Here is a 55245-nt window from a genome sequence, read left to right as displayed (position 1 = left end):
TTAGTGAGTAAGTTTCGAAACCTGATTTTAAGAATAAATGGGGTCAAATATGAAATAAAAACAAGGTGGCAAATTTATAAATGTTATTTTATATATGATTTTAAGAAAAAAGGTGTGAAATATCATTATATTAACTGTTATGTTATTGTTTTTATTTCTTTGCCAGGATTCGAACCCTCGACCTCTAACTTTTCAATCTTTAGATTATATTTAACAAACTTAGCTACTTATACTCTTAAATATCATTGCAAACCTGATTTTAAGAAAAAAAGGTGTGATATCTTTTCTCCATGTTTTTTTTTGACAAAATCTGCATATGTTTTTTTTAAAAACAAACAAAACAATCTTTTCCCCATATCACTTCCACTCTAACTAAAAAAGAAACAAAATATATCACAAAAAAACAATCTTTTCCACATATCACTCCCACTCTAACTAAAAAAGAAACAAAATATATCACAAAAAAAATAAAATAATTATTCTCATTATATACGTAAAAAAAAAAAAAGAAACTAAATAATGTTTTTCATCGTATATGTTTCTGTTTTTCTTCAATATCCATGAGACGATGACTGCTTCCCTTCAGTCTCTCAAACCCCCCTCAATCGAACCTCACCATTCCTCAATCGAATTCTACACTCTCTAGATACACAATCGAACACTCCCGTCCCCAAGCGATTCGGTTCTGAAAACCTCGCCCAAACCTTCCTATTCATAAACCCTCGAACTGCCTTTCAGTTCTGAACTCACAAACCTCCCATCGCCAAGGGATTCATATTAATGGTTTGAAAAGGGTCTGATTTCAATTCGAATTGCCATTCTTCTTTTTCATCTCTGAGTCTTTGATATTTTCTCTAAGGTATTATCTCTTACCCTTTTGATTACTGCTTTGTATTAGATGTATTTGTTATTTGGTTAAGAATCATGAAAATCTGAATGTTTGATGAATTTCATTAATTTATTGATGACCCATTTGATCATAACTGTTAAATCTTTGATTTTTTTTTTTCATGTTATAATTTTTTAATTCACATATATTTGAATTTAAGTTAACAAATAGAATGCTCTTGAAATTATTGTTATAGTTATTGTTTGAAACTTTGTGATGAGGAGGATAAATATTATTTTTATTCTTTTTGTTTAAATGTTTATCTTTTAGTGTTTTTTTTTTCCTCTTTTGATGTCAGAGAGGGTAGTCACTCAATTATCTCTCCAAAAAAAATATTCTCACTTATTTGCACGAGGGAGGAAGAAAACAAATGTTGCAACACGAGGGAGGAAGTAGTTAATTAATATACTATCACGTGTAGTATCTACACCTCCGATCACATTTCATGATCACTTATTTACTCATTAGATAAGGCTTGGGTTAATTGTTGATTCAAAATGTTGGTGATCTGGTCTTGTTAAGTATTCTACTTGTTGATTAATTTTAAAAAAAAAAAAGTGTATACGTATTGCTATTTGGTGATTTATTTTGAGATCAATTCTAGTCTATATTTTTGAATATTTACGTCTATATTGAACTTGTACTGGAATTGATAAAAAAAAATAGAGTATGAATAATCTACTAGCAACTTCAGAACATACACTTGTGCTAATGTTATAATTTATTCATTTTATTTTTCTGAAGGATTTGAGTGAATGCAGAGTTTAGTTATTTATTTTTCTGATAAATAACTATGTTGTGTGAATTCCTTTTACTACCATATTTGCCTTTGTATTCCACCTAGTAGGGATGGTGAGTTTATTTCTCACAAAATATCTGATTGTTAAGGGTCATGTTTTCTTGTGTTTTTTCGTGTTCCTTCATGGTTACTAAATTTAAATTTGTTATTAGGCTTTGGTTGGGAATCATATGTGGACTTTGGTGAAGATATACTGCAAGATATTGGATCCTAGAGATTACAAGAAATTAGGTGTCAAGATTGAGGTACTAGATAACCAGCTTTATTTGACTTCTTGTAGTTTTCCTCTTTTTATCTTTTTGCTGGACCCAAATAATTTTGATACTTGTACTATATAAATGTTAATAGCAAAAAGTCTAAGTAGATGAAGCCTACATGTTGGTTAGAGGGGAGTATACAAATTTTACTTTTTTAGGCTTGTGGGTTAAAAACAATTATCCTTCTACTACATGAATGTTTTCATGAATTAGGATATATTTTGGTTATGCTATTGTTGTAGTCTAACACATGTTATTCTTATTTCTTTTCTAATCATAGAAAGATTGCATTATGTGCAGGTAGCTTGGAATGAGGAACAAGAGGATCATCTAGTTCTAGGAATGTTTCATGTTTTTATTTGTTCCTTTTAGTATAAAAATATGAAATTTTGTGGTACAAGCAAGAAGTTTTTTCCTATTGTGTCACTGTTTGTATGTGAGGAATTATGCAGTGTGAATTTACTGCCGTAGGTGTTGTTCTGCTATAGGCCGTAAGTTAAGGAAGGTGTTATCGAGTCAATTTTAATTTATGTTTGATCAGATTTGTTGTATTTTATTGTAAACTTGTCTTGAACAGTTTTTACCATAAATTTGTTGTTACGATTATATTTTGGACCATAAATATATATTTTTTTTACCAAAAAATGTGCAATTATGGTAGTTGAAACTGCCATAATTTACTTTTTTTTATAAAAAAAATCCGCATTTCACACCAGTTTTTTGCTTAAAAATAAGTGTTATATGATAGTTTTCACACCCGTTTATTTGTTAAAGAGGTGTGATATATATACAGATTACACCTATTTTTTTTTTCTAAAAAAGGGTAGGAAAGGTTCTTTTCACACCGGATAGAAAACAGGTGTTGTTTGTCAAACTTACAACACCTGGTGATATAACCCCGGTAAAAAATAGGTCTTAAATCTCTAAAAAACAGGTCTTGTATCCCCGATTTGCACTAGTGTGTATTTTCCCTTTTGTCGTCGAACGAGTAGTTGTTTAATTATAATCCTTCCTTTTCTAATTGTTGTCCTAATTAATGAAGTATCAAAAAACGTATTTTCCTTTGCAAAGGTGCTGTTATTGTTTGGCCACATCTGATAAAGCAGTCAACCTATTAAGACGGTGAATGAGCACCAAAATAGTACGTATATGAAGCATATGTGAAGAATTATTTTACAATTGAAATATGCTATGTTAATAATGCATCAGAATGAATATTCCCATTGCAAGTATCAAATAAGCAAAAAGATAATTTCTGTATATAATATTAACTAATCGAGATGATGCAGATGAACCATTTTGGTGATGATATGGCTATTTACATAAAACCAATGATTCTGCAAATTATTGCACGTTGGAAAGCCACTCAGTTCAAGTAAAGTTCATCGTTGTTACCGTTTGAAGAATGTCCGATAAATTGCTGTTTTTAGACCAGATTTAATGATTTCTGCAATTTTGATAATAGTCTGATTGAATTTTTTTAACATGTCTAATAATTATGTTATTCGAAGGTTGTTCAAATTTTGTAGAGAGTGGCACTAACTGTTGCATTCATGCTACAAATTTGGAAGCTGAACAATGCCTACGACATTTGATTAGTTGTTGTTTTCTAATTTTTTTTTTTTGCGAACTCTGTTAAAAAACAAAATTAATTTTTGGGTTAATTATGTTTCTAGTCCCTATAAAATAGCGACCTTGTAAGTTTAGTCCCTACTTAATTTTAATAGCATTTTTAGTCCCTAATTTTGTTTTTCTGCACTGAGTATTAGTCCCTACTCAATTCAAATTTGTTTAATTTATGCTTAAACTCTTAAATTTTTGAACAATTTTTTGCAGACATGTTTAGAACATTACTAAAAGTTCGTCCGCAAAAAATTATCGCAAAATTTAATTTCTACATCCAGATTTTATTACTTTTTATCTTTAACTTTTGTCGTTTTAAAAAATTCATATTTAATTCATTTCATGTCAGAAAATTCTAAATTTTAGTAAACGAACCTTTCATAGTGTTATAATCTTGTCTCAAAAAAATCGTTCAAAAATTTAAGAGTTTAAGGATAATTAATCAAACTTTGTTTTAGCAGGGACTAAAATTATAAGTAATTTTTTTTTTATAGGGACTAAAAATGCTATTAAAATTAAGTAGGGACTAAACTTACAAGGTCGCTATTTTATAGGGACTAGAAACATAATTAACCCTTAATTTTTTTCTTTTTCTTTTGTACAAGTTTAGAATGACATGCCTCCATATGGAATATCACTGTTGCTGTATTGTTTTTTAAGTATATAATCCCCATTTTAACAAAATTATTGTAATAGAGTTAAATCTGATTTTTTTTGTTTTGTTTGAGAGAAGTTAAATCTGATATTAAGTAATGCAACAGTCACTAATTTGTAAGATTATGCTATGTGAAATACTGTTGTATACGCCTGTGTATGTGATTAAACCAATTCTCAATATTTGCAATTATTATGACCACCTTTAATTATAATCATGACATTGCATTTTATGAGGGGAGGTGTCCATCAGGTTTCCCAACTTCATTCATTAAAATTTGCGTTGTGATAAACAAGGGAAAGGAATATGGCTGGTCTCATAAATAAGCCAGAATAAATGTGCATGGATACATTTTGTAATTACTTAGTGTAGGTTGGCATGTCAATTTCAAGAAGTATTCAAAATTTAAGTTAAAACTTGGTGGACTATCCAATATTTATGTTGTAATTACTTACTGTTATGTGTAATATATTACATTTCATTTTTAGCTAAGATTTTCCGGCTTATAAGACCCGTGCGGCGCACGGGTCAGCTATCTAGTTGATACTTATATTTGTCTATCTAGGAAGTAATTAGTTATGAAACTAGACGAAAGATATCGAAAGCGCATAAACCTTAGTAGTAAGTACTTAGGAGGTGACATTACTTAGACGAAAGATATCGAAAGCGCGTACACCTTAGTAGTAAGTACTTAGGAGGTGACATTATTAATATTGAGTAAAATCTAATGAACCTAGGATGTGACTAGTTAAATCTTAATTAAGGAAACAAGTATTATAAGATCTAAACCAAACCTAGTAGAATCATTCTCCTAAACCATTGGTAAGGTAGACGTTGATAGGGTTGCCCGTTTGTAGAACTACCGAGAGAGAAAGAGAGTGTGCTATGAGATACATAAGATTCAAAGATGGGAAATACCTTTAGGAACATTGGTTTTCATTGCCTTTGAAAATTTAGAAATGCCAATATAAAGTCTATGTTTCAATTACCTTTGAGGGAGTAAGACCCTCACACTAATAAGCCTTACAAAGGTGGCAGATCTTATATGATTTATAACCTTATACGGTAGCGCGCGTATAACTTTAGTGTAGAGTAGCAGGTGCAACTCAACATTGGAGGGACAGATCTAAATCAACTGAGATAGTAAGGCCCCAAACGTAAAGATCATCGTGCGATCAACATGTGCAACTTGACTAACCAACTAGGTTAGAACGTCCCAACGGCCTCATCACTTGTATAGTCTATTTAAGTTAAATAAATACGACATGAATGTTACTTATTTCCAACAAATAAATAGGGGGATTCGAAGAATCCTAACAGCTGCTTAATTTTCTGCAACCAAAACAAGTAACTTGTTCTGTTGCAAATAGATAAAAATTGAAATCTCTTATCCTTCAACTCTTTTATTTATAGAGCAGTGCTATTTATCTAGAGAGATTTTATCAATAATGGATCAAGAAAAGATTTCAACCAATTAAACTTGTTCCTGGCCGGAAATCAAGGAGCTAATGGGATATAATTAAGGAAAGGTGTTTAACAAATACACCATCCTGAACTATTCGAGACCTGTTTGTCGTTGTATTTATCAATATCCTTATTTATATTTTGTTAAGAAAAATGCTAGATTTCGTGACAGCTTGCTTCCCGATAGGCTCACGAATGACGTGGAATTGCCTCTTGCATGTTATAGCGTCTCTCTCATGGGATTCTTTCTCAAGTTAGATGACCTAAGCCCTTACACACAAAACAAACGATTCAAACCCATCTTTCTCTTTCTCCAGGGAGTTTCACACCTCCATATCTCTCACCTATTTCACAACATTTGTGAATTACCCATTCTTTCAATTGATGGTGTTCTGGAGCAAGTTTGTATTCAACATAAACAACTATGTTATTTTCTTGTGGAACAAAGGTGCTGAAGTGATGGTGGTAGAGTTTTGAGAAAGCATATTTAAATTGGAATATTCCATAGCCATGGTAGATGTTGGGGTTGTGAGAGATGGTGATGTCTTTCGGTGAGTTGTGAATATGGGTTGTCTAGATTAGGTAGTATGACAGTGATGGTTTTTTTCTTTTTGTTCTTTCTGCTTGCTTTATAATATAATATATTTTAAAAAAGAAATAGAAAAAAAAATTAGCATGCATATGTTGTATAACTCACAAATAGAGAGCTCGTGAAATTTCTCGAAAAATTTTTCGGGACATATAACATAGCTCTTTTGTTAAACCACATAAGTAACAAAAATTGTTTGAACGAAATGACAATCCACGTGGATACGATGCTCTACTTACACTTTATTATTGGTAAACAATTTGGTACGCTTGCCTAATCCAACCATGAGAGTGCGCAAAAACTGAATTCAAGAATGTCGTATTGTGTAATCCCCTGCTCATGAAGGATCCTAAAAGTCGATAAGCCAAAGCACTGGTGTTTCTATAAATCATTACATGCACACGATACATCATAACTGAGAAAAAGAAATATATGGAGTTAACAAGGAAATCCTCTATATTCAGTGAATCCTCTAGGAGGAAGAGTCACCCCTTTAAGACGAGAGCCCTCCAAGGGAAGCGTTAGAGATACCAAGAAAAATGAAAAGAAAAAAAACCAAGACATTTCGAGCGATCAATAAAGGGGAAAATGCTCCCTCACTAGCTCAATTGTGTGAGGCTTCCCACTCCTAAAAGATGTAATATCCCGCCTGTCAGTATCGGAATATTACCAGTCGATCGTGCCAGAGGATTAATATTTTGGGAAGAAAGTTTGATGAAAATATTTATTATGAAATATCAGCTTAATACGAGTTAAGTGTCAGTGTCGTATTAAACACACTTGAGGCAAGGGCAATTTGGTAATTGCACGTTTAAAGGACATTTATTTGGATTTGGCTCCAAAATATCTCATTTTCCATCTCCTTTCTCTCTCTAGGTTAGAGAAAGAGTTTCGCTCTCCCTTCTCTCTTCTCTCCCCACCTCACCAATTCATCAAATCTTCTTCCTCAAAGATTCAAGATCAAGTTTTGGTCCCTCTATCATCCTACAAGAGATTGGTAGCTTGGATTAAGCTTGTTTCTAATTCTTCTCCTCTATAGATGTGATTTAAGGCTAGGGTTTGTTGTTAGTAAAGAGGAAGCTAGAGCTTGTATATGTTATGGTTTCATCTTGATCAAAGAACTAATATGAAGTTTGGAATGTAATGATATCACTATTCTTCCTCACAAAGAGATTCTCTTGAGATTAGGGTTTTGGTGAAGAAGCTTTGAGTTGGGATATAAACTTAAAGATTGTTGATCAACAAGGGATTATGATGCCTTAAATTGCAAGAAAACATCAAGATTGAATGATTTGAGCAAAGGAAGTAAGTTGACCAAGAGCTAGGGTTTTGGCTTTTTGAGCTTGGAACTTGGAGCTGTCACAAGAACTTGTTTAGGTGAGTTCCTTAGATAGTTATCCACCTTTGGGAATTATGTGATTACTCTTGTAAGCAAACTATGAAATTTTAGGGTTTATGCTTAGAGTTTAGTTACCCCTTTTTATGTCATGCTTACTAAGCTTGCAAATACTTGCCATACAAATGTTTTACAGGTTTTCTATGACCACTAGAGTCATAATATGCATAGAGACACTTGGTTTTGAGGTTTTTGGGTCAAAAATACCATTTTTACAAGTGCTGGACTGTCACAACTCGCCACAGCGAGCAGATAGCTCGCTAGGCGAGCTAGAACACCAGAATTGGGGGTTTGCTCGCCTTGAACTCGCCACAGCGAGCAAGGTTACTTGCCTCGCGAGTAAACAGTGCATTCTGCACTGTTTGCTCATTTCAAGCAGTTTCGATGTTTTTATTCGTACCGATTTTCTTGTGCAGTCTTTATAAAAGTAAACCCCTCAAACAAAGGTCCTATTTGATAATCTTGAGCAAAGTTTTCTTGAGTAAGAAGCAAGTATTTGACAAGTTAACAAAGCATGGCAAACGAGAGATGTTACGATAAGAATCGGGTAGCTATTTAATCATTCAGGAAGGAAATGAAAGTAGAGCCTTGACATAGCTTGTCTAGAACTAGAATAGTATGTATAGAAATAGAATGTTAGACATGAGTCTTATGTTTGTTAAGATGCGAAGTGATATAGAGTAATCTCTTCGCGTAGGAACTAGAATGATCATGCAAGCATGACTAGACGTGAATTGATTAGATATCTCTTCACATAGAAAGTTAAGCAAGCATATAGTTTACCTCTTGTGGGATCGTTTAAGGATCCGAGGTAAAAGAGATAGAATTAACACTCATGCATGTATAGACCAAGACTTTAATAATGATGTAGGTATCGTGTCCCTTGTGGTTCACACTAGGTTGGCTCAGGGGGTTTCCACTAGAGGAAACGGGGTTAGCCGTAAGGATCCCGCACGCCACTGAGGGAGTGCCGTTGGTTATACCTTAGATAGGTTTCCATCGGTTAGATAGGGATTGTGTTCGGGTTTACTCCGCCCGGGGCATTCCGTAAAATGAACTCAGATATTATTTGTTTGTTAAACGCTAACCTAATGAATTTGACTATGCATAATTATTAGACATGTTTATGTTATGTCATAGAGCCTTGACGTAGATCGTCAAGAATTAGTAGAGCCTTGGCGTAGATCGTCAAGAACTACTATGATAGCACGATAAGGTATGTTGTTAGACACAACGTAAGTATGCATAGAGCACATAGAGAAAGTTAAGCCGACAACGATCTTAGTTTTCCCCTAATCGTCCGGTTTAGAATCGTGTCATGATTATGTTATGCTTAGGCCTCGATACGTAGAGCGTATTCTTGGCAATGCGGTTTTAGATTCCCCTTAACCGCCATGACACGTATAAGAGAGAAGCCTATAACAAGGTAAGAAGAATCTTATGACGGCCCTAGTATGCACGACCGTCTAAATATGCAAGTCCCCACACACGTACAATCAACCGGCAGGTTGTATTGTAGACACGTGGTGACCGTAGGTTTCCCCCGAGGTTACCTATAGTCTAGGGATAGGTGGAACTCACTGAGACATTATGTCTCATCCCAATCCTTATTTGTTTCGATAACAGTTATTTTATTATTTTTGATATATAAAGGCAGTAACAATTCTCGAAAGTGTGTTTTGAAAATTTTAATTTATTTTATCCGATTATGTTTCATTTTCTATAACGTAAAAGTAGACTAAAAGAAAGAAAAAATTACAAAACATGACGGAACATAATCTAAGCCAGAAAAGAGAAAAGAAGAATCAAGGAAAAACAATGAAAAAGAATATATTCAAGATTATACATTAAAGTAATATTTTTTTTGGCTTATACATTGAAGTAACCAAAAAAATTAATATTAAATATATATTTTTTTAAAGGAAAATAATATTAAATATATGAAAACCAACAACATTATAATATGAAATATCATTAAAGATATTAAAGTTTTTATTAAAATCATAATTAATTAATATCATCATTATTCTAAAGTTCTTGTGAGTTTGACTAGATAAAACCAATAATAATATTATAACAATGACATTCCATTTGCGTTGGTCTAGTGATGCTGACTTAAACTTTCACTACCGCAAAATGTTAATTTTCATTGCATAGTCACTTTATTTTTAATGTTTTCCTAAATTAATTTACTATTATTAGTAATTAAATATAAATATTAGCCTTTCTTTAGAGATTATAAATATTAGTAACATATATATACATGTTGTAAGAAATAAAATATAAGGTGAAATCCTACACAATGGTTTCTCATGCCTACCAATCTCGTCTTTGCTGGATTTTGTGTTTTGTTTTTGTGTTGCTTTCAGGTAACTGTTAGTTTTATCTATTACGGAGCCATGCAAAGATCAAACAATGAACTATTTTTTTCATATATTTACCAAAAAAAATCTCTTTAGTTTCAATTTTTATTTATATAAATTTACCATGGAAGTTGATATTCTTTTCTCTATATTGTGTTCTTAGTCTACCGATTCCTAAAAGAAATAATCCTTCATTTTTTAGAATTTCAAAATTTTATGAATTTGTAAAGGCAAATATGAAATGTCAGTTGGATCAAAGATCAATAATAATTTATTTTTGATAAAGTTATCTTGGAGAGAACTATTGCATACACTTTTTATTGAAGATATACTCCTTTGTTTTATGAGCATGGGCGGTCTTCACACTTTATTTTTGTACATCTATAAAATAACTGGTTAATTAGGTCCATAATCATGAATTCAATCAATTCATGGAGGCTTATTTCAAATCAATAATAGGCTTTATTTTTTTTTGCAGGAGTTGCAACTAGTTTTGGTGGTGATCCCCCAGGACTAACCTGCAGAGGACAATGCGTAGATCCTCAAAAGTGCAATCAGTTTTGCTTGAACAATGGCTTTAAGAAAGGTGATTATTGTCTTGGAAGTGGAGCCAATCCCAATTTTAAGATCTGTTGTTGTCATAAGTGATGTTATTGTACTTTTCAAAATACCCAAATAAATAAAGGGTCTTGCTAACCAATGCCCTAAGGGCAATGCTTAAAGATTCCATTAATAGAAACTTTTTTTGGAAATACAAGTTTTACTTTTTTCATAGTAATAATTACATCACTTTAAATAAAACAGACATGAACTATCTTTGGAACTTTGTGTTCCTATGAACATTGTGTATAATTAATGAAATAGTTTATGCATCTCTTATTTTGAATCTTAAAATTGCTACTAAAGTACCATTACGCTACAATATTTTAATGGGGACTGCTATGGTGAAGTTACTTTTATGACTTTTTAGAAAAAGTCTCTTATGTGGGTTAATAAGAGAGTGCCACGCGGATATCTTTTTAAATTGGTTAATTAGAAAAGCGATTTTAAAAAGTTTTTGTCTTTTTTGGAAAAAAGATATTTTTTATTTTCTTTTTTATTTTCATTTTTATCCCTTAGGATTGTATTACTGGCTCTGATACCAGGTTGTGGTCAGCGTCTGCGACAGCTAGCTTCTTTTAAAAGCAATTCGATCTGTGTTAGTGCTTGAAAAGGTTCTAAGAGAATTTTCGCTCTTGTTTTTTTGAATCTCTGTAAGATTATTTTCTTGAATTTCTTCTAATAAATCTTCAATTAGATCTATATGGGTTCTTTTTATAGTTTGGGCATTATAACAAATTTGTTTGAATACTATTAAATCATAATACCATTCAATATCACTGACTATGGTTTTTAGTCTTTCTTTTAAAACTTCTAATTCTGTTTTAATTGTTAACCCAGGCATTGAGCAGAATTATTTGAGGGGTTTTCGGAATTTTCTTCAACTTTCTTTAAAAGTTGTTCAAGGTTAATTAGGTTTTGAGAAGGCCATAACAGAGTTGTGGCTCTTTCTTTTTGTGTGGTAGAAATATTTTCTATTTCTTCCAATTCTTCTAACATTTCTTCCACATATGAAATATGTAGAATTATTAGGTCACGGATTCCCCAAAGCGTATTTTTCATTTCTATTCTTAGAAAAAAAAATTCTGTTTTATCAGCTAAATTCTTAGCTTTGTTTTGAATAAACTTAATTCGTTTTTTATTGTTATTCCTGGCATTATAATTTCTTATTAATGTTTGAAACTTCTGATTTTAATTCTAAAATAGCTTTTTTAAGCTCTTCTTTCTCTTCATTCCCAAATGAAGATCTGGGGGCCAAAAACTTTGTCACGGAATTTTGTCTTGGCTTTAGACTATTACTCCGTAATAAAGGAGTTCTGTCAATGGACATAATTGACTTTGATTTTTCTAATGGTTTTAGAATTGGTGATTCTAATTTTAAGAATGATGCAAATAGTTCATCTATATGTATCTTTTCTTTTCCACTAAACTCTATACTATGATGAGAGTTACTTAATGCATAATTCATCCTATAACATATAGTGAAAGGATGGTTTCATGATCTCATAAGATCTTGATCTTTGAGTCTATAATGAATTACTATAGATCTATTTAGATCTATATCATTTAGGCTCAAACCTATTTGTAGATTTATGTCGAATTATAGTTTCCCATATTTTAAATTTCCTTCACCTCTTGTTATTAGTGATTTATTTTTATTCATTCTAGCATATTCTATTAGAAGTTCTAGTTCTGAATCCATTCCTGTCATAAAAGTACTTTTTATGATTATTTGGATAGTTGATATATGAATATATCCTATCTTTTTCCTTTTTTCTATCGATAGATGTTTTAATCTTTTATCTATTTGTTCTTTATCTATCATGGTTATAACAACATATCCATCTGTTGATTCCATTAGTATGGGTACTTCTCCTACCATCATTCCATACTTTAGAATGTTTTCTCTGGATAGTTTTTCTATTATTAAATAAAAAATATTCTTTTGCTTTTCTCTGAAGTTTTCTTCAGGTTTTAAGGTAAAATCTATCTTTTCTATATGATCTATCAATACATCAGCTATGAATCCAGATGCTTCTTTTATCGTGCTAAATTCCATTTTATTTTGATAATTTTACTATTATGGTAAAATTATTTGTGTTAACAATAATTAAATTGATTATATAATACTGAATAGTATTTTTATAAGAAATCATACTTAAATTCATACCTGATTTTTTGGCTATGACTTGAAAGCTATTGATCCTTTGATTAACCAAAAGATTTGTTGATGTATCTGATTTTAGCTCAAAGCTTTTATTGTGTCTGATCTTTTGATCTGTTTTGAGTATAACCTAAGGTTATATTTTTGAGTAACTAAGGTGTATTTCTAAGAAATACGTGATTCCTCCAGAGCAGAAGCTCAAGGCTCAACAAGTTAAAAACTAGGAAGAGTTTAAGAGAACAATTTCACACAAAGAAAACTTAGTTCATTCACTCTTATTTTACAATGAGCTAGAAGCTCTTATTTATAGGCGGAAAGGACTTACAAGTGGTTCACATGTCCTTTTCCAAGCGAGCTAAAAAGAAAGACAATTAAAACACGCAAAGAAAAAGCAAACGCATTATCACATAAGGTGATAAGATTCTTATCCCTAAGTGTAACATCCCAGACTGCTTACAGGATTGCCGACTAACCCCACAAACCAACACGAGTCTTTTCAGCATGCTTTGTCCTCACTCACATGCCTACCGGGAAACCAACACGAGTCTTTTCAGCATGCTTTGTCCTCACTCACATGCTTACCGGGAAACTTCCCGGTAGGTCACCCATCCTAGTACTACTCCAAGCCAAGCACGCTTAACTGTGGAGTTCCTATGGATTGAGCTCCCGAAAAGAAGATGCATCTTGTTGATATGAGTAGTACCTAACAATTCTTATAAGTCTTCCTTCAACCATGTAGTCCCATACCTACACGGCCTCCGGATCCCTCTCATTCTGATGTGTTTCGGTTCCTACTATTGTCGTGGGGGTCCCTTGCGGCTTAAACCGTTCCCCTTAGGTCGGGAACCTTTCGTATCCACCTAGCGGGATATCGAAAGCCACGACGTGGGTGTTACACTAAGTGGTCCCCATATGACTCAGATGATAAGGTTCCACTGTACACTTTTTCTATTTACATGACACGTTTCAAGCTTTTTCCTCAGCTTTGTTTTCATGTGCCGACACCTTTGATGAAGCACACCATTTACACATATGCCCCTTGTATTTTTGGAAATACAAACAACATTCTTTATGTACTTCCTCAGGAATTCTGTACAGACCTTGTTCAAATCCTGAGAATAGATCTTCAAAGTGCAGAACTTGCTTCAGATGTTCATCTGTCACTTTTTTCTTGGAATCACAGACCATGAGGCATAAGTCTGTTGAATATAAAACCTTAAAATTGGTAATGGACGAACCATACCTAATAAGATTATCATAAAAGCGTTTCATTTGATGAATGAATGAATGGACAGACCATCCAATGCTTTCTAGATCTGCTGGTAAATAGGTCTTGTTAGAAATACCTATTTTATAATTGTTCTTGGCCATGTTGCCATGATATTGTTTGCTAAATCATACCATGGGTATGTTTGTTCAAATTGGAGGAATATTTCTATCCCTTTTGCAAAAAGATCATTGAATCTCTTGGCTATATCTCCAATTTCTTTTGGAAGAAGGCTAAGTTCTTGAAACCTTCGTCCTACTTCTTCTTCTAGATAGACTGTTTTTAATAGTCCCATATCATAGAAGTCTTTTAAGAGTTCTTTTGAAATACCTGGTACGGTAATTGCTTTTGCACTTAACATGGTATTCACCGGATAGAAGCATTCTAGGGCGAATTCTTCTTTGTAATTGGTTAACCACATCCATTTACCGATAAAATCGTCAAATGTTTTTTTCTTTATTTTTCAATTTTTCAAGTTTGAGTATTGTGTCTACAGAGACTTTCTTCTTGACCTCCGTTGTTGATGGTTGACCCGTGTCAATTGAAGTCGTAATTTCTTTGTATGCTGAGTTGTATGCAGCTTTTGCCTTTTCCATAGTTGGATATGCCTTATGACGAACATTTTTTCCATCAATATGGAGCCTTGCAATTGCCAGTTACTGTAAATCCCTTTCATAGGACCATCAAAAATAACATAGACATTTTTTCCCAGTTGCTCATCGATGGGATCTACGACAACGTTTGATTCTGCAAAGTCGTTTTTTGACTCTTCTGCTTCTTCAACTATATCACCCCAAGATTTTTTGCTGTCTGAGGTTGTTAGTTTTGGTTTAGTCGTTGGACTCCAACCATTAGGTTCTATTGATTCAATGGGAATTTACTTTCATCTTCTGGTTCTTTGATATTTTTCCCTTTTTCACTAATGTCTAAAGTAGCCATTAGGGTTTGTAATTCTTGTAGCTGGTTGGCTATTTCTTCTTCTGTTTCATCCATTATGGTTTTGGAGCGAAAAAGTGAAATTCTTGTTCTGATTTTTCAGGTTTTTCTGAAATTTTTATAATATCTCCCCCCCTTCTTTGAACAGGATTTGTAATTCTTCTAGGGTTAGACATTTATCCTTTTTAGGTAAAAGTTTTATCAGATCGATTAAATCGTCTATTTTTACATATAGTGTTTCATCTAACAATTTTTGATTTTCCTCTAGATTAGATAATTTTTCATTGAGTTTTTCTTTGAACTCTTTTTCTAGTAGAGTTTCTACTATCTTATCTAATCGTTCTTGAAGTACCATTAGATTCTCAAAAATATCTTGTATTTTTTCACTTAATCCTTTATTAGCCATTAGTTAATTTTTGTAATCTATGACTTAAAAGATTTGCTAAGTTTTCATACTCCCAATATGTAAAATAATCGTCTTCGATTATTAAAAACCAGAATGATGTCTCTCTACACCATCTAATTTGATTTTTTACCCTCTTTATATCACTATATTTTGGTTCCAAAATAAATGGTTGTGGTATTATTTTTCCAAATGGATTTATAAGACCATCCATTATTTATCTAGCTAATTTCTTAAGTTCTTTCCTTAGAGAATCAACTAATTCTACATTTTTCTTAAAGAGAAAATAATCAAAATCTTCTTTTAGATAATACCAAGTTGTCTCTTCGCACCACCTAATTTGTGTTTTTACCAAAGTAATATTCTGATAATTTGGATACAAAATAAATTGTAATAAAATCATTTTTCCTTTTGGTTTTATTCTAAATTTTATTTTAGACTTTTTAAACCAGTTTTTAACCAACTGATTTAAAAGGTTTGACTTTTTTGGATAAGTCATTTTAATGACTGCACCGTAGAATTTGCCTATTTTAATAGGATTTGGACATTGTTGGATTGAGATTAATTGCTATCCAATGGTTATAAAACTTTTTTAATCGTTCATCTAATCAAGTAATACTAAATCAATATTTTGTTTAAATATTTTAAAAATTAATCTAAAAAAGTGGCACTTTAGAGTAGCTTGATTGAACACATGTCTAAAAAATATATTGTTAGTGCAAAAAAATTAAATTTGTACTAATAATGGTTTGTAAACTTTTTTTTTCCGAGTTGAATAATGGCTAAAAATTCTCTTTTTAAAGAGAATATGTGGGGAGTTTGGGGTTCGAACCCCGCCCCTGCATATATTATGCAATGTTCTTATCAATTAAGATAAGCTCAAGGGGACGGTTTGTAAACCTTTTTTAATAATTATCAGTTATGATTTTTGGATTGCAATTGTTTTCGATGATATTTTATCTAAACACTGCATGTGAATAGTAAACAAAGTAAATTTTTAATACAAAAAAAGGCTTAAATATGTAAATTGTCCATGTAAGTTTGCGTATTTTCGGTTTTCGTCCCTATATCTTTTTTTGTTCTAAAATAAATTCTGTAAGTTATAAACATTTTGCTTTTGGCCCTGCTGTCATCATCTGTGACAAAAACGGTTATGTGTTTAACATCGGTTGACGTGGAAAGTGAGGCCTATGTGTCGTTCCAGATGACCACTGATAAGGTTATATGGACCAAATCCAAAAAAGAAACTTTATAGAGGGACGGAATTCAAAAACACGAATTAACAAAAATTTAAATTAAAAACTTTGTTTTCCTTTCTTCATCTTCTCCCTTTCTCTTAATCATTTTCAACCTCGCCTTCATCCACATTCATCAATCTTGATCAAACCCAAAAAACATAAATTAAATATTCAAACTCTTTAATCAAAATCTCATTTCCATTTCCATCAATATCTTTTCCTTCACCATATTCAATCTATTCCTAATTCCAAATCCAAATCATACTCAAACCCAAAAATCTCCAAATCTACCCCCAAATTGCATCATTTTTCTTTATATATTTCATAGACATGTATATCTATACTATATATATAAATCAAATAGGTTTAAAATACATGAATTTGAGATGGTTTTTTCATTACCTATTTTACCCTTCATTTACATTATTTTATTTACTATTTTATCCTTTAATAGTATTATTTTAAATAGTATTATTTTAAATTTTAATAAAAAAATGAAATCCCATTAAAAATAGGAACAATATTATATACGAAAGGGATAGAGATTTTGGGCTGAATTTTTTTATTATTCCAGTTATACCCCTAAACAATTTTTCCTACACACACACGTGTGTGTGTGTGGGTGTTATATTGCTTTTTTTTTTTTGCAGATAAATGTTATATTGTTGGGGGTGTTAAGAAAAATAACAATTTCTGTTATATTTGTTAAATTATTGTTGTTGTTGAAAAAGATAAAGATGGATTTTTAGGTTTGTTACCATTTGATAGTCACAAATATTTGTACTTGTTATTTTAATCAAAATCTAAATTTCATATAAAATATTGTTCATAATTTACATGTGTTAGGATCCAACATTACATAAGACCATTTGCAATGGTTAACCCCATTCAACACCCTTCAACACACACTTTTTCAATTCCCAACACTCCACATCATTTTCTCTCTCTTAATTCAACACTCATTCAACTTTTACCTCTCCAATGGTTTTTTTTCATTCAACACTCTACCCCACCACCTTTTATTTCTTATTCTTATTTAATTTTATATTTTTGTTTTTATAATTACATAAAATTACAATTATCAATTATAATTTAATTAAAATAAAGAAACACTTAACATTTTTTTTTTGTAAAAACAAAATTTATTTAAATAATTTATTTTTATTTTCTTAACTTAAAATGCAATACAACAAACTAAGCACACAACACACAAATAGCTTAAAATGCAAGAAAAAAAAAGCACACAACACACAAGTAATTTATTTAGTACGATACAAATCATCTTCAATCACGAAACATTCCAAACTTTGTCCATATGTGCTTCACTAGATCTGCTTGCAATTCGTGATGAACATTTGGATCACGCAACTCTGATCTAGCACGCACATGATTTGCAAAAGTGGGTAACACCTCGGTTGAGTATGGTTGCAGTGTACTAGATCCACTTCCCTCATATTGCTCAAAATCGGTCCAACGTTGAGCATATGTATCTCGTTCATCCTCAGCAATCATATTATGTAATATGATGCATGACCTCATGATGATACCCAAATCGGCTATGTCCCACAAGCGAGCTGGTTCACGGATGATTTTAAATCGAGCTTGAAGCACTCCAAAAGCATGTTCGATGTCCTTCCGACATCCCTCCTGATGTTTTGTGTAACGCCCGACGTAAATTATTTAATTATTTAGAAATATATTTATATATATTTATATGATTTATGATTTAAGTGATTTATGAGGTTTACGTGATTTTATGAGAGATATATGATTTACCTGAAAATCATGTGATATATGCGATGTTATGATTTTTAGAGATGTTATGAGGTGTTGAGACTTATTTTATTATTTAATAAAATAAGATATGAAAATAAAATAAAAATATTAGAAGTTGGGTTGTGAGGTGAGATGAGTAAGTTTAGAGGTGAGTAGAGTAAAGTGGAAAGATAAATAGGGCAGACATAAGTTAGAAACACAGTACGTACGTTTTTGGAGAAAAAGGGAGAAAAGTCAGAACAAGAGGAGAACAAGGGGAGGGCTGCGATTTTCTGCAATAACCAGGTAAGGGTGAGACTAACTTCCAATATTATTAAGGGTATGATTCTGAAAAATGAATTTAGCATGATTAGGTTGAGGTTTGGTGAGAATTGAGAATTAGGGTTATTGACCAATTTGAGGATTGAACCATGAAAAGATGTTAGATTGATGTAAAATTAGTGTACAGACCTTAAATATTACCTAGGGTGTTAATTAGATGCTAATTGGATGAAAGAACCATGAGGTTAGATGAAAAGTTGTGATTTTTAGGTTTTTGGCCGTACTGACATTCATCGCTCGCAGCTGCGAGCAGAAACACTCGCAACTGTGAGCTGCAACCCATCGCTCGCCAGTGCGAGCAACATCACTCACAACTGTGAGCTAGGCCATTGAGCTTGCCACTGCGAGTGGAACCACTCGCCATTGCGAGTTGACCTGTAGTTGCCCAGAACAGTTTTGGTTTGCGATCCCTCGCACGTGTAGTCATGAATTAATTTTAGGAGTATGAAGGAGGGTTGTTTAGGATGATTCCAGATGTTACAGAAGTCTGTTTATAGGACTGAGATTATTAGTAAAGATGTATGAGTATTATTATGATGTTCTAAGATGATTATGTTGTTGTAATTCATTTCCCAATTAATGTTAATGCATTCTAGCACTATTATATGATGTATCTTGCTGTTGTTTAATGCTGTTGACAGTTCATGTCTTGAAGTTGCAAGAGTCGGTCTAAGTTGTAATGAGTTAAGAAGTTGTCCATTTAATGGAATTTACAAGATGTTTACGTTGTTGTCCAAGTTGTAGGAAGATTGAGTCCATTGCATACTCATTAAAGATGGGGGCTTTAGGCCCGACAACTTTATGCTCAAACTATGTTGGGGGCTTTAGGCCCGGCAGCTTTATGCTCAAATACGTTGGGGGCTTTAAGCCCAGCAGCTTTATGCTCACTTGTTGAAGAGCCTAATTACGCTCATATATGTTGCTGAATGGTACCACATGCATTTGCATATCAAGAAGTTTCACGATGGTTTTAAGTTGTTAAGTTGTTCAGAGTTGCATTGTCAAGATGAGTCGTGTTGTCGAGTCAAGTTCTAAGTTGAACATGATGTCTTATGTTGATTATAAGATGATAAATGATTATTGTTATTGACGTTTATGATGCTCTGACGATGATGTTTGTTTATGATTTGATATGATGCTAATTGATAAATGTTTGATATGTTAATTATGTTTTGTGTTGTTAAATGCATTTTGATGAATTATATGCTTAATTTATTGACTGTGAAATCTCACCCCTCCTGCTTGAAAATGTTGCCCTTCGTATGGGTAACTTGCAGGTAATAAAGACTAGAAGTGTTCGTGAGTGGACTCCTCACGTGTGTCTAGGTGCTCTAATATGTAACGGGATGGGGCTTGCTTTCATATCTATTCCGTCTTTTATGAACTTTTTATGAATAAGTATTGAACCAAATTATGAGATTTTTCTGATAAGGCCTGCGTGCCAAGACTTTATTCATGTTGAACTATTTCCGCTGCGTATTTTCAGACTTTTATGATGTTGAACTTGGAAGGATATTTATTAATATCTATTTTATGACTTTCAAGTAACATGTGACATTCCGTTTATGATTTAAATACTCTGATTTAATATGAAATTTTTATGTTGGGAAAACGGGGTGTTACAATTGGTATCAGAGCAGGTCGGTCCGTCCGGCCAAGTAGATGAGTCGAGTTGTGTCGTTAGCAGTTGGAATACCATTATTATGTTATTCTAATCGTTGTGTGTTGTGCAGAGAAGAGACCTGAAGGTTGCAAATTTTATCTGTTATAAGAGAACTAGAATGGCTGGAAGAAATGATGCTGTGATTGCTGCTGCGTTGGAAGTTGTGGGACAACATCCGAATGCTGGTGCTGGTGTTAATGCTGAAGTGAGAATGTTGGAGACCTTTCTGAGAAATCATCCTCCCACTTTCAAAGGAAGGTACGACCTGATGGAGCACAGACGTGGCTCAAGGAGACTGAAAGAGTTTTCAGAGTTATGCAATGTACTGATGATCAGAAGGTGCGTTTTGGTACGCACATGCTGGCTGAGGAAGCTGACGACTGGTGGGTGATAAGTGCCAAGAAGTGTTATTTTCATGATATATTTCATACACTTTTTGTTACTTGTTTTACAAGTTATTGAAGGAAAAGCCGAGAAATAAGTGTTAAATGCCTTATTACGCTTTATATATCTTACTCTATCCTTTTGTACATAAATTAGCCTCAAGACACTGATTAAAGACCAAAACCATGGAAAAACACTATTTGGGCAGAAGCTGATCCAGGAGGCAAGCAGCTCGCACTCAAACTCGCATCTGCGAGTGCCAATGCGAGCAACTCGCAACTGCGAGCTCCCTTACTCGCAACTGCGAGTTAGGGCGGTTTGACCTCCTCTTTTATGACGTGGCAGCTTTGCATTGGTCCAGAGAAGCAACTCGCATCTGCGAGTGATGTAGCTCGCATCTGCGAGTTCAGGCAGGGCAGAGTCTATAAAACACCCACTTGCTATTCCTTGAAAATATATATGTTGGGATTTTCTTAGATATTTTGAGGATCCTTTTCTCTTAGTTTTTGATAGCTTTTAGCTTGTAATTTTATAGAGAGAAAGAAGGTAGTTCTTCATAGAGTGAGAGTGGTTTTGGAAGTTGGATGCTTACTTCTTAGTTGAGACATCACAAGTGTAATGAATCCTTCCTTTTCAAGCTATCCTTGCAAGGCTTCCATGATGATCTGTAGCTAAACACTCTTTGTTAGGATGAGAGGTACTTGATCTTGCTAAACATGTAACCCTTTTGATCTTGCAATATATGATTCTAGCAATTTATATTCAATATTGTTGTTATTCTTGTGTTAATGCTTTCAATAAGATTCAAGATGATTTGGACACAAACTCTTGAATCTAGAGCTAGAGTAGCAATTTATCTTAGGTTAACATACTTGACATCTTTGTTAATCTTGTGATAATCACCATAATCAAGAGTGAAATGCTTTCGGATATTTAATCAGGCTGGACACGGTCGATTAGGTTATTCGATCGACTTTGTTATCGTTTAAGGGATTTGAACACGAATGTTTAAACGATAACCTAGAAATAATTATATCACTTTGGACACGAAGGGTAGTTTAGAATTGATTGTGATAATGTTGTTTACAAAGCTAGAATTTGTATGGATCATTAGGTTACGTGTGACGCTTGGTTAAGGAACGCTACTCCTAACAAGTTTCAATCCTTATTTATCTCAACTTTTACTTTTTGCAAATTAGTTTAGCTAGTTACATTTCAATTCAAACAAACAAGTACTCTTAATACTTGGAATGATGATTGATGTTAAACTGTCCTTGATAACGCACTATTCCCTGTGGAGACGATATACAAATACTTATCTTGTGTTTGATGCTAAGAACGACTTTCATCAAAATGGCGCCGTTGCCGGGGAATGGTGTTTAGTTATCATAGATAGAACGATTGATTTATCGTTTTAAGCATTTGTATATAATCCGCAAATATTTTTTCTTTATTTGATAGTTGTTTGTACTAACCCCTTGTTGATAAACAAAGAAAAGTTTCTTGTTAGTTGTTTCCGTTTTAGGATCACCACCTAGCCAAAATCATGGCTGATCATGGTTACTTCAACTTCTATACTCCACCCGAGTATGAATCCTATCCTCAGTATCAGCAACATTCTTATGAAGATGAGAGATACAAGGTGATAGAAAATACTTTGAATATCTTCATGCAACAATCCATGATAAACATGCAAGATACCAACCAAAGATTGAAGACTTTTTCACTTCAAATTGAGTTGATTCAAGCACAAATAATGGATAACCAAGCCAACAATCAATCCACTCTTAAAGAACAAGAAAATAATCCAAACATGTTTGAGAGAGTCGGAGAGATTGTTGAAGAAGTTGTTGTTCAAAATGAGGAAGTTACAAATGTTGATATTGAAGAAGTCATGGTGGTTGAGAAAAAGGAACGGTTACTAATCAAGGAAGATTTAATGGAAGCAAGAGGGAATAAAGTGAACAAGGTAGAAATCGATCGGGTAATTGATGAAATTTGCACCTTGTTCAATAAACCAAAGCTAGGGAGGTCATGGACTCCAAATCATTTGTTCCTAAAGTTCATGGAATTTCTCCCAAAGCGAAGGAGTGCGAAAGATGATGTGCTATCCGTTTCATTTTGGCCACCCTAACGGGAAAGGCGTCGAGCTAACGACGTTAAACAAGCGCTTGTTGGGAGGCAACCCAATTTTGTAAGTCTATTTATTGTTTTAATGCATAATTAGATACTAGAGTCATGTGCATGCATCAAAACATCCAAAAACAGAAGCCAAACAGAGTGCAAAATTCTGAACTATAATTACTCGCAACTGCGAGTAAAACAACTCGCAACTGCGAGCAGAGTGGATTTTGACCATGTTGACCACCAAAACACTCGCATCTGCGAGTAAGGCTGCTCGCACCTGCGAGTAGCAGCAGTTCTGACAGTTACAAAAATCAAAGCCACTAATTCCCTCATTAACTCACATTAACCACCCATTATCATATCATTTCCGTTTTCATTTCTCTTTCTTCCAATTCTTCCCAAAGTTGGTGGCTAGCCGCACAAACACAAACCCTAAGTTCCAAGAATTTCAAAACAAGTCAATCCAAGTCAAGATTAACTGCATTATCATTTCTGCATTTAGATTGCTATTCAATGAGGTTTGTGTTATAATCCCTTGCTTTCATTTTCCTTTTTCAGCGCATATTTCAAACCCTAGGATAGTAGATTGATTAATTGCTGATAATTGTTCTAATTAGATACCCATTTGTTTGAGAAGAGCAAGAATCATGCAAATATTCACTTTCCTTGCACTTGCATCCACAATTTTTGATTCACCCCTTTTGTAAAAAGTTCAAATAAAATTAGGGTTTTTTGTGGATCAATTCGAATTTCAAGCTTAATGCATGATTTTGCTCTTCTCTTTGTCAATACTAGGGTCGAAAAAGCTGTACTTAGGGTTAGAACATCATGAAACTGAGAAAAGTTTTGAAAAGGATGCGTTCTGCACATTTCTGGGCAACTCGCAACTGCGAGTGAATCAGCTCGCATCTGCGAGTTTCATCAATAGCTCGCAACTACGAGTGCTTCTGCTCGCAACTGCGAGTTGCAGCAGAACTTGCTGCATGTTTCTGTGATTCAATTTGCAGTTGTGTTATTTTGTTCCATACTGATTTTAATTGTATATTCCATTGTGGTGTGGTATTTTTCTGGTTGTTTTGCAGGCATGGCACCTAAAAGAGTTAACACGGGTAAGAGAAAGCAAGGCGAGTCATCCGTATGTCAACCCCCACCCCAAAACCAGTCTTATGACCAGAAGAAATTTAGGTCTAGGTACCACCAGAATAGGTACAATGCCTTGCTCAAACAAACCATGTGGTTGGAGAGGGTCGTTAAAATCAAACCCGAGGGACCATATGGCCACTTTCACAAACTTTTCCTTGACCAAGGGTGGACCAGACTTCTCAATCCCATAGTAAAAATCAATGCTGAATTGGTGAGAGAATTCTATGCCAATGCCCTTACCGAAAACCCCCAAACCGACCTATTCACTTTTGAAACCTTTGTCAGGGGTCGGCAAATCAAGTTTGATCGTGATGCCATAAACACATTCCTAGGAAATCCTTTTGACCTAGATGTTGAGGCTGAGGATGGGATTGATGATTTTCACAAGAAGCAAAACCTAGGTCACTTTCTCCTTGAGGACACCTATGATGAGATTAAAAAGTTTGTAATGTTAGAGGGGGAAACTTATGACAAAAGTGATGCGGGTAGAGAGCACATTGCCCAATATAAATTGATGAAACCACCGGCCAAACTTATCTTTCGATTCATCCTCCACAATGTCAAGCCCAACAACCATATGGCTGATTGCACCATAGATGTTTGTCCCTTGATTTACTACATTCTCAAGGGCATTAAGGTGGACATTGCCCGAACTATTGCTTGGGAGCTAAAAAAGGTTGTGCTTCAAGGCCATGGTGAGCCAAAAACTCGCCTATCTTTTCCTGGTTTGATCATGGGTTTGATTAAAGACACCCACATGCTAGGGCTGGGCATCGGTTCGGTTCGGTTCGGGTTCGGGCCCAAACCCCCAAACCGAGCCAACCCCCGGGTTATGAACTAAGACCCTAACATAACCTATTAAAATTTTCGGTTTCTCGGGTTGACGGGTTCACCGGTTCGGTTTTCCGGGTTAGATATTAATACATATTTTAAACTTTGATCCAAATCACTTTTTTTTTTCCAGTATTATTTTTCATATTTTGGTCCAGATCTATCTGAAATTGCTTGACTTTCTTTTAGCATTATATTATTTCCATGTTTATTGTTGCGATTGAACATGAAGGTATATATTTTATGCCAATTTAATTTAATAATGAATGGAGAATAAAAGAAGAACATGGAACTTCAACAAAAGAAGAACATGAAACTTCCAGATAAATAGTCCAAACATTATACATAACGGTAAGTTGCACTAAGGCCTTTCAAACCAACAACGTAAAATTAATTTCACAAATTAATTTCCTTGACTTCTTCCAAGAACACAAAGCTTAAAAGAAATGGTTTTGAGAGATGAAACTATGCTTTTGAGAAAACTGATATAACTTAATTGGTTTTGAGAAATGTGAGATGAAGATTGAGAGAAGAAATGACAAGGAAAATTAAAAACGAGACATGAAATGGTTTTGAAAAATGAAGATCTGATTTTGGGAGAGAAGAATTTTTCATGCGGCTGCTACTAGGGTTTGTGAAGTGTCTTGGTGTTGTTTAACCTTGCTTTTATACATAACAGATTTGGGCCAAGGTAGAATTGGGCCTAGTATAACATATTGGGCTATGAGAACATAATGAAATTAATAGGGTTGGTCGGGTTAGTTTGGGTTCCGACGGGCCTAAAACATCAAACCGAACCGAACCGAATATACCCATATTAACCCGTAAAATTTACCCGTCTAACCCGTAACCCGTTTTAACCCGAACCGAATGTGTAAACTAGGGTCCGGTTCGTCGGGTAAATTCGGGTTGACCCGTATTTGCCCACCCCTACCACATGCGGATGCCCTCTGATTATCATGAAATCATCAAAAACCCCATTGATGATGCCTTCATTACCCGGTACATCATGGGTGAATCTAAGAAAGATAAGGGTAAGGGTAAGCAAGCTTCATCTTCTAGGGCAATTCCCTCACAATCCGAGCCTCAAGATGCACCTTTTCCATTCCCACCAGCAGCTGGTTTTGATTTTGCTAGCTATGTTCAATGGCAACATGAGAATAATGTGCTTAATTATAATATGATGTCAGCCATTCATCGGGAGAACTTGTACTTTCAGCAATCTCAATACATTATGCAGCAGCAGCATGGATACCCTCCAGAGATCATGGACCAGTTCATGGCACCTCCAACTTTTCAAGAGTATGCAAATTGGCCTGAGGACACGCCAAAACCTTTTGGAGGGGGTGAAGACTTTAGAGGTCAGGATGATGCGAACATGGAGGATATTGGTGGTTTAGGTGATGATGATCCGGCAAATGTTCCAAGTGCCACTTCAACCCCTCATGGGTCAGATGATGATGACATGCAGTCTTGAGGAGGAAGAAAAGATTTGAAAGCTAGTCCTTTTTGAATGATTTTTTTTATCAAGCTTTCAGTCAATTCTTGCTGTCTTCCTTAGCTGTTATTTACTTTCTCTTTTGCTACTTTGTGAACAATATTTTTGTTTTGGTTATTTCATTTTAGCACATTGACTCATACTTTGCTTTATTAGTATTTTGTTTAAGTATTTTGGATATTGATGTATGGTAACTTTTGTTTCGTGTTAATTAGTATTATGATGTTCTTATTTATATTAGTATTGTTTAATTTTATTTTGTAGTAAAATAATGTGTTAAGTATTTTTCAAGTACTTTATTTGGTTTTAATTTAAAAATTGTGGAAGTTTCTTGCGTATCACTCTTGCTTAATTTCAAATCTCAGATGATTGATAACAATTCATAGTTGTGATTAAAGCGCAAAGCCAAGGTACAAGTTTCCAGTTTTTCTAGGTTTTTACTCGAATATGGAACGAGTACTTTGTGCAAATTTCATTTCATTTAGTTCTTTACAATAATTTATTTGTTTGTGAACCACGTAGTACTAGCCTAAAGTGAGGAAATCTCAAATGTTTGTACATATGCAAGGAGACCGGCTTTCATTGATTAACTCGGTTGTGTTATGTTAAATCCAATAATTGTTTTAAATTGTGTGAAGGCATGGAAGTGATCAAGGCACATTTTTTTTGTTATTGAGTGAAACTTACTTGACCACAAATAGCCTACCTTGTGAGAAGAGCGAGTATTTGCTAACCCAAGTGAGCCAAATGAATCGGAGTCATCAATTATGAACTGTCAATTCATAAGCACAATGCTTGATGAAGTTGCCTTTAAATTTTTCAAAATTCAGTTCATTCTTGACGCACTTTAGGACTCTGATATGTTTTTAATTGTTGAACCCTAAAACTTCATTGTTTATTTGCCCCTTTTGCCTTAGAGTAGAGGAACATTCAAATAGGGTATTTGTTGATTCAAGTTGGGGAGAGAAGGTAGGTGTAAATCTTATGTCAAGTACTATGGTGTAAATTTATCTTTGATCAAGACAACATGTTGATGTAAATACAAAAGAAAAGAAAAGCAATGTGTACATGAAAAGAAAAAGAAAAAGAGAAAAAGAAAGAAAAATCCAAAAAGAAAATAAGTTGTCAAGATCAAAGTGCTTCATGTTTAAGCACCAAGGGTTTGTAATGATTCGTAGGAAAGATTGTGAATTTTAATGGTTGATACAAGGAATGTTCCTCTTTGATAGGCTTTTTGATTTCAATTGCCCACATATGACATTTCTTTTGTAGCCAAGCCAAGTTATAACCCTCAAAGACCTTTTGATCCATGTTTTTATGCCTTTTGAAACGATATTTGGATGGACATATAACTTGATTGGAATGTTAACTTGATTGCCGGATGTGTGTTCATAACCCTCATTCATTTGATTTCAATTGTTTATCTACTTTCATAGAAGTGTGTTAGGTGTGGTTCATAAATAAATATATTATTGTTTTGAAATGTTTGACATGAACTTTGTACTTAGGACTCATCTCATGTTAGTAGTAGAATTTTAGATTAGTTGGAAACTTAGACTTGCCCGCGCATTCACTTTTAAATCATTCATCTGAAGATGTTTTCAAAGCCTTGTGTACGTGTGTCTTGTAATTTACTTGTTTGATTTTCAATCTTTTGTTTGAGGACAAACAAAGAGCTAAGTTGGGGAGAGTTTGATAAGTGCCAAGAAGTGTTATTTTCATGATATATTTCATACACTTTTTGTTACTTGTTTTACAAGTTATTGAAGGAAAAGCCGAGAAATAAGTGTTAAATGCCTTATTACGCTTTATATATCTTACTCTATCCTTTTGTGCAGAAATTAGCCTCAAGACACTGATTAAAGACCAAAACCATGGAAAAACACTATTTGGGCAGAAGCTGATCCAGGAGGCAAGCAGCTCGCACTCAAACTCGCATCTGCGAGTGCCAATGCGAGCAACTCGCAACTGCGAGCTCCCTTACTCGCAACTGCGAGTTAGGGCGGTTTGACCTCCTCTTTTATGACGTGGCAGCTTTGCATTGGTCCAGAGAAGCAACTCGCATCTGCGAGTGATGTAGCTCGCATCTGCGAGTTCAGGCAGGGCAGAGTCTATAAAACACCCACTTGCTATTCCTTGAAAATATATATGTTGGGATTTTCTTAGATATTTTGAGGATCCTTTTCTCTTAGTTTTTGATAGCTTTTAGCTTGTAATTTTATAGAGAGAAAGAAGGTAGTTCTTCATAGAGTGAGAGTGGTTTTGGAAGTTGGATGCTTACTCCTTAGTTGAGACATCACAAGTGTAATGAATCCTTCCTTTTCAAGCTATCCTTGCAAGGCTTCCATGATGATGTGTAGCTAAACACTCTTTGTTAGGATGAGAGGTACTTGATCTTGCTAAACATGTAACCCTTTTGATCTTGCAATATATGATTCTAGCAATTTATATTCAATATTGTTGTTATTCTTGTGTTAATGCTTTCAATAAGATTCAAGATGATTTGGACACAAACTCTTGAATCTAGAGCTAGAGTAGCAATTTATCTTAGGTTAACATACTTGACATCTTTGTTAATCTTGTGATAATCACCATAATCAAGAGTGAAATGCTTTCGGATATTTAATCAGGCTGGACACGGTCGATTAAGTTATTCGATCGACTTTGTTATCGTTTAAGGGATTTGGACACGAATGTTTAAACGATAACCTAGAAATAATTATATCACTTTGGACACGAAGGGTAGTTTAGAATTGATTGTGATAATGTTGTTTACAAAGCTAGAATTTGTATGGATCATTAGGTTACGTGTGACGCTTGGTTAAGGAACGCTACTCCTAACAAGTTTCAATCCTTATTTATCTCAACTTTTACTTTTTGCAAATTAGTTTAGCTAGTTACATTTCAATTCAAACAAACAAGTACTCTTAATACTTGGAATGATGATTGATGTTAAATTGTCCTTGATAACGCACTATTCCCTATGGAGACGATATACAAATACTTATCTTGTGTTTGATGCTAAGAACGACTTTCATCAGTGGGTGAGCCTCCAACCCACCCTAGAGCAAGATGATGCAGCTATTACTTGGGCTGTGTTTAAGAGAGAGTTCCTAAACAGATATTTCCCTGAGGATGTTCGCGGAAGAAAAGAGATCGAGTTCCTTGAGCTGAAGCAAGGAAACATGTCGGTGACAGAGTATGCAGCGAAGTTTGTGGAGTTGGCTCAGTTCTATCCACACTATACTGGTGACAATGCTAAGTTTTCTAAGTGTATCAAGTTTGAGAATGGTTTGCGTGCTGACATCAAGCGAGCCATTGGTTACCAACAGATCCGTGATTTTTCAAATTTGGTGAGCAGATGCAGAATATATGAAGATGATAGTAAAGCTCATTATAAGATTGTGAGTGAGAAGAGAGGTAAGGCTCAGCAAAGTCGCCCAAAGCCTTACAGTGCTCCTGATGATAAAGGAAAAAGAAGAGTTAATGATGAAAGGAGGTCGAATAGGAAAGATGTTGTTGCTGAGATCGTTTGTTTTGCTTGTGGTGAGAAAGGCCATAAGAGTAACGCTTGCAATAAGGATATTAAGAGGTGCTTTCGTTGTGGTAGTAAAGGACATACACTTGCAGAGTGTAAGCATGGAGACGTTGTGTGTTTTAACTGCAATGAAGAGGGTCATATTGGGTCTCAATGCAAGAATCCGAAGAAGGCTCAGATCAGAGGGAAAGTCTTTGCTTTGACTGGCACTCAGACTGAAAATGAGGATCGTTTGATCAGAGGTACTTGTTATATTAACAATACTCCTTTAGTTGCTATTATTGATACTAGTGCTACACATTGTTTTGTTGCTTTTGATTGTGCTTCTAAGTTGGGCCTTGCTATGTCTGATATGAATGGAGAAATGGTTGTCGAAACTCCAGCTAAGGGTTCGGTGACCACTTCTCTTGTTTGTTTACGGTGTCCCTTGTCTATGTTTGATCGTGATTTTGAGATTGATTTAGTTTGTCTACCTTTGAGTGGAATGGATGTGATTCTTGGTATGAACTGGTTAGAGTACAATCATGTCCTCATTAATTGTTTTAGTAAGTCGGTACGTTTCTCTTCTGCTGAAGAGGAAAGTGGAGCAGAGTTTTTGTCTACTAAGCAGCTGAAGCAGTTAGAACGCGATGGAATCTTAATGTTTTCTTTGATGGCATCCTTATCTTTGGAGAATCAAGCAGTGATTGATAAGTTACAAGTGGTGTGCGATTTCCCTGAAGTTTTTCCTGATGAAATTCCTGATGTACCACCGGAGAGAGAAGTTGAATTTTCTATTGATATTGTTCCGGGAACGAAGCCTGTGTCTATGACACCTTACCGTATGTCAGCTTCTGAGTTGGCTAAGTGGAAGAAACAGTTGGAAGATTTGCTTGATAAGAAGTTCATAAGACCGAGTGTTTCACCTTGGGGAGCGCCGGTATTGTTGGTTAAGAAGAAAGATGGAAGTATGAGGTTGTGCATTGATTATCGACAACTGAATAAAGTAACTATAAAGAATAGGTATCCACTTCCTATAATCGATGATTTGATGGACCAGTTAAGGGGTGCACGTGTGTTCAGCAAGATTGACTTTAGGTCGGGTTATCACCAGATTAAAGTAAAAGATGAAGATATGCAGAAGACGGCTTTTAGGACGCGATACGGACATTATGAATACAAGGTGATGCCTTTTGGTGTTAGTAATGCGCCTGGCGTGTTTATGGAGTATATGAATCGCATTTTTCATGCGTTTTTGGATCGCTTCGTGGTTGTGTTCATCGATGATATACTGATTTACTCTAAGACAGAAGAAGAACATGCGGAACATTTGAAGATTGTCCTGCAAGTGCTGAAGGAGAAGAAGTTGTATGCTAAATTGTCTAAGTGTGAATTCTGGTTGAATGAAGTAAGTTTTCTTGGCCATGTTATTTCTGGTAGTGGTATTGCAGTCGATCCATCTAAAGTTGAAGCAGTATCACAATGGGAGACTCCTAAGTCAGTTACGGAGATCAGAAGCTTTTTGGGTTTGGCAAGTTACTACCGAAGATTTATAGAAGGATTTTCTAAGTTAGCACTTCCGTTAACTCAGTTAACATCTAAAGGTAAAACCTTTGTGTAGGATGTTCAATGTGAGAACAGTTTTAATGAATTGAAGAAACGTTTGACGACGGCTCCAGTTTTGATTTTGCCGAAACCTGATGAACCTTTTGCGGTGTATTGTGACGCGTCCAAGTTGGGCTTAGGCGGTGTGATTATGCAAGATGGTAAAGTGGTTGCTTATGCATCAAGACAGTTGAGAATTCATGAACGAAACTATCCTACCCATGATCTTGAATTAACTGCAGTTGTATTTTTGCTTAAGATTTGGAGACATTACTTGTATGGTTCGAGATTTGAGGTGTTTAGTGATCACAAGAGCTTGAAGTATTTGTTTGATCAGAAGGAATTGAATATGAGACAGCGAAGGTGGCTCGAATTGTTGAAAGATTATGACTTTGGTTTGAATTACCATCCGGGTAAAGCCAATGTTGTTGCAGATGCCTTAAGTAGGAAGACTTTACATATGTCTGCTATGATGGTTAAAGAGTTTGAATTGCTTGAATAGTTTAGAGATTTGAGCTTAGTTTGTGAAATGTCGTCTCGAAGTGTTAAGCTAGGAATGCTGAAAATTGATAATGATTTCTTGAAAACTATTAAAGATGCGCAGAAGGTTGATGTTAAGTTTGTGGACTTATTGGTTGCTAGTAATCAAACCGAAGGTAGTGATTTTAAGGTCGATGATCAAGGCGTGTTGAGGTTTCGAGGTAGGATTTGTATTCCGGACAATGATGAGATGAAGAAGATGATTCTTGAAGAGAGTCATAGGAGTAGCTTGAGTATTCATCCGGGAGCTACAAAGATGTATCATGACTTAAAGAAGTTGTTTTGGTGGTCTGGATTAAAACGTGATGTAGCACAATTTGTGTATTCTTATTTGATTTGTCAAAAGTCGAAGGTAGAACATCAGAAACCTGCTGGGTTGATGACACCGTTAGATGTACTAGAATGGAAATGAGATAGTATATCCATGGATTTTGTGACGAGTTTTCCGAATACTCCTAAAGGGAATGACGCTATTTGGGTGATCGTTGATAGATTGACAAAGTCGGCACACTTCATTCCGATCAATATTAGTTTTCCTATAGCTCAGTTGGCGGCAATTTATATTCGAGACATTGTGAAGTTGCATGGTGTTCCTTCAAGCATTGTGTCAGATAGAGATCCAAGATTTACTTCTAGATTTTGGATGAGTTTGCAAGAGGCCTTAAGCTCTAAGTTGAGATTGAGTTCGGCTTATCATCCTCAAACAGATGGTCAGTCGGAAAGGACGATCCAGTCACTCGAAGACTTGTTGAGAGTTTGTATACTTGAACAAGGGGGAACTTGGGAGAGTCATCTTCCGTTGATAGAGTTCACATATAATAACAGTTACCATTCAAGTATTGGAATGGCACCTTTTAAGGCTTTGTATGGTCGGAGGTGCAGGACTTCGTTGTGTTGGTTTGAAACAGGTGAAAGTGTGGTTTTAGGACCAGAGATTGTTCAACAGACTACTGAGAAGGTAAAGATGATTCAAGAGAAGATGAAAGCGTCGCAGAGTCGACAAAAGAGTTACCATGATAAGCGTAGGAAAGACCTTGAGTTTCAAGAAGGAGATCATGTGTTCTTGAGAGTTACTCCGATGACCCGTGTTGGTCGTGCATTGAAGTCAAAGAAGTTAACTCCGAAGTTTATTGGTCCGTATCAGATATCGGAAAGAGTCAGAACGGTAGCGTACCGAGTGGGTTTACCGCCGCATTTATCGAATTTGCATGATGTGTTTCATGTGTCGCAACTGAGGAAGTATGTTCCAGACCCGTCCCATGTGATTCAGAGAGATGATGTGCAAGTTAGAGACAACCTTACGGTGGAGACTTTACCTTTGAGGATTGATGATCGCAAGGTGAAGACGTTGAGAGGCAAAGAGATACCTTTAGTGAGAGTTGTTTGGAGTGGAGCGACTGGTGAAAGCTTGACGTGGAAGCTAGAGAGTAAGATGATGGAGTCTTATCCAGAGTTGTTTGCTAGAGGTAAATTTTCGAGGACGAAAATTCTTTAAGTTGGGGAGAGTTGTAACGCCCGACGTAAATTATTTAGAAATATATTTATATATATTTATATGATTTATGATTTAAGTGATTTATGAGGTTTACGTGATTTTATGAGAGATATATGATTTACCTGAAAATTATGTGATATATGCAATGTTATGATTTTTAGAGATGTTATGAGGTGTTGAGACTTTATTTATTATTTAATAAAATAAGATATGAAAATAAAATAAAAATATTAGAAGTTGGGTTGTGAGGTGAGATGAGTAAGTTTAGAGATGAGTAGAGTAAAGTGGAAAGATAAATAGGGCAGACATAAGTTAGAAACACAGTACGTACGTTTTTGGAGAAAAAGGGAGAAAAGTCAGAACAAGAGGAGAACAAGGGGAGGGCTGCGATTTTCTGCAATAACCAGGTTAAGGTGAGACTAACTTTCAATAATATTAAGGGTATGATTCTGAAAAATGAATTTAGCATGATTAGGTTGAGGTTTGGTGAGAATTGAGAATTAGGGTTATTGACCAATTTGAGGATTGAACCATGAAAAGATGTTAGATTGATGCAAAATTAGTGTACAGACCTTAGATATTACCTAGGGTGTTAATTAGATGCTAATTGGATGAAAGAACCATGAGGTTAGATGAAAAGTTGTGATTTTTAGGTTTCTGGCCGTACTGACATTCATCGCTCGCAACTGCGAGCAGAAACACTCGCAACTGCGAGCTGCAACCCATTGCTCGCCACTGCGAGCAACATCACTCGCAACTGCGAGCTAGGCCATTGAGCTCGCCACTGCGAGTGGAACCACTCGCCATTGCGAGTTGACATGTAGTTGCCCAGAACAGTTTTGGTTTGTGATCCCTCACACGTGTAGTCATGAATTAATTTTAGGAGTATGAAGGAGGGTTGTTTAGGATGATTCCAAATGTTACAGAAGTCTGTTTATAGGACTGAGATTATTGGTAATGATGTATGAGTATTATTATGATGTTCTAAGATGATTATGTTGTTGTAATTCATTTCCCAATTAATGTTAATGCATTCTAGCACTATTATATGTTGTATTTTGTTGTTGTTTAATGCTGTTGACAGTTCATGTCTTGAAGTTGCAAGAGTCGGTCTAAGTTGTAATGAGTTAAGAAGTTGTCCATTTAATGGAATTTACAAGATGTTTACGTTGTTGTCCAAGTTGTAGGAAGATTGAGTCCATTGCATACGCATTAAAGATGGGGGCTTTAGGCCCGGCAGCTTTATGCTCAAATACGTTGGGGGCTTTAATCCCGGCAGCTTTATGCTCACTTGTTGAAGAGCCTAATTACGCTCATATATGTTGCTGAATGGTACCACATGCATTTGCATATCAAGAAGTTTCACGATGGTTTTAAGTTGTTAAGTTGTTCAGAGTTGCATTGTCAAGATGAGTCGTGTTGTCGAGTCAAGTTCTAAGTTGAACATGATGTCTTATGTTGATTATAAGATGATAAATGATTATTGATATTGACGTTTATGATGCTCTGACGATGATGTTTATTTATGATTTGATATGATGCTAATTGATAAATGTTTGATATGTTAATAATGTTTTGTGTTGTTAAATGCATTTTGATGAATTATATGCTTAATTTATTGACTGTGAAATCTCACCCCTTCTGCTTGAAAATGTTGCCCTTCGTATGGGTAACTTGCAGGTAATAAAGACTAGAAGTGTTCGTGAGTGGACTCCTCACGTGTGTCTAGGTGCTCTGATACGTAACGGGATGGGGCTTACTTTCATATCTATTCCTTACATGTCTTTTATGAACTTTTTATGAATAAGTATTGAACCAAATTATGAGATTTTTCTGATAATGCCTGTGTGCCAAGACTTTATTCATGTTGAACTATTTCCGCTGCGTATTTTCAGACTTTTATGATGTTGAACCTGGAAGGATATTTATTAATATCTATTTTATGACTTTCAAGTAGCATGTGACATTCCGTTTAGGATTTAAATACTCTGATTTAATATAAAATTTTTATGTTGGGAAAACGGGGTGTTACATTTTGCAAATAACATATCGGGTTCACTTTGAGGAAGTCTAATTGATTTGACGAAAGTTGGATAAGAAGTGTAGATACCATCAGCTAGATAGTATGTCATATTATAGGGACGTTGATTCACAGAGTAATTCACCCTTGGAGTCTTTCCTTGTTCCACATCATCAAACACCGGTGACCGGTCTAGAACGTTTATATCGTTCAACGTTCCTGGACATCCAAAAAAGGCATGCCAGATCCATAGATCATGAGATGCAACTGCTTCAAGAATAACTGCGGTGGTTCCCTTATCCACCCTGGTAAATTGACCTTCCCATGCTTTAGGACAATTTTTCCACTCCCAATGCATGCAGTCAATACTCCCGATCATCCCTGGGAACCCCCGCATTTCACTAACATGTAGTATTCTTTGAAGGTCCTCTTGGGTTGGTGCTCTCAGGTACACTTGCTCATATAATCGTATGATTCCTTTACAGAATCTACGTAAGCACTCCAATGTTGTACTACCTCCTATTTTGATGTATTCATCGACCGCATTTGCTGCCACACCATATGCTAACATTCGCATTGCTGTGGTACATTTTGCTAAGGGTGATATACCTTCTTTGTTGGCGGCATCAACTCACTGGGTGAAGTAGTTATCACTACTTGGAAGGTCTCCAACGATTCGAAGGAAAACGTGTTTTTGCATCCGGTACCGACGACGAAACATTGCATCGTCATATGTAGGCTCATTGGCAAAGTAGTCGTCAATGAGTCTTTGGTTTGCCGCTGCATGATCTCTATTTAAATATTTTCTACTACGAGATCCACTACCTTCCTCTATTTGTTTTCGACGCTGAATAAATCGGTTGACCATATAAGTGTCTTCAACATCACGTCTTTTGAAGTAGACTTCCATATCAAAAGGATCCATTGGAAGTAGATATGAATGAAATTTGTGATAATAGAAGTAGATATGAATGAGATTTGTGATATTGGAAGTAGATATGAATGAGATTTGTGATATTGGAAGTAGATATAAATGAAATTTGTGATAATAGAAGTAGATATGAATGAGATTTGTGATATTAGAAGTAGATATGAGTCCCTATATATAAGTACATTGTGTGGTGGACATTGACGGGTTCGAAATAAGTTATTGTATTGTATTAAAGCAAACAGTGGGGATAATTATTAAAGTCAAGAATAATATCATTTTATTAAAGCAAGTGGGCATTGTAATAGTATCATTTCACGAATAGTAGGTGAAATAAGTGGCACACAGTGGGCATAATTATTAAAGTCACAGATAGTATCATTTTATTAAAGCAAGTGGGCATTGTGATATTATCATTTCACGAATAGTAGGTGAAATAAGTGGCACACAGTGGGCATAATTATTAAAGTCACGGATAGTATCATTTTATTAAAGCAAGTGGGCATTGTGATAGTATCATTTCACGAATAGTAGGTGAAATAAGTGGCACACATTGGGCATAATTATTAAAGCAAATAGTAGGTGAAATAAGTGGCACATAATGGGCATAATTATTATAACAAATAGTAGGTGAAATAAGTCACGGGGGACTAGACAACACTAGGGACTATCACTGAGGATTAGACAACACTGACAATTATTAAAGTAAACACTGGGGACTAGACAACACTGACAATTTTGACCGAATACAAACTGATGACATGCTGTCATTACGTAATTTTTAGGACTTATTGTGACATTTTATTAGAGTTCTCATGCAATTTTCACTATTCCGGGGTGCAAAAAGATGAAAAACTGAAGTTCTGCAAGACCAAATCGCGCCACGCCAACATACTGCCTTGCCGCGATTTTTGAGACACATTTGCATATGTCCCTGTTTGAGGGAAATCGCGGCGCGCCAATTACAACTGCACAGCGTGATTTTGATTAGGTCAGGCCCAAAATCTCTATAAATACTGCACTCAGCCAGAAGAAAAGGTGTTACGATTTTGGAGAGCAAAGTGCGATTTTGAGACATCGGCGACGGCTAGAAGGGCGATTTCTTCAACCTTTTACCAATTCATGTATGTTTTAATTATTTCATTGATTATGCTATTTGTAAACTCGATTATGAGTAGCTAAATCTCTTAGAGATTAGATCCGAGATGAATCTTTGTAACCCTAATTGACACATGTTGCTGTGAAACTCTATTTTGTTTATGAATTCAATTCTAGTTTATTCAATTCAATTGTTCTTAATGCTTTTTATATCTTGATCACATATAACTTGATTTCGTGAGAATGAATGACCACTGACCATGGCTTTCAACTTAGACCTAATTGAATTGTTCTAATAAACAGGGTTAGTCTAGGAATAGATAATCGTTTGTTAGTGATAATAGGTTAACGTTCAGTAAAACCTTCAAGAATTATTAGACCACCTAAGGAATTAGGGGCTGTAGTTTAAAAAGAGGGTCCTAACTCAAGGGATTGATTAGGGCTACTTTGTTAATCATCGTAAATTAGAAGAGGATTCATAACAAATAGGTGCAGTAGACCAATTAGGGGAACTTAGAGAATTCGAAGGATCTGATCTCATCTTTCTCTCATATTTTCTTAATCAAATCTTTATTTTCTGTTACTTGATTTAATTAAAATCAAACCCAATCTTCTGCCTAGTGGCAAAACAAAATAAATTTTATACATCCTATTTTTATAACGCAATTGAATTATTGAAGTTAAAAACAGTCCTCGTGGGATCGATCTTTTTACTACTTCGATAGTATTTGGTGCACTTGCCAAACGTCTATCACAAACAAATATTACAGTGAAATTAATTTCCAAACAGATCACGCACCAAGTTTTCCAACATATCTTTTTTCCGGTCATCGAGATGCTTTTCGGAACTTAACTTTATGTACATTTTCATTTTCTTCAATTTGTTTTTCTTCTGTTGCATTGCGGTGTACTCTTTCATTCGTTCAATCTCTTGCACCTTGAGTTCTTTGAATTGAACCCACTCCTTTTCCACCTCCTCCAAGACATCAGTGTCCTTGCTTTTCTTTTTTCCTTTTTTTTTAGCTGCCTCCCTACCCATTGGACGAGCACTGGATCCTACAGAGTCCTCGTGAGATCTCTTAGATCCACTACTTCCTGAGCCAACAATTCCTCCCATTTGACTACTATAATGCGGTTGATCATGGAGAGCGTGCCATTCTTCCATTAAAGTAAATTGAACATTCTTCCCACATGCAAATAATTCTTGCGCTCTTGCCAAGACATCATTTTCCGACCAACCGCTTCCTTGCTGACGCTTAGCGCTTTCATAAGCACCAATCCATTTATTTATTACTTTACTCATATAATTAAAACAGTTTCGGCATGCAACTAGATCGCGGGGAGAATCAAACGAGCAATACTCATTACAATACTCAGCAATATTACCCCAATATGTTTCTCCTCTCTGGTTTCTTCCGACAACACTGCTTGTTCCATATTTAATCCATGCACTAATTAGCACCAAATTTTGTTGAGTGTTCCATGCTGGTTCCTTACTTTTCTTGCTCTTAGGAGTTGAATCTTCTGGAGTGTCTTCATTAGCAACTGCCACGCCACCAGGAGTTATTTGTGTTGAAAATTCAGGATATTGAGATGCACCACCACTGGGAAAATTTTCATTCTCCATTGGCATATAACCATTAAACGGGGGTGTTTGAGATGGATATCTCATCATAGATCCATAATATGGATGAAAGTTTGGAACAGAGGATGACTGGTTGAAATTTGGTGTAAAACCAAAATTAGGTACGTTTTGAGGTATGTTTTGAGGTATGTTTTGTGGACGTTGGTTGAAAAATTGATTTGGATTTGGATAATTGTTGGGATTTTCGTAGTTAAATGGGTAATTAGAATAATTTTGGGTGTTGAAAGAGTTATTATTGAGATCCATTTCACTAAAAAGAAGATTAAAACTTCACTTAGTTTGCTGATAGAAAGATAATAATAAGATGAAGATAGTGAAAAACTTGGTTTTTTTTTTTCTGTGTCCAAATCAAATGAACCAAGTCTCTATTTATAGAGAAAAAAAAATCATGAATTTTAGTATTTTTTTTTAAAAAATTAATTTAAAACGAAATAATTGTGGTCCAATAATTAAAATGATAAAAATCCGGGCATCCAATCACAACGCTACACGTGTCCCTTATCTTCCAAAATTCTTCTTCTCTCTCCGTCCACTGCTTTTCACGCGTCCTGTCGGCGCGTGTTCTACACGCGCTAGATTCGGTCCAATAAACGCGCGACGCGTGGCAGTTCACAGGCATTCAATTGTGTTGAACGGTTTCATCCTCTCTCTCATCCATGTCAATCTTCAACAAGCATTAAACAAACCATTGGAAAGGCTTTTGATGTTGAATCTCACATTCAACAAACCATTGCAAATGGTCTAAGGAGTGTTCAAGACTCTTTCCAAAGTGTACCAAATCATTAGGCTATGTTTGGATAGTATAAAATCAGTGGAGCAGAATGGAATGGAGTGGAACAAAATGGAACAGTAAATTCTCATTCTATCATTTGGATGTTTTACGATGGAACGGAACAAAGTTCCCCTTCCATCGTCTGGAAATTGAACGAGCAGAGTACTTATAACTTTTAATTCCTTTATCACCCTCAAATGTAAAAACATCATTATGTAAAATTGAAGCATATTCTAACTTATATCCTAACACCATTATTGAATGTGATTATTAACTTATAATGAATGTTGAAAGAAGAGGGTATGTAAGTCATTTTAAAATTTGAGGAAGTGATTCCATCCTATACCTCCCGATTTGGGGGTAATATAAATTGGGAGAAATAATGGAATATGTTGGAATAGATCCCATCATGTTTCATTTCATTCCATCATTATTTTTCAAATCCAAACAATGGAATGACACATTATTTAATCTTATTCCATTCCATTTCATCCCATACCAGCAATCCAAACATAGCCTTAGACATTTCCAAGCCTTTTCTTTTTTCTCTTCTGCTCGACGCAACTTTCAAGCCGCTTATCCCCTTTCTTTTCGTTGCTTTGGTAATCTTTCCTTATGGGAAATTTTGCATTGTAGTTCTACCTTAGTGGTGAAAATTAGATATCATATCGTACCGTAAGTTACATAACTTAAATATATTGGGTCTATAGTAAAAAATGATAGAGAAATATAAGACGATGCAAGTCATCAAATTCAATGTGGGTGGCTGAAATGGAGAAAAGTCTCTAGTGTTTTATGTGATACTATTATACCTCTCAAGTTGAAGGGAAAATTTATGAGACATTGGTAAGGACAACGACGGAGAAATAGAAGCAGATGTACATCATCATTTTCATTCTTGGTGGTTGAAATGGAGAAGAACCTTAGGTGTTTTATGCGATAAGAAAGTGTCACTTAAGTTAAAAGGAATATTCTATTGGACAACAGTTAAACTGTTGACGTTGTATGGTACCGAGTGTCGGGAGGTTAAGAACCAACATGAGAATCAAGTTAGCACAGCAGAGATGAGGATGTTTCGTTAGATGAGTGGTAAGGCTAGATGAGATATAATTAGGAATGACACCATCAAAGAGAGATTTAGGGTAGCACCTATAGTAGAAAAGATCGTAGAAAATAAGCTTAGGTGGTTTGTGTAATACCCTAAACCCTTAAAGCGATAAATCACGAAAATCATACAATCATACAAAGGATTTAGATGCTACTTCTTCTATAAGTTCGAAAATGAATAATAATTTTTCAAAACATCGCAACAGAATAATGTCATAACATCTCATCAGATAAATAAAATCTCCAAAGTAGCCATACCACATATATCATGATACATCACCAAATAAAAATCTAAATTCTCAACATACTGAGTGATAATCTCATAATGACATAAAAATAACGATAAAAGACCAACATCCTAATCAGATCCCTAAACTAAGACTCTCAAAGCAAAGAGACGAGGTAGCTCCAAATCTAGCCTCAAGCATACTCACATCAAAGCAAAGAAACTAATCTTGCAAGTTGTCTACCCATTCATACAAATAGGTCGACGGTCAATCAAATGACCACTGAGGGTTAGATAACAATCCACAACTAAAATCTAATCAAATGGAAATTAAACGACATAAAGAATTTCAAATGATTAATGACATTTAATTAAAATCATTTATAATGAATTAAACATCAGTATTAAACATCAAACATACAAGCATAAAGCTACAACAAGCACAATTTCACATCTCCACATATTCATCAAATTTCACTAAGTATATAAATCATCAAGTCTAACTAATGCACATATACATCAAGCACATATTCAAGTATGACACATTTCATCAATTCAATCAAATGTCTGCAATGCGTTCTAGACACGACTCTATATCCATGTGGTACCAGTCACCTTCACTTGATATCTGTATCATATTCACTGTCATAGAACACAAAGTATTCTAGTCACCGTCGTTGGATACAATTTATCCTAATCACCGTCGTTGGATACAAAGATCCTATTTATGAATGCATGAACATATGACTCAATAACGCATACGTTTACTCAACAAGTCACCAACATTAACACCGTCATTTTACATACATGCGGTCATCATCAACATCATCGTCATTTTTCATGTAAGAATTCACCGTCATTAATACATCATCATCATTAAAATAATCATGATAATCATCATCAAAACATCAACATAAGTCATCATCAACAACTTTCACCTTGAAGAAACAATATCATTTCAAATTCACATTTTACATGAAAGACGGACAAACAACAACGTCATGAAATCCACCATATAAAACACATATTCATCATTGATTCATCCTCATTTCATCATATAAAACATGATTATAATCCATTCACAAGTTTTAAAAGTCATAAACCTGATTTCGGTAAAGTTCGTCTATTTTCTACAAAACACCAATTTTTAAGTATTTCACTTAAATAATGTTTTCAAGTGTCAACAACCTTTCACAACATTCCTACATGTTAACTAATAGTCTAGAAGTTTAAACATAGCCTATTCTCTTCACAAGGTTCGTTTAAAGTTCCAGTTTTGCCAAGGCAGTCTATTATTTTTATCACTTTACAAAACCAATTCATTTTCAAATCAAGACCAAGTTAAACTACTCATAATTGTCCAATTATAGTTCAATTAGATAGGTTTAGGTGTTTGGAACTCATAGGGATACTTAAAAGATCGCAAAAACACGAAAAATTGGGTTTTCGGACGCCTGCCAATTGCGCACGGTTGGCGGCCATCACGCACGGTCGTGTTGACCAAGTGCGAATCGTACACACAGTCCGTATGGCTCACACACACGGTCATGCTCGTCTGACAACACATGTTTTCCGATTTTTGCGTTTTCGCCATTCGCGCATAAAATTCTGATCGTTGATCCGATTTTGATTCTGTTTTCTCCTACGCATTCCAATCACTTAAACCTATCACATTCTACTGTAAAAATCAAGTTTCCCCATCCCAAAGCAACTTACTCAAATTGTCTCATAATCACTTATTTTCCAAAAATGCTGAAATCGACTTTTTCAATCAAACCCCAATTTTCTCCCAAACAACTTTACATCCAAAACTTATGACTCAAAACAGAAAATCTAATCATGTTAATTCATCATAACAACATCATCATTTCACTCCAATTCACCAAAATCAAACTTTTCCATTTGTGACCATTTTTTTTACAAAAACTCATCAAACAACAACTTAATCATAACAACACATATATTGATACCCAAAGTATGAATTAGCATGAACAACATAACCCAACCACATTCCATGCATAAATTCATTAGTTCAACAACATCATTATTCACCAATTTAAGCTAAAACTACAACTTAATCATTTTAACACATAACAATCATGACGTTTAAGCACAAACAACAAGTTTATGACAAATTTGACATACCCAAATCTACCACATAAACATGAGCAGGAAAATCAACTTTTAAAATCAACAAAATCATAATTCATACAAAAGTGATTATGACCCAAAAGTGAAAAATGAGAATTCTAGCTTATTTAATAGAAAGGATCTACCCTCCTTACCTCAAACTTCAATTTCTCTACCTTAGACTTCAATCTCCCCTCTAGCTCCTAGCTCAAGCTTTTCCCCTTCTTCAAGTTCTTCCCCTTCTCTTCTTCTCTCTAACTCTCTACTTTCTATCTCTACCTCTCTAAAGTTATGAAATGAGATGAATGAATGGAAACCCTAGTTTTCTCTTAAGAGTTATGAATATATACTCCTCCTTAAATGGACATAGTTACTACAAACCATAATGGGTCTAAAACTCTCACTAATAAATTCTAAAAAGTTAATATTCATTTAATCCGCTAAAACATCAAATAATTACCGTACCGAAATAATTACCTCAACTCACTAGTAACTTAGTAAAATAACTATTCTCACTAAAACGCTAAAAATAACCTCATCGCTAAATTACTAGTTTACCCTTACTCATCAAATGACCAAAATACCCCTTTGTCTAAAAAATGATTAAAATACCCTTATAGACTAAAAATCTTCTAATCCCAAATCAAATACACACATAAGCAAATATTTACATCTACCAATTCAACCTATATATGGTTTATGGTCGAACACTATGGTGAAGTTTTCTCCATGTAGCCAACCTCCTTTAGTGGGATAATATATTTTTTTTATTGAGAGAAGTGAGATAAGGCTTTGTTGTTGTTTTCTGATTGTAAGCTGCAAGCTGGAATATTTAATTATATTAATTTGACTATATGGAACTTTTTTTTTGTTACATTTGACTATATGGATTGATTGTATACAACTAATTTGCATATCTTACAAATTCCTATAATTAGTCCTATACCAATTCAACCTATATATGTAGTAATTTTTTAAAGGGTCTTAATTGTTTACCTTTTTCATATTCTTACCAAATGTTATTTTATTGCAAATTTTGGTTTTGAAAGTTTATATAATGAATGTATAAGTCCTACACCTAACATAAAACAAAATATAAAGTGAAAATCCTCAGATAAAAAATATAGTTATATCCTACACAATGGCTTCACATATCAATCAATCTCGTCTTTGCTGGATTTTATGCTTTGCTTTTGTTTTACTTTCAGGTAATAAGAAATAGTTAGTTTTATTTTATCTCTTTAGTTTATCTCTTATATAAATGTTACATGATGATTGAATATATTTGTGTTCTTAGCCTTCATACTGCAAGGAAAAAACCTTGATTGTTTAGACGAATATGATTCAATTAAGAACTTAAATTATACCAATGTTCAATTTTTATTAATTTGCGAAGGAATATACTTGCTCTATCAAACAACAATAATAATTTATTGAGTGTTACTTTTTTTTTAAGAAATTTTATTGTGTCTTACTAACACGTACAACATTTATAAAAGAATAAAAAAGTTTTTGTGTTGTAAAATACATTTATAAACTTTTAAGAAATTTAATGTAAAATATTTTTATTCATTAACAAATGCATTAAAGTAGTCCATCTACTACATACAATTTTTGTGAACATAGGCTATATACTTATTAAATTTAATTTTTTATTGGTTGCAGGATTATCAATTGCTACCATTTTCCATGTTGATTATCTGGGGCAAAGCTGCTTATACCAGAAATGCATGGATTATCCACAGTGCAATCAAGAATGCCTTAAAAGGGGCTATAATATAGGTGGTGAATGTGTTGGATCCGATCATCAAAATATGAGATGTTGTTGTTATCGGTCTTGATTTTAGGTTTACTTCATTTATCTATCTCTATTTATTGTTTATTTATGACAGATAATCACATATAATAATTAGTGAGACTTATTTGTGATTAAAATAGGTCTCGTTAATATATCACTTCTCTCATAATAAACATTATATGAAAGTAGAAAAATGAAGCAAATTCGAACTTCAAATAAATACTCCTTTCAAAATTTGGGTTCTTAAGAACATTTTGTAAAATTGGAAAATCCTTGAACTTCATAGGTGAAATTTAATGAAATAGATTGTCCATCTTTTATTCTGAATCATAAAAATGCGACAAAATAATACCACACTACAATATTTTTAAAAGGATTTGGGGATTGTTGGATTACTTGGTTATTATTTAGAAAATGCGGTTAAGCATGGCAACAAAACTCACCTCCTTGGGTACTTCTAGAACCCACTATGACTTTGACGGGGAAAACACGATTTTAGTGGGTTGGGTTTGGGTTTTTCTCGATTCCAAAAGATGGGGGATAAGATGGGTATAATGGGTATACTATTACCCACCTCAAACCCATATATAAACATGCACCATCTATTTAAAATTACATAATTAACCCATTTTTATTTAAAAGATATGTGATATTTCTCGTAAGAAAAAATGTCTTGAATTTTTCACGAATGCTTTTAGCCTACTCAACTTTCCACTTTACTGAAATCATGGCTTGTAAAATATAAAGAGGTCGACCAGGGGAATAAGGAAAGAAACATTGTGATGTTCTTTGTGATCCACTGTTTTGTTATAGATAATTTTTTCCTTCAAAACCCTCTAAACCCTATTATTTTGTGGGCATTTTCCCCTCCCTCTCTCTCTCTCTCTCTCTCTCTCTCTCTCTCTCTCACTTCTGCCACTCTCACTTTGACAGAACCTCTGGTGATTTCACCAACGCAAGGAAACCGTCACCACCTTCTTCAACCCCTCATCATTATTCTTATCGCAAGCTATACTCTTCCACAGTCCATGTTATTGCTTCAAAATCATAAATTCCCTTTTTTTATTTATTAATTCTCTAATTTTGACTTTATTTGAAACCAAATATTAATCAATGCTGTTATGGATTGATGTTGTTTAATTCCATTACTTTTTGATTGTTGTGAATTCGATGAAAAAATCACACCAATCAATACTTGATGTGTGGAGCAAGTAATAATCTGGCAACTAAAACAAAGCGTATGGAAGTTATAAACACAAGCCAAAAGTAGAAAACAACAAGAGAAAGAAAGAGAGAACACAAGAAAATTTGTTTACCCAGTTCGGTCCAATACTGACTAGTCTGGGGGAGAGAGCAGCCCTCCTTTCCACTATAATGATGAGTTACTTTACAAAAGAGATATCAATGGGTTACAAGAATAAGTCTCCTGTCTAATTCTATCCAAAGTCCCAATATCTTCCCGGGACCAAGAGACTCAATCCTAATAGTGTTTCCCATGGTGAATCAACTATAACCCTAGTGTTTGTTGCCAAGACCAAACTTTATACAAACCCTAGTTTTCTTGTTGACTTCTAAACCCTTGTTTCAGCCCCCTCAATCTCAAGGTTTACTCTGATACAAGGTCTATATTTATAGTAAAAGTATCCCTCATAAAATTGGAACAAATATCAACCCAAAAATATGTTTCTATTATATTTTCTGTTGGCAAATTCGGGCCCCGAATTCCTCCATTCGGTCACCGATTTTTGCCGTACCAACAGGCTGAAAAACAACACTAAAATTCGGGCCCCGGACAACACTATTCCGGCCTCGATTTTGACAGATTCAAAACTCCAATTTTGAGTCACTTTCACAACAATCTCCACCTTGACTCTAAATTAGTGATGATGTCAATTTAACATCAACACCATGCTGCTCTTTCCCTTGCTTTCCACTACACCATGTAGCTCCACAAGTTTACACCTTAACCTCTTCAACCATCGGAATGCCTTCCGCCCTTTTGAAGATTCTTGCATCCAACTACTCAAAGAATTTTAGGTAGTTCCACAAGTCTACACCTTAACCTCTTCAGCCATCAGAATGTCTTCCACCTTCTCGAAGGTCCTTGCGTCCAACTAAACTAGGAATTTTAGGTAGTACCACAAGTATACACCATAACCTCATCAACCACGAAACATCTCCCTCTTCCATGAATATCTCCTTGCATTTAATCACCCTTGGTCTTTTAGGGTAATCCCACAAGCAACGCTATACATTCTTCAACCTCCGGAATGCCTTCCGTCTTCATGAAGAATTCCCTTGCTCACCACTAGAGCATAGCAGCCAAGGTCCTCCATAGTCGTACCATTCCCGGTGTGTTCAACTCCACCTAAAGCTGAGCGTACTCTACCTTAACTAGCAAATGCGTACATCCCACTATGTGTTCCACCTTGAAACTCCACCTCACATGTAGATCACAAGTATTCTTATCACCGCCTCTCCAGGTTGACTATGAGTACTCTTACCACCGCCTCTCCAGGATAATGTTGAGTGTTTAACGTCTCTTCAGACAACCACCGCGCTACCTGGAATCACTCACAAGGTGAGAAACATCACCTTCTTCATCCTTCAAACAACACACCACCAAAGCACCTGCATCCTCATAACCCTCAGAGACAATTTGTGCGGAATTACATTAATCTCCGGACAATCCTTCATGAAGTGTCCCATCTTGTTATAGTTAAAACACTTAAACTTTGATTTGTTACCACTCTTTCCCTGGTTACCTCTACCTCCACCATTCCCTCTTGAAACACTTAGACCTTCGTCGTTTTCATCAGTTCTCAAGTCCTTGGACTTGGTCAACTCCTTGGTTTTCAAAGCCGCTTGAACTTCTTCCAAGGTAACAATGCCTTCTTGCCATAGAGCATGGTATCTTTTAAAGATTCAAAAGATCTCGGTAGGGCACGCAACAAGAGTATAACTTTATCTTCATCCTCAAGATGCACCTCAATAATCTCCAAGTCATCAAGGATTTTGTTGAACTCTGTAAGTTGCTCCATGATGGCCTTCGACTCCACCATCTTTAATGAGTAGAGTTGTTGCTTTAGGAATTGCCAATGAGCCAAAGACTTTTTCATATACAAAGACTACAACTTTGACCACATCAATGTCGCGGTTGGTTCCTTCGCTACATTTCTCAAAACACTATTCCCGAGACACAAGACAATGGCACTCCTGGTCTTGTCCACCATCTCGATCTTCTCCGCTAGTGACATGGTGACCGGTAACGCACATTCACCCTTCAAAGCTTTCTCACAATTTTCTTGTATTGAAACCGCTTCCATTTTTACCTTTTATAACCCAAAATCATTATCTCCGGTAAACTTTGCAATATCCCACTTCCAACCCATGGTACTTGATTATCCTTTGACCCTTGCCCCCACGGTGGGCGCCAATTGTTGTGAATTCGATGAAAAAATACACCAATATATACTTGATGTGTGGAGCAAGTAATAATCAGGCAACCAAAACAAAGTGTATGGAAGTTATAAACACAAGCCAAAAGTAGAAAACAACGAGTGAAAGAAAGAGAGAACACACGAAAATTTGTTTACCCAGTTCGGTCCAATACTGACCTAGTCTGGAGGAGAGAGCAACCCTCTGTTCCACTATAATGATGAGTAACTTTACAAAAGAGATATCAATGGGTTACAAGAAAAAAGCTCCCTCCTAATTCTACCTAAAGGACCAATCTCTTCCCGTGACCAAGAGACTCAATCCTAACAACCCTAGTGTTTGTTGCCAAGACCAAACTCTATACAAACCCTAGTTTTCTTGTTGACTTCTAAACCCTTGTTTCAGCCCCCTCTATCTCAAGGTTTACTCTGATACAAGGTCTATATTTATAGTAAAAGTATCCCTCATAAAATTGGAACAAATATCAACCCAAAAATATGTTTCTATTATATTTTCTGCTGGCAAATTCGGGCCCCAAATTCCTCTATTTGGTCATCGATTTTTGTCGTACCAACAGGCTGAAAAACAACACTAAAATTCGGGTCCCCAGACAGCGCCATTCCGGCCCTGATTTTGATAGATTCAAAACTCCAATTTTGAGTCACTTTCACAACATTGATAAAGGGTTTTCATCATTTTGTGAACTTTTGTTGTTATTTTGAAATGATGTATGCAATCAACCCCCCATCCGGATACTCGAACCCTACCTGAATCCGTTCTATTTGGTGTTAGGGTTCAAATAATCCTCCTCAACGAGTATCAGGAAGGAAAGTGGGTATTTATCAACGATTAAGGTTTGGGTTCGAAGAAGATAAAACTCGTCACCGCCCCGTTGCCATGCCCAAATATGGCGAAACTATTGAAAATAAAATAGACTTTTCAAAATCGTGAGCCTTAATCATAATAAATTAAACTTAATATAAATATTTTTGTAATGAGTTAGAACAAAAAAAAAACTGATCATGCATAAGAGTGTAAAAGTCTTCCCTATCAAAATATTTCAGGCCTAAGTCTGACACATAGCCTATTAGAAAATGATAGGTGAATGGTATGATGATTTACTCCTCTTCTCATGGCCGGTTTAAATATAAAGGATACAATTAGTTCGCTCATTAAATTAAGGAGAAAATAACTACAAGGGAAAATGAAAGGAAACGATAAAAATATCTAGAATTTCCTAGAAAATAATAAACTAGGAACCAAATATTTATGTATTTTTCAACCCCCACCCCCTCCTCATTTGTTGCAAAGATATCTATCATGTGCATCTTATATATCGAATGCTCAAAAGTGGGTTTTGCTTGGCTTTTGGTCAAGATATCCGCAGTTTGCTGACTCAGGTCACAAAAAGTACGCATATGATTCCAACATCTAACTTTTCTTTTATAGAATGTCGATCAATATCAATATGCTTGGTTCTGTCATGTTGAACTAGGATATGAGCTATGCTAATAGGAACTTTACTGTCGAAGTATAATTATAACGGAAGATCAATTTTCATCATAAATTCTTATAGGAATATATGGATCGATAATCATTCACAAATTTCTTGAGTCATATCTCTAAACTTGGCTTCTACATTGCTTTTTGCTACAACTTCTTGTTTCTTTCTCCTCCATGTCATAAGATTACGCCAAACATAGGTATAATATCCAGAGGTTGATCTTTTGTCTGTTAGTAAAACTGCCCAATCATCATTGATAAAGAAAGACACACTTCTTTCACTAGTCTTCTTAGATAATAAGATTCTTTCGCGATTTCTCTACAAATATCTCAATATCCTATAGACTGCTTCAAGATGTTCCTGGAAAGATGAAGCATAAAATGACTTACTACACTAATTAAGAAAGCGATATCAGACATGCTGAGTGATAAATAAATCAGTTTCCAAACCAATCTATATTATCTTCTAGTATCAACAAGAACATTACCTTCTCCCCAAAATTTAGCATTAGGATCCATAGGGGTATCTGTTGGACGACATACACTCATTTATGATTCCTTCACTAAGTATAGAATGTATTTCTGCTATAAAACTATGATACCATTCAATAAGTATAGAATGTATTTCTTCTAGGTCGCCATTGACATAGGCATTCTTAACATCCATTTGATGTAGAGATCAATCCAAGCTAGCATCAGGAGATAAGAGAATACAAACAATGTTCAATTTTGCAACAGGAGGTGTCTTCTTGTGTTCTGATAGTCTCATGATACTCCATGTTTTTTTATTTTCAAGAGCTTTCATCTCCTCAAGTGCAACTTATCTCCACCTTGCAATTTCTAGAGCAGCATGTACACTTTTTTGGAATCTCTACACTATATAATTTTGAGGTGAAGGCAAAAAAAAAGATGAAAAATTTGAGTATGATATAAAGTTGGACATAGGGTGTTTTTGGGAAGATCTAACAAGTTTTATAATGGCTAAATGATCATCTATATCAGGATAAAAAATACACATCTCAGATACAAAGATAGACTTATGTTTTCTTTTCTTAGAAGGTTGATCTTTTCACGGTTCAGATTCATGACATGGACTCATCTCTTTTTCTGTGGTTCTTTTCACAAAAAACTTTCTTTCCAAGTCTTGTATCCTACTTCAAATATTTTCTCTTTAGATGACTCGTTATTTTGTAGCATTTCAATTATATCATCATTATCATCATTTTCAAGATTCCAATTTATTTCTAAATTAGAAAATGTAGGCTCGTATTCATAAAGTTCCTTACTCATAACAAGAGTATGACGAGATAAATAATCATGACCATTTTGTATTGGTGCAGAAGTATAAGTCTTACAACTTTGTGGTACATGCAAAGATAAATTATTTAAAAAACCAATGTCCTTGGTTTGAAATGAGTCTTCCTTTAAATTTCCCCTTTGAAGATGAGTGTCATAAAAAAAAGGTTTATTTAAAAAACTTTCTTTCCAAGTCTTAATTTCCTACTTCAAATATGTTCTCTTTAGATGACTCGTTATTTTGTAGCATTTCAATTATATCATCATTATCATCATTTTCAAGATTCCAATTTATTTCTAAATTAGAAAATGTAGGCTCGTATTCATAAAGTTCCTTACTCATAACAAGAGTATGACGAGATAAATAATCATGACCATTTTGTATTGGTGCAGAAGTATAAGTCTTACAGCTTTGTGGTACATGCAAAGATAAATTATTTAAAAAACCAATGTTCTTGGTTTGAAATGAGTCTTCCTTTAAATTTTCCCTTTGAAGATGAGTGTCATAAAAAAAAGGTTTATTTTCAAACAATGTAACGTCCATAGTGACAAACATTTTATTGTTTTTTGGATCAAACAATCATAACCCTTTTGGGTTTGGGAGCATCCAACAAAAACACATTTTATAGCACGTGGTTCAATGTTTCCAAAATTCTTATGTTCATGAACAAAGGTTGTGCAACCAAAGATATTTAATGTCAAATCAGTTGAAACACAAGTACTTGGAAAACATTCTTTGAAAGTATTACTTTGAGTTTTGAAATCGATAACTTTTGAAGGCATTATGTTAATTAAATATATAATTGTATAATAACTTCACCTCACAAATAGTTTGGAACTTTACTTGAGAAAAGTAAATCTATAGCAACCTCCAACAAATGTTTTTTTTCCTTTCAGTAACTCCCTTTTGTTGAAGAGTATTAGGACATGAACTTTAATGTACAATCTCATGTTTAAGTAAAAAAATCATCATAAATAATGTTAAAATATTCTTTGTCGTTGTCACTTCTAAAGACTTGAGTATTTGCTTGAAATTGCTTTTGCACCATTGTAACAAAATCATTTATAACCTGACAACTATCTGATTTATCTTTATTAAGCACACCCAACATACTCTTTAATGGCCATATATAAATGTGATAAACCACTTTTGAGATAAAGTGTACTTGTACGGTTAGGGGACCAATCATCATTTTATAAGGTTGTATTGGAAATTGGGATTGATAATGTTTTGCAAACTCACATGCTTCACATTAAACAAAGAAAAATTCATAATATGAAATAACTTAGGAAACAAGTGTTTTAAATAATGAAAACAAGGATGACCTAATCGTAAATGCCATAACATAACATACCATAACATTGTGATCATTATTATTCAAAACTAAGAAAGACTCAAACCAGGAACTTATTATTTTCGAAGGTATTTGTGATGCAGATCCAGTGTCTAGGTAGTAAAGTCCTCCACTCTACTTAGCACTGCCAATCATCTTCCCAGAGTTCAAATCCTGAAAGACACAGTGAGATCAAAAGAAAAATAGATCGACATTTTATATCTTGGGCTAATTTACTTAAGAGACATTAAATTATATGATAAGTTTGGAACATGAAGGACATCTTTAACAGTTAACATTGGACACATCACAATTGGCCCTTTACCTACAATGACTGCAAAAGAGCCATCTGCGGATTATATTTTTTTATTACATGCACATGTACTGTATGAAGAGAACATATTAGATTCTCCTATCATGTGATTAGAGGAACCTAAATATGCTATCCAAGTATTGAAATTCTGGCAGGCTAGCTTTCAGATGTTTTATACGATGTTTCAACATCAATTACGAACATAATGTCAAGTAAGATGTTTTAACATCGAGCTAGCAGAAAGCAGACAGATCAAGACAAATATAACAGATGTTGAATTTTAGCGCGTTAGTTAGAAGCTGTTTTTGTATGAAGTTTCAAATCCAGATGCGCAGAAAGCAGATGTTCCGTTTAATGTTCCAACATCATACTAGCAGTAAGCAAAAACAAACAGCAAGATAAACGACAGGAAAATAAATGGCACAAAGAGTTTGTTAACCCAGTTCGGCATAACTCACCTACATCTGGGGGCTACTAAGCCAGGAAGGAAATCCACTAGTGTAGTCCATATTCAATAGCTCTCAGCAAACCACGTTTGCACTATATGACCTAGGACCTACCGGTATAGACTTCAACCTAGGAACTCCTAGATCTGAGATCCCATCTCACTCCCTACAACAGTCAGTCACAGCCCCTGTGACCTATCAGATTACAAACTCAATCAAATATGAAGTTACCTTCAAAACAATCTACCTACAACCGTGCTTCACAGCTTTGGTGTAGTACACATGAGTCTACAACTCGATCTAGGTCCTTAACATGTATCACAAACGATACAAGAAAGGCTCACAAATAATCAGAACTAAACTTGCATCGACAGATACAAGAGTAGAACACACAAAGACTCAAAACCCTAAAAGTCTACATTTTTAGTGCGGCGGCTTCGGTGAATGAATTAGGTCTTGTAGTCTTATATATATATATATACTGAAGCAATACGGGTCAGAACACTTGTTGGGCTTCAGAACAATTCGGTGATCCATTTCACGAAAAATAGAACCAGAAAAGGAAACTCCTAATATGTAGGCACATAATTAGGAACATCCTGATCACCTCCAAAACTTTTCTAATTAAATAGCACAATCTTAGGAAATCACAAACCATCTGATTCTGTACTAAAAGCACGCAGGTTGACCAACAAGAATAAAGGCGTGGATTCCTTAAATATAAAACGCGTGCGTAAATCAAGGCACAAGAACAGGTCACACTGAACCTTGCCAGGATGTTGGAACATCGTATCCAACATCATACTTGAATATTTGTTTTAGGCAAAAGTGAAGCCAACATACATCCAACAAGTATGACTAGAACTGATACTAAGAAAAGCATAATTTTTCCCTCGCCGAGGTTCCTAGTAGCCAGAGTTGAGCCTTCATATTCAGATCTTTGAGGTGTCTTTCCCATCATAATTCCTTGTCGTGCCTTCTCCCTTATTATTTCTACAAAAGATCCACGAAGAGTTGGCAATGGTATCTTTCCAAAAACTCGACCTTTTACCTCATCAATATCTTTATTCATCCTAGCGAGAAACATGAAGAGTTGATCATTTTATTTCCTTTTGAGAAAAAGAAGAATATCTTCTGCAAACCTCCAATTGTCATCATAACAGAGATCTAACTCTTTCCATATGATCAACAGCTAAATTTAATAAGCAGTTACATTCTTGTCACCTTGTTTAGAATGCCATACCTTTTATTTTAAACCAAATATTTGGCAGGAGTTTTGGATATCAAAGTATGTTTTCTTAAAAGCTTCCCACACATCCTTTGTGGAAAACAAAAACATGTAAGGCTTGCTGATGACAAAATTTGACAAGTGCCACAAACCGTTTCCATGTAATAAAGTAGTAAGTAAATCATCTTCATAGGGTTGTCGTTTCGATGAGACAACTAGCTAAACCTATTAAAAATAGTAAATTGGGGAGAATTTGCAAGTTTGATTTGATTGCACAAAGAAGTTTTATTGATTGCAGAAAATAAAAGGTTTGATTTAGAGTTCTAGCGATGATTAGGATTCTTTGAATCTCCTCTACGTCTTTGTTGGAATTAATGCAAATACAATTACTAGTTGTGAAATAAGGGTTCTAATTTAAGT

General features: G+C 34.8%; 3 protein-coding genes, 1 long non-coding RNA gene and 1 pseudogene across 4 annotated transcripts; 3 read left to right on the top strand and 2 right to left on the bottom strand.

Moving 5' to 3' along the window:
* The first annotated feature begins 788 nt into the window (after positions 1-788).
* Positions 789-2551, top strand: LOC146907405 (uncharacterized). Its single transcript, XR_015019983.1, has 2 exons — positions 789-1933; positions 2246-2551. It is a non-coding gene; the product is annotated as an uncharacterized LOC146907405 (long non-coding RNA).
* A 15350-nt stretch (positions 2552-17901) lies between these two features.
* LOC146907402 (uncharacterized) lies at positions 17902-36488 on the bottom strand (annotated as a pseudogene).
* LOC146907404 (uncharacterized) lies at positions 29329-32460 on the top strand. Its single transcript, XM_085724903.1, has 2 exons — positions 29329-30909; positions 32395-32460. The coding sequence occupies exons 1-2, from the start codon at positions 29329-29331 to the stop codon at positions 32458-32460; spliced, it is 1647 nt and encodes a 548-aa protein (XP_085581029.1).
* Positions 33028-33543, top strand: LOC146907403 (uncharacterized). Its single transcript, XM_085724902.1, has one exon. It carries the CDS (start codon positions 33028-33030, stop codon positions 33541-33543), a length of 516 nt encoding a protein of 171 aa, XP_085581028.1.
* Positions 36489-38364: 1876 nt separating the features above from the next.
* On the bottom strand, positions 38365-39611 carry LOC146907401 (uncharacterized). Its single transcript, XM_085726636.1, has one exon. The coding sequence runs from the start codon at positions 39478-39480 to the stop codon at positions 38365-38367; it is 1116 nt and encodes a 371-aa protein (XP_085582762.1). The 5' UTR covers positions 39481-39611.
* Between the last annotated feature and the right edge of the window lie 15634 nt (positions 39612-55245).

Source organism: Medicago sativa, chromosome 7, assembly GCF_051527215.1.
Source record: "Medicago sativa cultivar Bolivia chromosome 7, Bolivia_mono, whole genome shotgun sequence".
NCBI lineage: Eukaryota > Viridiplantae > Streptophyta > Magnoliopsida > Fabales > Fabaceae > Medicago > Medicago sativa.
Note: the sequence above shows the minus strand (reverse complement) of the source record. Positions and strands in the feature narration are given on the sequence as shown.

Bases quoted from the DNA above. Each gene is read 5' to 3' on its own strand.
- LOC146907404 (XM_085724903.1), top strand. From the start codon at position 29,329: ATGATTGATGTTAAATTGTCCTTGATAACGCACTATTCCCTATGGAGA. The intron at 30,910-32,394 runs GTAACTATAAAG...ATTTGTCAAAAG, and splicing joins ATTATCGACAACTGAATAAA to TCGAAGGTAGAACATCAGAA.
- LOC146907403 (XM_085724902.1), top strand. From the start codon at position 33,028: ATGAAAGCGTCGCAGAGTCGACAAAAGAGTTACCATGATAAGCGTAGG.
- LOC146907401 (XM_085726636.1), bottom strand. From the start codon at position 39,480: ATGGATCTCAATAATAACTCTTTCAACACCCAAAATTATTCTAATTAC.